This window comes from Euphorbia lathyris, chromosome 8, assembly GCF_963576675.1.
Source record: "Euphorbia lathyris chromosome 8, ddEupLath1.1, whole genome shotgun sequence".
In the NCBI taxonomy this organism is placed as follows: Eukaryota; Viridiplantae; Streptophyta; class Magnoliopsida; order Malpighiales; family Euphorbiaceae; genus Euphorbia; species Euphorbia lathyris.
The window spans coordinates 33,117,976-33,189,637 of record NC_088917.1 but is presented as its reverse complement, the minus strand read 5'-3'; the positions used below and the strand labels follow the sequence as shown (position 1 = coordinate 33,189,637).

At 37.5% G+C, this 71,662-nt stretch overlaps 5 protein-coding genes across 9 annotated transcripts in view; 3 read left to right on the top strand and 2 right to left on the bottom strand.

Moving 5' to 3' along the window:
* Positions 1-2,557, top strand: part of LOC136203195 (DNA repair protein RAD51 homolog) — a 2,790-nt gene extending 233 nt beyond the window's left edge. The window contains exons 2-8 of the mRNA XM_065994287.1: positions 697-841; positions 954-1,064; positions 1,155-1,246; positions 1,499-1,593; positions 1,674-1,787; positions 1,882-2,133; positions 2,213-2,557. Of these exons, the coding sequence (XP_065850359.1) occupies positions 697-841; positions 954-1,064; positions 1,155-1,246; positions 1,499-1,593; positions 1,674-1,787; positions 1,882-2,133; positions 2,213-2,336 (933 nt within the window). The 3' untranslated portion in view covers positions 2,337-2,557. The remainder of the gene's footprint in view (positions 1-696; positions 842-953; positions 1,065-1,154; positions 1,247-1,498; positions 1,594-1,673; positions 1,788-1,881; positions 2,134-2,212) is intronic.
* A 29,780-nt stretch (positions 2,558-32,337) lies between these two features.
* LOC136202843 (conserved oligomeric Golgi complex subunit 3) lies at positions 32,338-41,523 on the top strand. Its single transcript, XM_065993771.1, has 25 exons — positions 32,338-32,565; positions 32,888-32,971; positions 33,056-33,166; positions 33,353-33,397; positions 33,483-33,557; positions 33,677-33,772; positions 34,194-34,271; positions 34,878-34,963; positions 35,118-35,184; positions 35,331-35,393; positions 35,487-35,588; positions 35,756-35,860; positions 35,948-36,040; positions 36,802-36,887; positions 37,019-37,238; positions 38,014-38,100; positions 38,712-38,828; positions 38,955-38,987; positions 39,091-39,177; positions 39,264-39,326; positions 39,425-39,541; positions 39,790-39,882; positions 40,395-40,520; positions 40,757-40,857; positions 41,098-41,523. The coding sequence occupies exons 1-25, from the start codon at positions 32,482-32,484 to the stop codon at positions 41,225-41,227; spliced, it is 2,349 nt and encodes a 782-aa protein (XP_065849843.1). The 5' UTR covers positions 32,338-32,481; the 3' UTR covers positions 41,228-41,523.
* Positions 41,524-42,254: 731 nt separating this feature from the next.
* LOC136203908 (protein FAR1-RELATED SEQUENCE 5-like) lies at positions 42,255-43,727 on the top strand. The gene is made up of 2 exons (XM_065995133.1): positions 42,255-42,420; positions 42,780-43,727. The coding sequence occupies exons 1-2, from the start codon at positions 42,379-42,381 to the stop codon at positions 43,725-43,727; spliced, it is 990 nt and encodes a 329-aa protein (XP_065851205.1). The 5' UTR covers positions 42,255-42,378.
* A 31-nt stretch (positions 43,728-43,758) lies between these two features.
* On the bottom strand, positions 43,759-45,603 carry LOC136203907 (uncharacterized). The gene is made up of 5 exons (XM_065995132.1): positions 45,461-45,603; positions 44,624-44,900; positions 44,269-44,523; positions 43,978-44,124; positions 43,759-43,778 (listed from the first exon to the last, which is right to left on the bottom strand). The coding sequence occupies exons 1-5, from the start codon at positions 45,503-45,505 to the stop codon at positions 43,759-43,761; spliced, it is 744 nt and encodes a 247-aa protein (XP_065851204.1). The 5' UTR covers positions 45,506-45,603.
* Positions 45,604-47,376: 1,773 nt separating this feature from the next.
* LOC136202637 (1-phosphatidylinositol-3-phosphate 5-kinase FAB1A-like) lies at positions 47,377-58,307 on the bottom strand. 5 transcript variants are annotated; one of them, XM_065993381.1, is made up of 12 exons: positions 58,140-58,307; positions 56,502-57,228; positions 55,419-56,156; positions 54,282-54,435; positions 53,764-54,108; positions 52,215-53,096; positions 51,785-52,116; positions 51,524-51,647; positions 51,256-51,429; positions 49,233-50,723; positions 48,444-48,710; positions 47,377-48,055 (listed from the first exon to the last, which is right to left on the bottom strand). In XM_065993381.1, the coding sequence occupies exons 2-12, from the start codon at positions 57,119-57,121 to the stop codon at positions 47,741-47,743; spliced, it is 5,442 nt and encodes a 1,813-aa protein (XP_065849453.1). In that variant the 5' UTR covers positions 57,122-57,228; positions 58,140-58,307; the 3' UTR covers positions 47,377-47,740. The 5 variants fall into 5 exon arrangements, with proteins under 5 accessions (XP_065849453.1, XP_065849454.1, XP_065849456.1 ...); XM_065993382.1 differs by lacking the exon at positions 58,140-58,307 and adding an exon at positions 57,346-58,125; XM_065993384.1 differs by lacking the exon at positions 58,140-58,307 and adding an exon at positions 57,852-58,125.
* Positions 58,308-71,662: the final 13,355 nt, after the last annotated feature.

Below are 71,662 nucleotides of genomic sequence, written 5' to 3'. Positions count from 1 at the left end.
AATTTTACTCCTTTCTTTATTCGATTTGGTGAACTGAGTCGTATAATTGCTTGGGTTCTTTCTCCTTTCGTCATTCACGCTTAAAAATGCTTTCTTTTGATCGTTTTGGTATGCATTTGGTGTATATTGGATTGGGTTTGTTAGCTTTAGTCCCTGCAATTGACGGGTTCGATTCCCCAATTGAATTCGATTTCGCATTTTGCTTTTGCATAAAGTTGTTTAAAGCATTGTTTTCCCCCAATTTTGGTTGCTTTTGCGCCGAATGTAGGACAATGTAGGGCTTCACCCGAATGGGTTTCTTTACAATTTTCACTTGGGGCTTACTTCAATGAGGTTTTCTGTTAACTTCGATGAGATTATAAATTCGGATATGGGTATTGCGTTATTTTGTAAGTCCGTGCAAGTGGAATATTTCAATCTTCAATTGTTATTGGATTGAAGGTAAAAGGATGGAATTATAGATCTATGGAAGGTTTTACTTGGATTACTTCAATTGGTTCTGTTGGGTTTCCTTTCTTGAACACGGAAATGTGTTAATTATTATGGTGCTTAGAACAAATTCCATTGTCAAAATGGATTCTGCATCTTTTTATTGGATAATCATTAGCTGTTTTCCGAGCATGGGTTTTCTCAATCTAGGGTTATCCTAATAAGTAGTGACCATTGGCATATTCAGACTGTTTTCTCCACTCTCAGGAAGCAGGAATAGCTGCTCTTGATGTTAAGAAGCTTAAAGATGCTGGTCTCTGCACTGTTGAGTCTGTTGCATACTCTCCCCGGAAAGAGCTTCTGCAAATCAAAGGAATCAGTGATGCTAAAGTTGATAAAATCATTGAAGCAGGCATTCCATCCTTCATTTATCTCTCTCTCTTTCAGTTATTCTAGTTGTATTATAAGCTATATTAATAAATCTTCAGAAGGTTTTTTATGCATTTGTTTTTAATCATATACAGCTTCCAAGCTGGTGCCTCTGGGATTCACTAGTGCTAGCCAACTCCATGCTCAGAGGTTAGAAATAATTCAGATAACATCCGGATCTAGAGAACTTGATAAGATACTGGAAGGCAAGTCATCTTTGATTCTTCAATAATCTCGTCAATCAGTTAACTGCTATGTTTTGTGGTGATTGCAATCTCACATGCCACCATTGACAGGAGGGATAGAGACAGGATCTATAACTGAGATATATGGTGAGTTTCGCTCCGGCAAGACTCAGTTGTGCCACACACTTTGTGTTACTTGCCAAGTAAGAGCTTTTTCTTTCATTATATGCCACTTCAATTAGTGATTAATCGAATCGCTGAATGTACATTTATAAATTTTTGATACATTGATTAAGTTGTGAGCTCCTTAACTGCGTACCTGCTAAATCCTCTTTCTGTTTCAGAGCTAAGTGTTTCACGTATTGTTGATGTCTTTTTACTAGATTTGGCCATTGTCTTTGCAATTTGGCTGTAACTTTTTAAGGCTCGATATGTAAGAACCTCTGATGTTTCAGCTTCCATTAGATCAAGGGGGTGGTGAGGGAAAAGCGATGTACATTGATGCCGAAGGGACATTCAGGCCACAAAGGCTCTTACAGATAGCAGACAGGTGATAATATATCCATCCTAAGAAATGCTGCGGTCACTTGTCTAATGTGAAATGGTTAACAAAGCTTTTGAATGGAGCAGGTTTGGACTAAATGGTGCTGATGTTTTGGAAAATGTGGCATACGCTCGTGCATATAACACGGATCACCAATCAAGGCTTTTGCTTGAAGCAGCTTCAATGATGGTGGAAACTAGGTAAAAGTTTCGTCCTCATTGTCAACTGTCATAATGTGTTGGCCTTTTCACTTGAATTGAAATCTAACTAATTTGGTGGATGATTGTTGTTTAGGTTTGCCCTTATGATAGTAGACAGTGCGACTGCCCTATACAGAACAGATTTCTCCGGAAGGGGTGAGCTTTCTGCTCGGCAAATGCATCTTGCTAAGTTTTTGAGGAGCCTTCAAAAGTTAGCAGATGAGTTTGGTGTAGCAGTTGTTATTACGAACCAAGTAGTTGCGCAAGTAGATGGTTCTGCTCTATTTGCTGGCCCTCAAATCAAGCCTATTGGTGGTAATATTATGGCTCATGCTTCCACAACAAGGTATTTTTATGTGACAACTGCACTTGTTTTCAAAAGCATTACTTAGTTGAAGATTGTTAATTATTGTATACTCTGACAGACTAGCTATGAGGAAGGGTAGAGCAGAAGAGCGTATCTGTAAAGTAATAAGTTCTCCTTGTTTAGCTGAAGCAGAAGCCCGGTTTCAGATTTCAACTGAAGGTGTAACAGATGTCAAAGATTGATAATCATACATCTTTCAATTGTAACACCTCAATCTATAATTGACACTCAATTTTTGAAAAGCTGTATAGGAAATTGGGATCAAGGTTTTGTGGATCTTTTGACATACTGCATTTAGTAATGCATGAACTCTGCTACTGCTAGTTGGAATTCTTCATCATCTCTTTAATGAACTTGCAAGTGGATATGACAAACATGCCAGAGAAATGATGTATGAGAAAATAAGTGGAAATATAAACTTTGTTAATCATGTTCATAAAATTTAGAGCATCTGTATTATACTACTAACCATTTAATATCCATGTCATATCATCAACGAACGATGAATTTAATAAACTTTTATTTTATTAAACTACCTTCTCCAATGTTTAAACACTAAAACTACTTAATTATATAGAACCTATTAATTAATTAAATAATATATTCTATAACTTTTTAATAAAAAAAATATTAAAAAACTCAAAGGTTGCCAAGGCCGGTTGCCTTTGACAGCTTTGAGTGCCTCATTCCGCTTGGTATGTACCAAGCGGATGAGGATCCTCAATGAATTCATTTTCTATTTGAAGGTTAATGAGCTTTTCATTAACTCCTAGAGATGCTCTTAGATTCTAAATTATTTAAAAAGTTGGATTTGTATGATAAAATTTTCTACTTTGATTTCATGTGCATGAAATTTAAATTATAATTTGCTAACTGGTTTAAAAATGTTAGAGCACTTCCGAGAGGCTCTTAATCCACCATCTAAAAATAATATAAACATTAAAATAAATTTAATCTCCAACAATACTTTCCATATTCACTTTTTATTTATTTTTTATCATTAAAATTATTATGTATTGTTATATTTATCAATATTAAGAGGAGGCATTCTTCAATAATAAATTATTATTAATAAATAAAATGAGGAGGTAACTAGGAGCAGAGAGATGCTTCTCAATAATAGAGAGGGAATGAAGTCTTAAGGAGTGTTTGTGTTGGAGATTTTAGGAAAGGGTAAGGGAAAGATGATGTCATTCCTTTTGTTTGTTTATTTATTTATTTATTTTTTTGAGAAGAGAAGAAAGGATATTATTATCTCTCAAAACAGAAACAAGAAAATGAGGAGAGACAACACTCCAAGCTCTACAATCTGACTCATAATCAGTCTCCTTAACTAAAGTATGAGCTACATGATTCGCAGACCGAGTAACAAATTGAACCAACAATTATGGATAGCTCTTACAAGAGCTTTACAGTCATTAACAATTAAACCAAATATAGAGATCGAATCCTCCTGATCATTGATAGCTTAAACTAAAAGTTGAGAATCCGATTGAAGTGTAACATCTTGAAACTCATTTGCCTTTAGCCAGATTAAAGCTTCCATCACACTAAGACCTTCGACAATCAACACATCAGAAGTGTAAAGAAGCCTACCATTTCCAGCAAACACAAAACCAACATAGTTCCTCAAGATGGAACCATATTCAACACGTTGAGACAACAGAAACACAACAACATCTACATTACAAATAAGCAAACCAGGGGCAGGGGATAACCAACAATCTGTCGAACCGGGGTGATAGAAATAATAGGCGGATGAGTATGATACTAGTTCCACCGAGATAAAAAAAAGCGATGGATGCGCTAAAAATTACTCTCACCTACGAAGAAGAGTTACTCCAAAAAAGCCGATTCCAACTATGCCCTAGACCCCAACAGATAACCGCCACAATAACAGAGTCCGAGATAGATTTATTAACAAAAATATATGCTAAAAAAATAGCTAAATTGGTAAACAGTGAGTTGATATCCCAATATTAGAGAAACTCCAAACTTATTTTGCAGTTGTACACTCAACAAGGACATGATAAACATTCTCATCAAAGAGGGCTAAATTAAATTTTTAACTCTAGGAGGAGCAACTAATTTCCACACTTTTCTCCAGAAACTTGAATTATCATCTTGTTGATTATGAGCTTGGGTATAGAGGATTTTGTATCATTCCTTCACCGTATATCGTCCTCTCCTGTCACAAAGCCAATACCAACTATCAGTACATGCACCTCTACTCAAAGGAATTTGACGGATAAGATCAACACCCCGTTGAGAAAAAAAGCTCTGTAACTTCACATCATCCTAAAAGAGAACCGAGCAATAAAAAAGATTGGAAACTATAAAAATGTCATTGAGGGTAGGGATAAGGCTTTAAATATAAGGAATATCAGGATACGGGAGCCAAGGATCGTCCCACACTTGAATATCAGTCCCATTACCAACTAAGCATCTAGCACCCTACGGATAAGATCTTGAGCTTTCAAAATACTACGCCATAAGAAACTCGAATTACTCTTTAATTCAGCCCCAAGAAAAATAGTATTAGGATAATATCTCGCCTTATACACCCTTGCAATAAGAGAATTTAGGTTGGAAAGGAGACACAAACCTTGTTTAGCTAAAAGTGTTAAGTTAAAGCGGTTCAACTTTTGAAAGCCCATTCCCCCTTGACATTTAAGTAAACACAATTGATCCCAATATCTCCAACGAATACCTTGCTGATTTTCACTAGATGAACCCCACCAAAAGAAATTCATAATTCTTTCGAGCTCTATGCAGAGAGTGACATGGATCTCAAAAAGATTCATCGCATAAGACATGATGGCTTGAAGGACCGACTTGATTAAAACTTCTTTCCCTGGTCTAGAGAGGAATTTAGACTTCCAACTAAAAATTTGGACTTTGAATCTTTCTTCAAGATAATGAAAGATTTGTAGCTTATTTCTGCCAATAATATAAGGTAGCCCCAAGTAGCTACCAACCACATCATTCGAATAAACCTCAAACAAATTACGTAGCTCTTAACAAACCGACGAAGAACAATTTCTATTGAAAGTAATGGAATACTTATTATAGTTTATCGATTGACCTGAAGTCTCAGAATAGTGCTTCAAACAATTTTTAATAGCTTCACTTTCCCTTCGAGAGACACCAAAGAAAAGGCAGCTATCATGTGCAAAGAACAGATGAGAGATGGTTGAGGCATATTTCGCAACACTACACCTATGATTTTGTCCCCTCTTATCAAGCTTAGTAAGAGACATCGAAAGACCTTTTGCACAAATTAGAAACAAGTACGGAGAGATAAGATCACCTTGATGAAGCCCTCTCTGAGGTTTAACCGGTTCAATAGAATGCCCACAACTAGTAATAACATATCTAACCTTAGAAACACATTGCATAACTAGGTTAACCCAACTCTGAACGTTCTCTATCATATATTTTTTTTAAAAGCCAATCAACTCGATCATAAGCTTTGGACATGTCCATTTTAAAGCAATTGCACCCCAAAATTTGTTGTCTTTTTATACAAATAATGATTCAATTCGAAAGCCAACATGACAATATATGTTGATTCAGCAAATGACCTACGGCCCATCAGGCCCACTTTACCAAAGGGCCCATCGAAGGCCCCAAGCCCATGGCAAAGGCCTATAAATAAGCCAAGAAGAGACCCCACAGAGGAACGCATATGTTAACTTGAGCACTTCGACTGTTTAATTAGACACCTCTTTTAGGACCTCTGACTGTCTTGAGCTTCGGGGTGTTTGCAGGGACCAATCCACACACAAAGACGGCATCGAAGGAGATCAGGCAACTTGGTGCGGGGCTCCCTGACCGGATCGAGCTTCCACACCGATCACTGTAGTTCACGACCTGATTATTTGGTGCGGTGAACGTAGACTACAAGTGATCTCAAAACTTCAGAAAAATGGAGACACCCATCGAGTCAACTCCAGCAAAAGAACCGGTCACCGAAGCGGCTAGCTCCATGACAAACGAGCTACGTTCTGTGCCGGCGCTCCCCATCTCCCCCAGAAACCTGGCTCCCCTGATGGAAGAAGTCGACCCGACGGACGAAGAAGCATACAACACCTCGCAACTTCTCAGCATCATACGCGGTTTCCAGACCACCCAGGCCGTCCATACGGCGGCACAGATGAAGATCATGGTGCAACAGAGAAGCTTGCAAGATGAAAATGCTAAAATGTGGCAGTATCTCAAAGAGACGGCGGAGCCACGCCCCGCAAACCAAGCCGAGGGGGAGCCTACAATCCGAAGCGCCCCCGCAGGAGATCTAGTAATAATCATGTCACCCGGGGGGAGAGCCGTGGGCCCCAAGTCTGCAGCGGCTACCAACATCGAAGAATTTCTAGAGCTGAAAATCTAGCATTTCCTCGATAAGCGGGCACTCGGAGGAGTCATGGGTGGAAGCGTCACTTCTAGCAAAACTCCTTTGGTGCAGAGGATAATCGAGACCAGATTCCCACGAGACTGGAAAGCCCCTCATGTATCCCAGTACATAGGAACGAAGGACCCTAATAACCACGTGGCTTCTTTCATGAGCACCATAAACCTCTATTCCATGGACGAGGACATCATGTGCAAAGTGTTTCCCACGACGCTCTCCGGAAGTGCGTAAGAATGGTATCGGGGACTGGAACCCAAATCCATCTATTCGTTCGATCTCCTTAAAGACCTTTTCCTCTCAAGATTCGTCGCTGCCACCAAAGTAAGAAAGATCAGTTCCAATCTCAACGGGCTCAAGCAGCGAACCACCGAGCCTCTACGCAACTTCCTCTCTAGGTTCTACTATATGGCCTCCCAGATCAAGGGACTTAACTTGGAAGTAGCACACGATGCATTGGCTAAAGGCACCTCCTGTGAGCCCCTCAAACAAAAATGCTTCAGAAAGATGCCTCGATCGTTCGAAGAATTGATGACCATGGTGCAAAATTTTGTCAGATATGACGACTGCGATCGTCCGGCAGGCTATGAAGAATCAGAGAAGGACAAGACCAAGGGAGACGTCCGTAGAGAGGAGAGAAGCAAGGTCCTAGGAGATGCCCGCGATATGGGACAAGGACGCAGAGAGGATGCTCATATGCCCTACCCCCCCCCCCCACGAGTCGAGGCACCCACCTTGGACAGAAGAGGAGACAGGGTCCGCGGGAAGGAGGTCCATTACACCTCGTCGCATGCCCCGAAGAGATACACACATCAGACCCCGTTGGCGGACAAAGGTAAGACCCACTCGATGGAGAACTGTCACCAGCTATAGAAAGAGATAGACAGAATCACAGAGCAGGGCGCACCGCCGAGGCTTCCCAATCAAAGGGAGCAGAGTTCGAAGCAGAGAGACACTAACCAAACCGAAGACAACAAAAGGCGGAGGTTCCAAGGGGAGATCCACGTCATTCGAGAAGGAACCCCAACACATTCCAACCCTCCTACTACAGCCCACAAGAGGAAGGCAACAGATGAAACTTTAACACTGCAACCACCGCTTCAAACCAGCCACTCAGAGGCACTCGTCTTTTCCATAAGCATCGCTAACTTCAACGTGCATCGAGTGCTCGTCGACACCGGAAGCTCAGTAAATATGATCACCTGGACAGCATTGCGAGCCATGAAGCATATCGGCAGCGCCCTCCGGGCAGGGACCTTCCCTCTGGTAGGACTGTCTGAAATTGAAGTACCCATCAAAGGGCTTATCTCCCTTCCAACGATTTTCGCCCAGGGCGATGGCGAGGTAGAATGCGTTGCCGATTGGGTAGTGGTGGACATCCCACTAGACTACAACGCGATCATCGGGAGGCCTCTTTTGGCAACCCTAAAAGCCACGGTGAACATTTCTGACCTATGTCTGACCCTGCCCTATCGCGACAACCAAATCACAATTCTCGGAGACCGAATGATGGCTAAAAAACTGCAATGGCAGGCGATGCAGCCTCGCACGACTTTGTATGTAGAAGACGACCTCATGGACATTAGAGGATATAATCCAAAGCCCATTGAGCCTGTGGTGGACTGTTCGGTCGGAAAGGACAAGACGCTGAAAATTGGGACCAACATGGCTCCCGACCTCGTCGATGAAATCAAGGTTGTACTTACTAAGCATGAGAATGTGTTCGCATAGAGCACCGAGGATATCACGGGCGTATCCCCCGATCAAGCGACTCATAAGCTGGACATCGATCCCACCATCGAGCCGGTCAAACAGAAAAAGCGCGTCCAAGCACAGGACAAGCAGGCGGCCGTCAAAGCCGAGATCCAAAAGCTTCTAGCTGCAAAATTTATTCGCAAAGTGCACTACCCGGACTGGCTTTCTAATGTTGTACTTGTAAAGAAAGCCAACGGGAAGTAACGACTGTGTGTAGATTTTACCAATATTAATAAAGCATGCCCTAAAGATTGTTACCCATTGCCTAACATAGATCAACTCATCGATCAAACTGCGGGACGGAAAATTTTGTCGTAGTTCGATGCCATAGCAGGTTTTCAGCAAATACCACTGGACCCCATAGACGCTGAAAAAACGTCTTTTATCACCCACGAAGGCACTTACTGCTACAACGTGATGCCCTTCGGCCTGAAAAATGCAGGAGCAACCTACCAAAGACTGATCGACAAGATGTTCTCACACCTCATCGGCAATACGGTCCAGGTTTACATCGATGACATGGTGGTCCTCAGCTCAAAAGAGCAGGACCATTGTTGAGCGATTTCTGCAAGTGCACGGTATACAATTGTAGTAATAAAAGATATCGATCCCACATGGAACGTTTTTTTAACAAAAACTTATTTTGAATCGGTTAAATTTACTTATAAGATTATAGTAAGAAAAATCGTTAAATCGGTTTTGGTTTTGAAATTGCTAGAATGAGAATTAGATTAGAGTATGAAAATGTTAGAAAATATTCTGATTTAAGAATAAATTTGCAAGACATGAACGCTTAGTACTTTTTAGAAAAGTAAACAAATGTATTTGTTTGCATTAAGCAAAGAAAACAACTTTAAACTTTGTATAAATTATAAAGATGAAATAAATGACGGAACATCTAATTTTTAGGCTTTGAACGCAACAATCCTCCTAACTGGTTTAGATTGCTTCCTTAACCAAATTAAAAATCTACCGAGATAATAATTTGTCTAAGTGTTCAACAAAGTTTCCTTGTAAAGATTTTGAATTAAACTACGTTTTAATGAAAACACCAGCATCAATCCACTTCGGATCATTTACCAAAGTGCTGCATAAAAATCTATCGAATAGAACGGACTTTATTAGATGAAATATAAATTGATACAAGTTTACAGAGAACAAGGAGCATGGAAACATTCGACGACTTGCAAGTGAACGGGTTGTCAATCCTTTCCTTGGGTTTCGTTAGAGTTTGTCAGGCTTAGGGGCGGATCCTCTACTCAATCTTCTCGTTGAATCTTCGTAATAGAGACGGGGTCTGTCTACTACCAAAATGTAAACTAAATTGGAACAATGTCTAAACGCTACTGTATTTGTTATTATTGAATAAACAATGTGTGTACATCATATTGTTTTGAACAGAAATGAAATCTAAATTCTGAATCACTTGACTCGAAATTTCTGCATAAATTCTATACTAATCTCTTTCTTCTACATATCTTCAACTCTCCATCAACTCTTTATTTATAGATGTTGAAGAGTCTTGATTGAAGTGTCGTGTCCGCTGTGAAGGATCGTATCCGTTTGTGAAAGGACGTCTTTATCCACCCGAACGAACGCATTTTGTCGAAAACGAAAGTGTGCAATTTGGCTTCTACAGATTTCTGCTCTTGCCGAGAATATTTAATTCTCGGCCGAGAATGGGGGAGCATCATTTTGGTCTTCGAACGAAGGGAAGGAGGAGCTAAAGGGAGCGTGTCGCGACCGAGAATTGGGGGAACCGCGGTCGCGGCACGAAACGTTTTCGCTTCTTTAGCTTTCGTTCTCGTCCTCGATTTGGCGTTTATTAATTTTCGTGTCTTCGACTCCTTTTGTAGGGTTTTTCTTCTGTTTTTTATCCTTTTTCACTCCTATTTGGATGTTACCAAATATTTATGTACCTTGAATGAAAGAAACATATTCGAGAGTAAAAGTATTCTAAACAGATATAAACAGCACAAATTCATAGCAATATTGATGTAATTATTGATGATATTTTAGGTATGTTTTGGGTTTAACAACCATCCTCGGGATTTGGAAGAAGTCTTCACGATTTTTCGAAAGTTTAACCTCAAACTCAACCCGGAGAAATGCTTTTTTGGCATCTGCTCTGGCAAGTTCCTCGGCTGTGTGGTATCGGAGAAAGGAATTGAACCAAATCCGGCAAAAATAGAGGCAATATTGGCAATGAAGACATCCTGCAACCTCCGAGAGGTACAAAGGCTCAACGGGCGTCATCTCCTGTTCGGCACAGCGCTGCCTCCCTTTCTACAAAGCGATAAAAAGGAGCACCCATTCACCTGCTCAACAGACTGCCAAGCAGCCTTCGACACCATTTAATAACCACATGTTATTATCAATTATAACATCGCGAGCTACCTTCTGAGCTGCTCGCATATTCTAAAGAGTTCCAATTCAATAACCACAAGTTATTGTCAATTATAGACTCGCGAGCCGCCACACGAGCCCCTCGCATACCGCAAAACAATTATAATTTAATAACCACATGTTATTATCAATTATAACATCGCGAGCTACCTTCTGAGCTACTCGCATGTTCTAATAAATATTTTCAATTCAATAATCGCAAGTTATTGTCAATTATAAGACTCGCGAACTGCCACACGAGCCGCTCGTATATCTCAAGCAACTATAATTTAATAACTGCATGTTATTAATTATCACACCGCGAACTACCTTCTAAGCTACTCGCATCTCTCAAAACGAGTTTTGTTCAAATACCACAAATCCATAAAACACACATGGAACCAAATCTATGAAACATACATTCCCCCGAAAAGATACAAATTAAAACAAATACGGTACGATAAGTAAAACGGTCACATTGAAGTAAGACAAGTTCGAAAGCACAAAGTAATGATTGCAAAACACATAAGAATCACGTCAGCTACGCAACTCGATCTATTCGGGGAAAACCACGACATGGTCTGGATTCGGTATGGCTTCGTCATCCATTAGAGCCTGATGCACCGTTCGCCAATCGGAGCACTCTTCAGTATCATGCCCATTTTGCCTGTGATACAGGCAAGCCTTGCCCACATAAGTTACCCGATGGTTCGGATCCGCTGGAATGGGCCCTATTATGCATTGACCAGCAAACTCCAAGAACACAACGCTGCGAGGTTTCACCGGATCCACAAACGTCGGACCTAAGGACGAGACAGCGAAGCATGGCGACCTACCCGCCGATATTCTGCTTCCACAGGCAGATTCATGACTCGATCCATCTCGTCAGCAAGAAGCCTCCTAATCCACGAAGGGTGCGGATTCAATACAGGCGCAACCGTCTCATCCGGATTAAGGAAGCCGATCCCCTCCTGGGACCATGTCTTTTTCTCAGTAGTGGACAACGCGCTAGCAACAACGTGACAAGAATCAGTCACCGAACCATTATAAGAAGCGGAGCTCTCACTTTCTACGATCCGTGTTCTGGGACTTCCCCCCCCCGATTCATCCACACAGGCGAAGCGTATCGAGCTTTTCTCTCGCCGGCATGGTCCACCACAGGAGGATGGTAGACGTAAGGGTGGGGCATCGTAGAGGTAGCCCTTTGCACTTCTAGAACCTTGGCCGAATCGACAATATCACGAAGAGACATCGTAAGCACAAAGCATATCAAAAATGGAAAATTCTGATTACGAGTAAGAAAAACGGATCCCATTTATAGTTCAAGAGTGACGCGACTTGAAAGACAGTTCCCAAAAAGCAACAATCACATCAAAACAGGTAATTATAACAAAATGGACAATAGGATTTGCATAATCCACAAAGTTGATTCATAAAAAGTACAAGTTATCATTACAGAAGAGTTAGTCTATATAGCCTAGCTACTTATTCTTGAAGCGCCCGCAGAACTCGACGGCCTTCGACTATGCCTGTTTATCATAAATTTCCAGAGCAAACACAACCTCCGGCAGAACGGTGTACCCGGCAGCGTGCGCAGCAGTAATGACCATCATACGGTCCATCTTAATAAGGTTGTCTTTGCGCTTCGCTGTAAAAGCCCGAAGATCGGCTGCCTCCTTACAAGAAACTTCGAGCTCTCACTCCAACCTTTCTTTCTCTGCCCGTAAGCTTTCCCACTCATCCTCCACTTTAACCAATTAGGCCTTCTTTTCAACAAGTGCTCCTTTCACGAGTCGCACCCAGCGGACGACACTCTTCAGAAGGAACTCGCGGCGTCGGAGCTCTTCCAGGTCCTCAGATACTTTCTTTCTTAACTCAACCTTCTCCCCTCTCTCCGACTTTAGCTGCTCGCGCAAGCCCACCAGCTCGGCATCCTTCTCCTCTAAGAGTTTGTTGGCCTTAATGATTTTTTCATTGGATTTCTCTAAATCATCGATCGACTTCCGCCGACCGTCTTCCATTGAACGAAAGGTATGCTCATCATTGATGCACATGTCAAAAATCCTATTCGCATTTGACGTACCCTGAATACAAGGTAAGTTAGAAATAAAAAAGAAATATATACAACACACAACATCCGACATAACCTGCGTAGAAGGACCTTACCACTCCAAGTGCAGCCAGAGTCTCCACCCCAAGATCGATCTTTGAAACACCCCGCAGCCGGTGAGATTCTTTGAGAATTTTTGCAATACAAGCCAACGCACGGGGGAGATCCGAAGACATCATATCGGAGTCAACTGGCAATCCATTGATAAACTCGAGGAACTTGGCCACTTTGGTCTCCATCCTCTTAACCATCTCCGGATGGTTCCCAATTCTGTCAACCAAATCGGCCGCCAGGTTGGGCCCCACTTCAGTGCAAACTCGCTTCGAGCCTTCGCCTTGTTCTCGGGTTTTTTCAGTTGTCTCCACCGTCACCTCGGCACCTTCCAACATCTTCGCCTTGCCAGCTTTCCTTTTTCGGCGGTCGTCAGGCTCAGCTTGTCCTCCATCCTCACTTTCTTCCTCTACACAGATCACCTCTGCGCCTTCTTCAGTCTCTTTCCCCTCTGAGCCCCCAACGGGCATCGCGAGCGGGATGTCAGTAGTGACCCTGCCATCCTCGGACGTACCCAGCACCCCACCCATACTATGGATAACTTAGTTTGCGTCCTTCAGCGAGGAAAACGAAGCTAAGGAGGTCGACGCACCTACGAACGCCTCCGTCGGGGTCTCAATGCCCACACAAAATTCATTAGGGTCGAAGTCCATACTGACCCTCGGATCCCTAGCACTTGCGAGACAACATACAAAACACTTAGTAAAAATTACAAAGGAACAACGCAACAAAAGAAAACACCCAAAAAACCACCCCGATGCCTCACCTACTACTACAACATTTACGATGATAGACTCTAGATCGGCCAACTCGCCATCAGTGAAGTTATAACCTTTTTTCCACTTCTCGAAGTCACTCGCGGACCATCCCAACAGATGCGCCATCCTCCATTGGTTCCAAATGGAGTACCCGCATGCTAAAAAGTGCCCGACCAGCTCGTCAACATCCTTCGTATTATTCTTGTCACTCGGAAGACCTTTTAGGTAAGTGACCAACTGCTTCTCCGACTCCAACATATCCCAACCCACCAACCAGCGGCCCGAGTCCATCGACTCCTCATTCCACATGACCCGAAAGGGGAATACTGTTGGTCCCGTGTGATTAGTTCCAAGGGGGGGTTAGGAACTAATATAACTTTTTCAAAATTTAATTATGTTGACTTAATATAATTTCTTGAGTTTATTGACTCAGTTTTGGTCAGCACGGCCGATTGTAGCGTAAGACAACTCTAGTTAGATGTTGACTAGAACTATTTTACATATGAGTTGAGAATTGACACTTTTGTGGTCAGCTTCCAACTCAACACTCTTATTTACTCAGTGTCAGTTTAAACAATTTATATGCCGAGTAAATATAACAAGCAACACATACAGATATATATATATTGAGAGAGAGAGTTAGAGATTACTCAGCACGACTTATCCTGGTTCGGCCTCTCCGCCTACGTCCAATCCCTAGAGTCCCTCCGGGCTTTTTAAATCCAATACTGAGCTCTTTAAAGGTAGAGCACAAATCGTTTACAAGGCAATTGAATATGCAAGAGTACCTTTCTCTATTCGTCTACTCAATTCCTACTAAGTGCTATAACCGAACACTTAGATTTCTCTACCACTGAGTATTTAAAACCAAATACTCACCACAACACTCTCAATTTACAATTGATACAAGTTTGTTCTTTTCAGATGAAGAACACCTTAGATGATTACAAAATCAATCTAGCTTTTACACAAGTATAGAAAATTGGTGTAAGATCTCTTTTTGTTTTGATGTGCTTTGTTTGTATATTTTTCTCTTGTTGTGAAGCGGCATTTGATCCAAGAATGATCATGTCCTTTTATAGTTGAGGTCTGAAGCAGAAATGATCTGAATCTTGAATTTGTCCGTTGAATCCAAACGGCTCCTTTTTGAGACAAGGCTCTGGTAAGCTTCAGTTTTGCAGGCCAATCCTGTCGTGTGAAATTCACAGTCGTCAGGGTTGTCTTTTTCCTGCAGGTTCGTCTTCTAGTGCAATTCGTCTTTAGCTAATGGACATTTGACCCATGCATCTCGAAATCATCTCTATGCGTAATTCCGAGGTTCCTATTATTGGTGCAGACAGTTGTCGGATCTTATCTTCTAGCAAACAGATCTTTCGTGCTGTCCTGACGAACACTCAGCTTGACTGTTTTGACGTTGCTCTTAGTTCTTTATTCCTGAGTTGCGTTCTTTACTCAGCTTCCGTGGTCAGCTTCGTCTGCAAGCTTTAAGAAGACTTTTCTTATCTTGATACTGAGTTGCGTTTCACTCAGTTTCATCTTCGTGCGTTTCTCCTGAAGATTACTTTTCTTCTATTGTGCTGAGTTACACTTTACTCAGCTTGTGCTATGATATCATGTTGTCTTTGTCCTGTCTTACTTTTTGATATATATTTATACTCAACATTGAACAAACATATTAGTACAATTAAATCAAAGCACTTAAATTTAATTGCCTCTTAATCATGGATTATTTTGTCAAATCAAAATCATGTGGAAAGGTGTTTCAACAAACTCCCCCATTTTGATGTTGGCAAAATATTTGATTGATGGAACTCATCATTGAGATTCCCCATGATTGAAATTATTTTTATGCTTCTGAAATTACTCCCCCGTAAGGGTTGCATTAATTGACCTAACTTAACTCTAAACCTTCTAAGATTTAATTGAGTAAAATTAAGGCATGCTTATACTGACTTAGTTTAGTTCTAGACCTTCCAAGATCTAATTCAGATGAGCCTAGGTCAGCTTTCAGAAGAGGTCAATGTGTGGAATATATTTTTACTCAGTTTTGATACATGGTTAGTTTGACATCAGAGTTATGGGAAAACATTATCAGAGCAGATGTATCAAGTCTAATGTGTACTGAGTATATTCCTTTTTCTTTTGTTTGTTTGTTCAATTAAGACAGATCAGCATAAAGCACAATACGTAAGTAAGCATCACATAAGATTAATCAATTTTGAATAAGAGATGCATAATTTTATAGATAGTCAGCAAGACAAAATACGCCAGATAAGGAAAACACAAAAAAATACAAGTCAAGAATAAAAGCTAGCAAATCTAGCCAGACTATTTCTTCCTATTGGCTTGGGCAGGATTGACTTTGCCTTTTCCCTTTTGTTGCTGCTGACTACCAGATGCTTCTCATGTGTGCTGAGTTCTATCAGCTTGTTCTTTCTCCTCCGTTTTGCCAGCATCTGGCGGAGGAGGAACGAAGGTGTCGTTGAGAGCAGCACGAGTTAATCTTACGGAATACGCCTTAAGCATTTTCATGCTTTCCCTTAGACCATCAAAAACTGGAACACCATCGTCCAAAGTAGAACCCAGAATTCTGATAGAGGCACTGAGCATAATCAAAATATATTCTTGGGATTTGCCGACCCAAGTGATAGTGTCAGTCAGCATGGCATAAGCTTGATGGTACATCTTAAGCAAAGCCGAATCATAGAACTGACGTTGAGCATTCGTGTGGCGCACATGTTTATAGGTGGCTCGGGAGTATTGCAAAAGTTCGTTCGTCTTGAGTTGGTCAGTTTCCATTTCTTCCTTACTCAAGTTGAGTAGACGGACTGCCTCACTTATTTGCTCAATGGAACACTAAGACGAAGAGGAGATTAACTCACGAGCTTTGGTCTGCTCAGTGTTTAGAGGGGTAAAGAGTTGATGAACCTCAGCTGAGGTTGCATACATTGAGTTCACAGCTGACAGGTTGTTGAGTTGACCCTGAAGAGAGTTCATATGATTCACCATGGTCAGCTGGAGTTCAGTCAGCTTTACGATAGATTCCTGCTTGGGCTGTTGAGATTGGAGAGATGTCATGACACTCAGAAGATCCTTAAGACCTTTGATTTCGGTTAGAAGCTGAGTGACAAAAGAAAGTTGAGTTGGCTCAACATGAACAGACCCAGCGGCATCGGCATGAGAGGAATTCAGATCCTGGAGAAGAGTTTGAGCTGAGTTAATGATGTTGTAGATATCCATTTTTGTCCGGGACATTTTTATACTTTAACTGACAATATTTGAAATTTCGACAAATTTATAAATTATATCAGAAATACAACATTGCATTCCCACGTATGATTTATCCGAGAAGTGAGGCTTTTTGTATACCAATTTGTTATATCCCAATATAATTATCAAGTCACATTCAAGATATAATTCTTTGGAACAAAAGTATCTTCCATCTTGCTAAATTATATGTGAGACATAATATGTTGTTTGTAAATATAATTTTGAAATGGTTATATTTCAAATTGTTAGTTAAACTCAATTTTTGTTTAAATAGTTAAGTTAATATTTTGAATTTAGCTCATTCATTTAAGATTATTCTCAAGAAATAAATATAGTTTGAGATATGATTTTTGATAAAGTTTTATCTAAGTCATATTTAAAGCATAATTTATTCTTAGAACTAATTAGTTAGGAATGAATTAATATTCAGAAAATAAATTCTCACTATTAAAAAAATAATAAAGCATAAAAAAATAGAATGCATTATGAAGAAATAAATTTGTATTAATAAAGTTAATCAATTTACATCTTTGTCTTTTGCAGATAAACATGGGATTAAATCCATCCCTCAACAGCTCAAATCAAGCCTCAAGTCCTAAAAATAATTTCTAAGCAAGATTCCAAAATTCAAATTTGAAATTTCCAAGCAAATCCAAAGATAGGCAGCATCACCATGAGTTGGTTCTCCACTTCCAAGAAAGAAAAAGACAAGACCTACTCTCAAGACTAAGAAGACAAAATCACATGAGAAAATCTGAAAACTATAGACAAAACTATGCAAAAATCTCAATTCCAAGGCTAATGAAACAAAATGCATTGGGAAAAAGAAGTCATGCTGAAATCTAGTTATAAAAGGAGCTTCTTTTGCTCATTGAAGGGGGGGAGGCCGAATTTTTAGAAGGGAAGAGGCCAATTTAGAGAGCAATTTTTCAGAATTATTTTTAAGCAGAAATCCTTGTAATAGTTTCAAATTTGAGAGTACCCAAAGAGTGAAAATCTTGTATTCACCAAAGTCCAATATAAATCAATTCTTTCTCCATTTGATCTCCAAAGTTTTGAACTAAGGGTTTTTATTCTTAGTTTATAAAAACAGTGATTAAAAGCATCTATTTTGCTTTTGAAATGATCTGATTTTATAAACTTTGAATAAAAATCTATTGGTTCTCAGCTCATTTAAATACATGTTTTATTTATTTAGTGTACTTTAAATTTATTCTACTAACTATTTACTAATCTTACTAACTTCATATATTAAATACAACTTATATCCTTATTTGCATAATACTACTGTTTATATTTATCATTTACTAACCACTAACATTTACTAGTTCGTTACTAACCACTAACATTTATCTGTTACTGACCACTAACATTTGTCTGTTCTTCATATTTCGATATTGCTTTTCTTTAGGAATTCTTTTAAAAAAATGAGTTATATGCTTGATCTAAACTCTTTCTTTCTAATTACTGACTTTACCTAAATTAAGGTATTAATTTCATAACCCAAAAATAATAACTAACATTAGCAGTAAAATCATAGTTAATCTAGATTAACCAAAGTTAATAAGGTTTAATAAGGTAGGATCTATTTTTTTATCCTTTTACCAATTTCACCCTCACTGAATCTTCCCTCCGCCCACTTCACCGTCACCGGATCCACCATCGTCGTTATCCACCACCCGCCAATCACCGGAAGATTTCCTAGATAAAGGAGAATATCAGAATATTATAGATCTAAACCCAAAAATAACAAATATCTAGCTCCATCTGTGAAATAATTTCATCATAGTATATATTCTTTTCTTGTAATCATTATTTAAGCTAGGATCATTATAGATGTAAGATTACAAGTGTAACTAGGAATTTTGTTTAGTTATAATTCTTCTGTTAAACCAAAAAACAACATAGAAAATAAAAGTGATTAAATAGCAAATAAACCAAAAATCTGGAAAAGTAAAACCTTACCTCACCGCCGGCGAGACGAGATGGAGTTAGACGACTTGAACAGTGGCAGCAGGAGCTGAGCCGATACGGCGGAGGGGCAGACGGCGCGTCAAAAACGGAGGAGACGACGAGCAGGTGCACAACGGAATGCTCAGGCAGCAGCGGCGCAGACTGAAGCTCGGGCAATAAGGAATGGCCGTCCAGGAGTGCTGTTTCTGTTCTCGAAGAAGAGGAGGAGACGGCGACAGTCAGACATGAACCAAGTCGGAGACGACGACTGTCGGACATAAACCAAGCGGCGACGACAAGCGACGGACGACTGAAGCGGTCGAAGTTGAATGAGGCGACGGCCGGCCGGATGGCTGCTGCTCTGTTCCTCTTACGGAAGTAGATTTAGGAGGAGAGTGGAGAGCAAATGGGTAAAACGGTGACTGCTGTGTTCTGAAACCCTAGCATCCAAATAGAAACCCTAATTCCAATCTTATGAATATATTCCTCCATCACTCAAATGGGTCCTGGATCTATTTAGCAATTTAAATGGATATCAGCCCATATGGCCCGTTTCCCTTCTTCTCCATATAATATGAACATTGCTATTAACTCCTAGTTTAATTTAATCTAACTTTACATCCTGTAAATTAATGTTAGATTAATTAGTTTTTAATTTAATTTCTGATAATAATCTTTATTCGATGAATATAATAATTTATGAATTAGTTTCATTTATCGGATTTAAATTGTTGTATAATGATTATAATATGATAAGTTTATCTCGATTACTGGATAGTAATTTTAATAAACTAACGATAAATAGCGCTAAAGTATATGTGGCTATATTCGTTTAATAAATATAATGCTTTTTTCTCTGTTCACCAAAATTATATAAAGATGATAATATGTGACGTTCTTTTATTTATCGGGTTTTAACTGTTGGATAATGGTTGTAAAATGACCGGATTATCTCAACCACTGAATAGTGATCTGTATAAATAAACGACAAATAATTGAGAGTGATTATTATGTTTTAATACATTATTATGTTTTAATATTCGATCGTTGTATAGCGATTATATAACTATCATATCATGTTGATCACTGGATAGTGATCCTGATAAACATACGACAAAAACCTTGCGAGCGTTATCAATAGCTTGAATATATACAATCAATGACCCTTCAAAGCAATCCTAAACAGAAGCACGTAGAAATATAACAGTACCGATTTATCGGGCGGGGTAGGGTGAGATTACGTCTCTTCCCTACACGTAACCGGAAACCGAGCTTAGAATCATCGTAGACCAATACCTTATCTGAACTTTACCCGAATGGGTTGATTCGGAATCAAATCGGTGTCCAATCAGACCGTCAAACTGATTGGTGGCGACTCAAAAATTCATTGGACCAGTCTCCTTAGAAGGGACTATCCAGCACCGTTGATAAACCAGTAGAGCAGGAGCCGTATCGAAGATATAAACAGTTCGCGATCCGCGGGCACGGGCGCGACAGATGTGATGCCCAGACTCAGTAGCATTAAGGTAAGCATATGTTGCCTCAAGATTGGGCTCAGTGGCCGGAATTCTAGTAGCAGCAGATGGTGGAGGAGTAGGTTGCTTTCTAGAACCAGATGGGCCAGCTTGGTCAACAGCTGGGCTTTTGTTCAGGTCAGTGGCAGGAACTGACTGTGCAACATTTTGTGTACTTGGGTTAGGAAGAGGTGGATCAGTATAGATGTTAACCTGCACATTATTGGATTGAAGTTGAATTGGTGCAGGAGGAGGCAACTCAACATGATCATGAGCAGGATTTTTCTTTGTTTGCTCATCCTCTTGAGCAGTTTGATCTTCGAGCTCTTGCTCAACAGAGATTGGATTTTCAAGAGTCTTGGCTTGTTGCTCAGCATGAGTAACAGAGGCTTGCTTTTGTGTAAATTGCTCCGGAGTTGGCTCAATGACAGATGAAAAGAATTCGTACTGAAGTCCAGTTAGGTCAGTAATGGGTTCTCTAAGTGGAGAATCTGCTAAGAGATCAATAGGAGCCATTTTGTGAGCTTTTCGTTTGAAGCGTTTTCCGGTGCGAACCTTTGGAGGAGAAGGGTCAGCAGGAATGGAGTCAAGTGACTCAGAAGATGAGTTTGCCCTTAGGTCAGTATTGAGTTCTTCCCCATCCATGTCTTGCTATATGAACTCAGCATCAACTGTCTTACTTGGCACAGTTGGATTCTCAACCTGCTCAATATCCGCTGTTTGTTCTTGCACAGCATTATCTTCCTGACATGGCTCAACATCATCACGCTGACCTTCATCGTTTCTTAGTTCTTCTGCTTCTTGATCAGTAGGGATTTTCTCAAGATCAATCTCTTGGCTTCTCACGAAGTGGGAATCATCAGAGATAGTAAAACCAAGAGGGACATCATCAATTGGACTTAGACCAGAAGATCTCTTCTTCTTCCTCAGAGGTGTTTCCTCACTTTTGATTTCCTCAGGCTCATCTTGCCTTTTTCGTTTACCAGTTGACTCAGGTTCTTCCTGACCTTGCACAGCACCATCCTTCTTTCCCTTAGATACGAATCGAATCTTTTTCGGGACAACATGAACATCTTTGGAACAGGTTTGAATGGCTTTCCTCTTCTTCTCTAGCTTAGCTTGGTCAGCAGGTTCAGTCATGGCTTTCTTCCATTCCTTAGGTTGCACATCCTGTACAACATTGACTTCTTCCTCATTTTCCTCAATGACCCCTTTTCCCTTTTTAGACTTGAGGGGTTGGTTGTATGCTAACCCAAACAGCAGAGCCGCTGTGATTTCAGTTCCCCAAGTCACAGTTTCATTAATCATGTCTATTTGATGATCTTTAAGGATTCTTGTGATGAGGGACCCCATCCTGAGTTTCCCAGTACTTCGTTGAAGTGCACCGATAAGAAATACCAGCATGTTGAGTGGTTGATAGGTCAGCATGTGCCAGATGAAGCACTGCTCGAAGTTTGAGGCTGATGATGCTGAGTTGATTTTAGGGAAGATAAAGTTAGTCAGGATGTAGTGAGCCATCTTTTGATTCTGACCTATACATGTACTAGCTATTTCTCCTTTGTGGTCCTCCGGCTTACAAAACGTCACGGTGTGGTCAAGTTTCTCCTTTGTAGTCCTGAATTCTTTCCATGTGGCTGGCAGTTTTAGCAAGGTTGCTAGATAAGATGGGGTAATCGTTATTTTTTGGCTTTTGACATGGGTCACCAGATGGTCAACATCTTCTTCGTCAATACAGAGGTTGGAGTAGAATTCCCTTACCAACCTAGGGTAGGTTTTACCAGGAAGGGAGAAGAGTCCAGCCCATTCATTTTTCGAGATCCACTCACAGAATGGTTGCTCAGACGTTACGAAGCTCGGAGAGAACCACCGACAGCGAAGTACCTCATGGTTCTTAACACTTTTATACACCTGATAAAACACCTTTTTCTTAGGTTGCTTCTCCTTCTTGTTTTTCCTTTTCGACGGTGTTGCTTTGTCAGCATGTGGTTTCTTACTTGGAGTGTTGACCTTGGATTGGTCATGCTGACTATCTCCTTGAGACTTGGTGAGAGTCTCGACGTATTCCTGCTGAGCAGGAGATGAAGGGTTTTCATCGGAGTGATTTCTGTCATAATCACCACCGGAGATGTTCTGAGAGTCCGACATGATTTCTCAGAGATTTTCAAGAGTTTTTGGAATAGAGAGAGAAAGATTTGAATGCTAAGGATTTCGAGTGTAAAGAGGGATAAGTGGGAATTCTTCCACTATTTATAGAGGTTTGAATTGATCCAATACGTTGAACTAGCCGTTTTATCTCGAGATGATCAATCGACAAAGATCCTGGCATTTATGACACATTCGGCGCATGTGTTTTCTTAATTATTTCTTACGTCATCCTAGATGGCTATTTAATATGCGTGCTAGCATTTAATGGTGCAAGTGGGCTTTACTCAGTTTGTTAGAATACTGAACGTTTGTGGTACTGAGTGCACAGTTTTACATAGAGGGTTTTCATAATACTTTAGTAACTCAGCTTAAGATAATCACTCAGCATGTATGTCTTACTCAGCATAGGGTGATTTTCTATAACACATATTAAGCTCAGCATGTAGAAGTTACTAATTTAGCACAAGTCACTCAGCATGGTAATCACTCAACATTCAATTAAGCGCATAGTATTATTGAAGAGGATTAGACATACCGATAGCTTCCCTTAGTATGTTGAATTGCTCACGGGCCAAAGGCTTCGTGAAGATATCTGCAAGCTGCTCATCTGTTGGTACATAGGTCAGCTTGATCTCACCCTTTAAAACGTGATCTCTAATGAAGTGATGCCTTATGCTGACATGCTTCATCCTGCTATGTTGGATTGGATTTTTGGATAGGTCAATAGCGCTCTTGTTATCGCATTTGACTTCAATTGTTTCTGTTTTGACTCCGTAATCCTCGAGTTGTTGCTTAATCCATAGGACTTGTGCAACACAACTTCCAGCAGCTACGTACTCAACTTCAGTTGTAGACAGGGCAACTGATGACTGCTTCTTGCTGAACCAAGATACTAAACAACTTCCAAGGAAGTGACATCCTCCCGAGATACTCTTACGTTCAAGCTTATCTCGTCCATAGTCAGCATTAGTGTATCAAATGAGTGTGAAGTCATTTGAGGTTGGATACCATAAACCTGCATTAACTGAGCTCTGCAAATATCTAAAAATTCTTTTTACAGCTATAAGGTGAGATTCCCTGGGGTCAGCTTGATATCTTGCACAATAACATACTGAGTACTGAATATCAGGTCTACTAGCAGTAAGGTAAAGTAGAGAGCCAATCATACCTCGATATAGCTTGCTATCTACAGATTTACCTTTCTCATCTTTGCATAGGACAGTGTCAGTACCCATTGGGGTTGATATGGGTTTGCAATCTTCCATATCGAATTTCTTTAGCATTTCTTTGGCGTACTTGGACTGACTAATGAAGATGCCATTCTTACCTTGCTTGATTTGAAGTCCAAGGAAGAAGTTGAGTTCGCCCATCATAGACATCTCGAACTCAGTTTGCATCTGTTTACTAAACTCTTTGCACAAGGATTCGTCAGTAGCACCAAAGATTATATCGTCTACGTAAATTTGTGCCAGTAGATTATGTTTACCCTTTTTCTTAATGAACAAGGTTGTGTCAGCTCTACCTCTGACATAGTTCCTGGTCAGCAGGAAATTTGTCAACCTCTCATACCAAGCACGTGGTGCTTGTTTCAGGCCGTACAAGGCCTTCTTGAGTTTATAAACGTGGTTTGGAAATTTTGGATCTTCAAACCCGGGAGGTTGATTAACATATACCTCTTCGTTTATAAAGCCATTAAGAAATGCACTCTTAACATCCATTTGATATAATTTAAAGTTCATAAAACTAGCATAGGCACACAATATACGTATAGCTTCTAACCTAGCCACGGGTGCAAAGGTTTCACCGTAGTCAATGCCCTCTTGCTGACTATAGCCTTGGGCTACAAGTCGGGCTTTGTTTCGGACTACATTTCCTTGCTCATCTAGTTTATTTCTAAAGACCCACTTAGTTCCTATGGTCTTTTGATTCCTAGGTTTTGGTACTAAATCCCATACCTCATTTCTTGTGAATTGATCAAGCTCTTCTTGCATAGCGTTGATCCAATATTCATCGTGCTCAGCATCAACAAAGTTCTTTGGTTCATGTACTGAGACGAATGCAACATTGCTGAGATACTTTCTAAGCTGATCTCTTGTCATCAGCAGCATCAAGAATGGACTTTTTCGAATGTCCTTTTGGGATTTTTATTTCTTTGGGCAATGTTGAGTTGTTTGGAATATATGTTTCTACAATATCTGCAGGAGTAGATTGGTCAGCAAAGGTAATTTCGGGTTCATATTTACCTTTGGTCAGCCCGTGTACCGATGACTCAGAGGCTCCTATTTGGCCAGCGGAAGCTGAGCTTGGTTCATCTTCGGTGGGCTGAGTTGTCTTTCCTGTAGGGTCAGTTTCATCGAACTCTATATGGACAGACTCTTCTACAACTTGAGTTCGTTTATTATATACCCTATATGCTTTATCGTTAGTTGAGTACCCTAAAAAGATCGATTCGTCAGCTTTAGCATCAAATTTAGCAAGGTTATCTTTTGTATTGAGTATAAAGCACTTACACCCAAAGGCACGAAAGTAGCCAATGTTGGGATTTCGTTCTTTCCAAAGTTCATAAGGAGTTTTCTTGAGTATAGGTCTAACTAAAGCCCTATTCAATATATAGCATGCTGTGTGGACAGCTTCACCCCAAAAATACTTTGGAAGCCTATTTTCGCTCAGCATTGTCCTAGCAATTTCGACAATTGTTCTGTTCTTTCTTTCAACAACCCCATTGTGTTGAGGTGTTCTAGGAGTAGAGAAATTGTGGTCAATACCACTGGCTTCACAGAATTCATCAAACTGTTGATTTTTGAATTCACCACCATTGTCACTCCTAATATGAGCTACTCTTAGGTCTTTGTCATTTTCAAGTTTTTTAATCAATGTTGTGAACATCTCAAATGTTTCATCCTTGCTACTCAGCAAGATGATCCAAGTATACCGAGAGAAATCATCTACAATGACTAAGGAAAATTTCTTACAGCCCAAGCTGAGTGGCTGGACAGGTCCGAAAAGGTCCAAATGTAGTAATTCCAATGGTCTCTTGGTTGAGACAATATTTTTACTTTGAAAAGACTTTTTCGTTTGTTTATCTTGCTGACAAGCATTACATAATTGATCTTTTTCAAATTTTAATTTGGGCAATCCCTCAACTAATTACTTTCTAGCTAGTTTGGCAAGGAGGTCCATGCTTACATGACCAAGTCTCCTATGCTATAGCCAGGAGTTGTCCTCTTTAGATACTAAGCATATATTTTTGGAAAACTGTTTTTCTAAACTCAACATGTATACATTGTCAACCCGAGGGGCAGTTAAAATTAATTTGTTTGTTTTTCCCTCGAGTATCCAACACTGAGTAGCATCAAATATAACCTATCTACCGCTGTCACACAGCTGAGCTACGCTCAATAGGTTATATTTGAGACCCTTAACTAAGGAGACTGACTCAATAGTGGGGTTACCCCCGATAGTACCTGACCCGACTATCTTACCCTTCTTATTGTCTCCAAAGCTTACGTTGCCACCTCGTTTAAGCTCAAGTGTGATGAACTGAGTTTCATCACCAGTCATGTGCCTCGAGCATGCGCTGTCAATATACCAAAGTTTTGACTTCTCCACGCACCTCAGGCTCACCTGCATTTTGAATCATTCATCTTTAGGTACCCAATTCTTTTTGGGTCCTCGTTTGTTAGCATAAACAGGTGCAAAGTCATGTTTTAATTTGTGACGACAAACCTTTATGGTGTGGCCTTGTTTACCACAGAAGTCACAATAAGTTACCCTTTTAGGATGACTTTGTTTTAGATCAGCACCATTGTGCTGAGCATACCAACATACCTTAGTGGTATGCCCTTTCTTACCTCAAAAGTCACATTGGATAATCCGCTTTTTATACCAACACACATCTGTTGTGTGTCCCCTTTTCCCACAACAGTCACATTGAGTGAACTGTCTATGCTGATCAGTACCTGAGTACTCAGCATAGGATTTATTTGAACCTTTTATTTGGTTCTGTAGGTTTGTGACATCCTTTCTCAGTTTTTTAGAATCTGATTGGACCTCCGAGACAAACTTATGCATGATTTCCATATTACTGTGTAAAGTTGAATTGTCTTGGAGAAGATATCGGAGATCACTAAGTTTGACCTCTTCAATCTCGTCACACCGCCTGTTGAGTGTCTTTATTTTCTTATTACACTTTTTAGTCAGTGTATATAAATCACTCAGGGCGTTAACCATTTCATTTCTAAGCAAATTTAAGGATGTTACCTCATTTGAGTATTCCTCCTGTTCAGATTCTTTAGAGAGGTCAGCTTGCTCAGATCGAGTGTGGTCAGCAGCGTCATCGGCCATGAAGCATATGTTTGCTGACTCGGTGGCATCAGCTTCAGATGATGTTGACTCATCGCTGTCACTCTATGTGGCCACCATTGCCTTTTTGCTTCCCTTCTTGTCTTTCTTTAGATTAGGGCAGCTTGACTTAATGTGCCCAGTTTGATGGCACTCAAAGCACGTGACAGGCTTGGAGCTATCCTTTTTGTATTTGTCACTGGACTCAGCTTTGTACCTATCACCTCTTCTGAATGGCCTCTTGCTGTTCTTTTCATTCTTTCTGAACAACTTCTTCATCTTCCTCGTGAACATGGCCATTTCCTCATCATCTGATGAGTCAGCTTCAGTTGAGTCAGCTTTCATGACAAATGATTTTTGTTTCTTGTCTTCTGACTTTTCTTTTGCTTCAAAATTTTTCATAGAGATCTCATGAGTCAGTAGAGATCCGATCAGCTCGTCGTATTTATATGTGGTCAGGTTTTGAGCTTACTCCCCGGCCGTTTTCTTAGCTTGCCAGCTCTTGGGTAAGCTTCTCAAGATTTTCTTCACTTGTTCTTCTTCAGTGAAGTTCTTGCCGAGTCTCTTCAGTTCGTTTATGATGTTGGTGAATCTAGCGTTCATTCCAAAGATGTCCTCATTGTCGTTCATTTCGAACAGCTCGTATAGTCTCATATGTTGGTTCACCTTTGATTCCTTGACCTTGCTTGTACCCTCATAGGTTACTTCAAGCTTTTTCCAAATCTCCTGTGCTGACTCGCATCCTGAAATTTTATTGTACTCTGCAGCATCTAGAGCACAATGAAGCATATTGATAGCCGAAGCATTATTTTGTAATTTTCTTAGGTCATCTTCTGACCACTCAGTTTCGCTTTTGACAACTTTCTCATTGTCAACCATTTTAAATGGCACGAATGGGCCTTGAACTATTGCAAGCCATGCACTCATGTTTGTGGCTTGAATAAAGTTCTTCATCCTATTCTTCCAGAATGTATAATTAGATCCAAAGAATAGGGAAGGCCGACTAATTGATAATCCCTCAGGGAGTATCTGTGTTGTTTGGTTCCCTGGAAGGAAACGAGTGCTGTTCTCAGCCATTTATCGGGATCAGCTCAAGATAGTTATATCTTTGAGTAGTGAGCTATTTGGCTCTGATACCACTTGTTGGTCCCATGTGATTAGTTCCAAAGGGGGGTTAGGAACTCATATAACTTTTTCAAAATTTAATTATGCTGACTTAATATAATTTCTTGAGTTTATTGACTCAGCTTTGGTCAGCACGACCGATTGTAGCGTAAGACAGCTCTAGTTAGATGTTGACTAGAACTATTTTACATATGAGTTGAGAATTGACACTTTTGTGGTCAGCTTCCAACTCAGCACTCTTATTTACTCAGTGTCAGTTTAAACAATTTATATGCCGAGTAAATATAACAAGCAACACATACAGATATATATATATATATATATATATATATATATATATATATATATATATATATATATTGAGAGAGAGTTAGAGATTACTCAGCACGACTTATCCTGGTTCGGCCTCTCCGCCTACGTCCAGTCCCTAGAGTCCCTTCGGGCTTTTTAAATCCAATACTGAGCTCTTTAAAGGTAGAGCACAAACCGTTTATAAGGCAGTTGAATATGCAAGAGTACCTTCCTCTATTCGTCTACTCAACTCCTACTAAGTGCTATAACCGAACACTTAGATTTCTCTACCACTGAGTATTTAAAACCAAATACTCACCACAACACTCTCAATTTACAATTGATACAAGTTTGTTCTTTTCAGATGAAGAACACCTTAGATGATTACAAAATCAATCTAGCTTTTACACAAGTATAGAAAATTGGTGTAAGATCTCTTTTTGTTTTGATGTGCTTTGTTTGTATATTTTTCTCTTGTTGTGAAGCGGCATTTGATCCAAGAATGATCATGTCCTTTTATAGTTGAGGTCTGAAGCAGAAATGATTTGAATCTTGAATTTGTCCGTTGAATCCAAACGGCTCTTTTTTGAGACAAGGCTCTGGTCAGCTTCAGTTTTGCAGGCCAATCCCGTCGTCTAAAATTCACAGTCGTCAGGGTTATCTTTTTCCTGCAGGTTCGTCTTCTAGTGCAATTCGTCTTTTAGCTAATGGACATTTGACCCATGCATCTCAAAATCATCTCTGTGCGTAATTCCGAGGTTCCTATTATTGGTGCAGACAGTTGTCGGATCTTGTCTTCTAGCAAACGGATCTTTCGTGCTGTCCTGGCGAACACTCAGCTTGACTGTTTTGACGTTGCTTTTAGTTCTTTATTCCTGAGTTGCATTTTTTACTCAGCTTCCGTGGTCAGCTTCGTCTGCAAGCTTTAAGAAGACTTTTCTTATCTTGATACTGAATTGCGTTTCACTCAGTTTCATCTTCGTGCATTTCTCCTGAAGATTACTTTTCTTCTATTGTGCTGAGTTACACTCTACTCAGCTTGTGCTATGATATCATGTTGTCTTTGTCCTGTCTTACTTTTTTATATATATTTATACTCAACATTGAACAAACATATTAGTACAATTAAATCAAAGCACTTAAATTTAATTGCCTCTTAATCATGGATTATTTTGTCAAATCAAAATCATGTGGAAAGGTGTTTCAACAAATACACTATGGAGCTGGCGAACGAGGATGTATCGATGTCGCCACTCATGGATCTTATCCTGCAACCCCCGAGAATGTTAAATTTCGGATGGGAGAAGGTCACATACTGCGAGCGGGGACCCTTATTTGGATTGAAGAAATGATGGAAGACTAGGCCAGTTGCTCGGAACCTAGCTGACCGACACAAAGAATAAAACCCCACTAGCATCCTCCATCCGTTCGGATGGATCTGACCAGGACAGAGGTCGAACTCCTTCATCACCTCTACGAAGAAGGGTAGCAAAGGGGGCCGCATCCCAGACTCGAACTGCTCGTCATACACCACAAGCTCATTCGCCTCCCCCATATGACAAGCTTGCACGTCCGCATCTAGGGCAACCAACTCGTAAGGTTCACCTATTTGGTAAGCCGCTGAGAGAGACGCCAGATCCGCCGACACTACAGTACTATACGCATCTTCGACGACATAGCTATCCGACCGTTTAGGTCGCTTTGACTTATCGAAGCGTTTACCGTCGGATCCAAAAACACCTGGCCCCCGCGGCCATACCTTGGCCTGCATCTTCTCGTACATCGTCCTTAAACTCTCTCCCTCTCTTATGAGACCGTTGGGTACCTCCACAACTACCTCGTGTATACCTACAATTACACCACCAGAAGGACGGGCTACACTAGGTTCAGCTCGCGACACTGCTTTTCGGTGAACCTTAGTCTTCTTCACCGGAGGATCGGCCTCAGAATCTCCACTAGCTTTGGTTTTCCTTTTAGGCGCACGGTTGCACGCTGGGTCTCGCAGCAAGAAATCACCGACGGCAACGGGAGGCAACCATTTTAAAGTCCCTTGTGAAGAACCCTCAGACATACTCCTCTCCCCCCCAGAAAAGTTTAAAAAGAAAACAAAAATAGACAAAAAAAGATGGAGAGACGATACTGACCTCGCTCTCTACGTCAGTGGCAAGACACAACACTTTCGCACCCACCCGCACAAGAAGCGACCCTCAAGAATGTGTTGCTCGAAGTCACGAAAGCCGGAGAACTAGGAAGCTAAAAAGAATACGTGCGAAGAGTACTTTACACCGAGAAAAAAGAAGTCTAAACGCTCCCCCACCTCTTTTATAGCACTGATCGCACCGTTTGAACGGAGCAATGAGCAGATTGACGGTGCATGCATAAAACACTTATGGCCCCACAGGCACTAAACCATTGGTCCAGTTTAAGAGCGACCCGCTGCACGCACGTCGACAATAACACCTCACATGAAATACTCGACGATGGACTTCCGGGGGGGACTACTTGATTCAGCAAATGACTTATGGCCCACCAGGCCTACTTTACCAAAGGGCCCATCGCATGCCCCAAGCCCATGGCAAGGGCCTATAAATAAGCCAAGAAGATATCCCATAGAGGTACGCATATGTTAACTTGAGCACGTCGACTGTTTAATTAGACACCTCGCTTAGGACCTCTGACTGTCTTGAGCTTCGGAGTGTTTGCAGGGACCGATCCCCACACAGAGACGACATCGAAGGAGATCATGCAACTCGGTGGGGGGCTCCCTGACCGGATCGAGCTTCCACACCGATCACTGTAGTTCGCGACCTGATTATATGTTATTAAACACCCCGAAAAAAAGCACTTTGAGATTGAGAGATAACACTAGACAGGACATGTTTCAAACGATTATCAAGCACTTTCGATATAATTTTGTAGATGATATTACAAAGAGCAATAGGTCTGATATTCGAGACTTTAACCGAGAGATTCTTTTTTGGGAATTAAGACAATATTGGTATTATTGATATCATCATGAATGACTCCAGAATTCAACCACTGCAAGCAAGAAGAAGTAACATGATTGCCTATAATACCCCAAAAACGTTGATAGAAAAAGGGTTAAACCCATTAGGCACAGGGCTCTTATCATGATGCATATTGAAAAATGCAATTTTAACTTCACTAGCTGTATACGGATGAGGTAAGTATGCATTTTGCTCGGTCGAAACTTTTGCCTCCACTTTTGCAATAATATTATGAGCATCAGAGTCATTAGACTTAAAAATATCCTAAAAATAATAAGATATTGCAGTATCCAAACCTGTGTTCCAATCCCTCTAGACATCCTGATCATCTTTCAATTGAACAAGAGTATTTTTCTTCCTTCTACTCAATGCCAAATGATGGAAATTTTTTGAATTATGATCTCTGGATTCTAACCTTTGCTTTTTGGAGCATTGTTTCCAATAAATTCCACATTTAATTTATTTTTTTTAATCAAATGATCAATTGATTACATTTTACGAAAGTTTAAGGAGCTAATTGAATATTTTATACAAGTTAAGGGAGCTATTGAGACACTTTAAAAGTTCTGATGACCAATAAGCTTTATGGACAAGTTCAAGGATCAAATGATTTATTAAGCCTTTGGCCCTGTTTGGGAATTAGCTGTTAGCTGTTAGTTGATTACATTAGCTGTTAGCTGTTAGTTGATTACATTAGCTGTAGCTGTTAGCTGATTACATTAGCTGATTTGATTAGATGTTTGTGTAGACCTGTTTGGTAAAAATTAGCTGATTGATAATAGCGGTTTGTGCAAAAAGACGAATAAGGGCATTAATTTTGGCGCAGGAGAAAAGAGAGTCTATCTATTAGGGTTAAAGAAGTCTATTAATTTTAATATTGCAAAACGCTAATTGAAAAATCTCATTTTAAGAGCATTTTCTGAATTAGCGTTTTCATCTCAAAACTCTCTCCACCAAACACTCCAATTAACGATTTCAGTGATCAAACCTCTAAAATTGATCAAAAAACCGCTCTTCTTATCCAAAAGAGTATTTACCAAACAGCACCTTTATTTATTTTCTATTTAGCAGTATTTCAATAATCGATTACAGATTTTTCCGATTCAACAAAAACCGAACAGCCGCGGGGTGTGTTTGAAGATGTTGGTGAGTTCTGCGTAGTAGGAGAGGAAGAAAGAAATCTGTGTCACTCTTTCTTAGAATCGATCAGAAAACAATGGCAACCAAACCTTCTCCTCCCAATCTGCACAAATCCGTTGCCATTTCCAAAGGATATAACTTCGCTTCTACTTGGGAACAGGTTTCTTCTCATCTTTTACACTCTTTGCCTCCTCTGTTACACCTCCTTTAGCTGCTTTTATGATTTTGGATCTCTTCTTCTTTACCTTCATTTTCTTCATTTCTATTATTCGGTCCAATTCAACATACTCGTAATTTTAGATCTGGTCTATCGATCCGCCAGCTGCTGATTCCACATTTATGTGTATTGAATTTCAATTTGTTTGAGCATAAATTTGAATTTTTCTGATGAGATTGATCTATGCGCTTCTCACTCAATTTAAGTGATCAATTACCTAACTACTCACCTTGCCACTCTCTTCTGTTTCCATTTTGCTTTGCAGAATACTCCATTGACCGAGCAACAACAATCAGCAATCGTATCTCTGTCTCACGCTGTCGCCGAGCGACCGTATCCTAACAATTTGGTTAGACTTCAAACATAAATTGTATTCTTGAACTTCTGAATTGTGAACTTATTTTCAGAGTGATTGCTGGGTTCTCTTCTATAGGCCCAAGATCAAATCTCTAGAAAAGACAATGGTGGGTTGACTGTTTCGACCAAGGATAGTGCTTTTGAAGATTCTCAAGCCATTAAAGCAGTTTTAGTTAATACAAATCAGGTGAGCTATTTCATTCCCAATGTCCTGCTTAAAAGCAGTTAATTTGATGATTAGTTCATACTCCATCTTATTCAATTTCAGATTGCAATGCCTTTGTTTGCTAAACATGATACTTGAAGCTTATTTGATTGATTTGCTTATGTAGTATATATTTGTCAAACATTATAAATTTTCTTTTCTGGGCAGTTCTACAAATGGTTTACAGATCTTGAATCAGCCATGAAATCAGAGGTTAGCCGTGATTTCTTAGTGAAGTATTATTCCTTTTAAGGTTTTGAAAATTTGGTTATTGTAAGTTACTTATTTCTGTTCATAGACAGAAGAAAAGTATCAGCACTATGTCAATACTTTGACAGAGCGCATACAGACATGTGATGGTATACTTCATCAGGTATGTCTTTGTTACTTTCACTTGTCTATATCCTTGTATAGTTGTGTTGTTGATGAGCTCTATCACAATTGTTTTCTCTTGATTTTGAGCTACAAAGTTTATGGACTTCTGTCACACAGGTGGATGAAACTTTGGATTTGTTTAATGAACTACAACTGCAACACCAAGCAGTAGCTACAAAGACTAAGACTCTTCACGATGCATGTGACCGATTGGTGTGGTTTCTTTCCTTTTCTCTGTTTACCTCCTTAGACTTGCAGGATTTAGCCTTTGTCATATTCCATGAATTACAGATTCTGATCTTTCAATGCTGATGAGAAGATTAATATCAATTTGTTTTGAGTTTTGACTGATTGAACCTTGCAAGCATAAAGCTTATACATCATTTCTGCTTTATCTAGGTTAAGAATATACCACAGAAAATTGACAATAAAAGATTTTTGCAAAAGTTTTTGTTTCTCTCAGTTTTCCCGACATAGTTTGAGTAAATCTTAAGATGATATTTTGGTTATGCTAATGCTGCGAGTTCTATGGTCCAGATTATTAAGTTTTTCAGGAACTATATTTGCAAGTTTGTAATCTAGATTGGCTGAGCTTGCTTCTTATTTCTTTTTCCTTGTATTTTCTTGTCTTCAGTTAGTAGAGAAGCAAAGATTGATTGAATTTGCTGAAGCACTTCGCAGTAAGCTCCGCTACTTTGATGAATTGGAGAATGTAAGGTTTGAATGCTACCTTGCCTAGAGTCTTGGTCTCTCCTTGTGTTACTTTAGTATTTGATTATTTTGCAAAAAGTGCATAGGGACTAGTCTTTTAGAAGTTTCACTACGAATTGAACCATTGGAAGCCATAATCTCTCTTAGAAGTCAGCAGTGCACACTTGGGGCATGAATTTTGTCAGCACCTTCACATACACAATATGCAACATATACAAAGAAATAATATTCCAATGCTGGAAGAATTTCTTGGAAGCAGGACTTTGCAACTTGCATTCTTGAATTAACCCTGACATAGTTATAGGACAAACCTTGTTGTTGATCATTTGATTATATACTTGGCTGTTGTCATTTAACATATGGATTTCCAGATCCATTATACCCAGATATTCGTAATTGTTTCTGGATCGGGGATGGTTTTACTTATTTCCTTGTTTCATTTATGATTTAAGCATTCTGTTTGTCTAATATGCAACTGTGCTGACTGGTATGGATTCTAGAGGCTCTTCCAATGACTTTATGCTTTCATTTGTTTACATCCAATGAACTATGGTCATATATTAGTAGTTTTTTAAATAAAGTTTGTGTGATTGGTCTTCTTGTACAGATTGCTACAAGTTTTCATTCTGCAAAAGTCAATGTTGGATCTGAGAACTTTCTTCCGCTGCTCAAACGTCTGGATGAGTGCATATCGTAAGTAAATAACTATTTATTCACTGTATTTATATTTAGGGTATGATGAATGAGAACGGGTGGTCCATTTTTTCTGTGATAATTTCATAGGTGTTGTATTTGTTTCTGTTTTCTTGCTTTGAATTATTGATACATCTTTTTGACTCTATCTCAGGTATGTCGAAAGCAATCCACAATATTTGGAATCTAGTGTTTATTTGCTCAAATTTCGGCAGCTTCAGGTAAACTAGTGATGCAAGTAACTTGATAAATGATTGATTTGGTAAATGGTAAATAAGACATCAATGTTATCCCCAGACGCCTTTTATAATCTGTAAGATATATTTCCACTTCAGAAAGCTTTACCAAACTTTATATTGTTTGACAGTCTCGGGCCTTGGGCATGATTCGTTCTCATGTTATTTCTGTTCTGAAAGGTGCTTCTTCTCAGGTGAAGTCGTAGTGAACAAAGTTTTGAGCACTTTTATGCTTGTGTATGTGTTTTAGGTCTGTAACATGCTGGTTTCGCTGTTTCTTTCATCAGGTCCAGGCAGCTATGCGAAGCTCTGGTGGAAACAACGTGTCTGTTTCAGAGGGTGTAGAGGCATCTGTTATCTATGTCCGATTTAAGGCAGCTGCAAATGAGGTAATTGCTGGAATTTCTATCCTTTTGGTCTCCGATGATGGATGCCAAAATAACAGATTATGATGGGATTTTAAAGATTACATGAATTCTATTTAATGCGGAGGGTGATATTCTTCTCTCTGATTTAATGTTTATAATATGAGGTACCTAACAAATAAGTATTGCAGCTCAAGCCCATACTGGAGGAAATTGAAAGTAGATCATCTAGAAAGGAATATGCTCAAGTCCTTGCAGATTGCCACAAATTGTATTGCGAACAGAGGCTTTCTTTGGTGAGTTGGTTATAGGTAGTTCTGGTGTGTACTCTTTCAAGTCAACTAGCTCACTCTAACAATATTCTACATGTTTCTGCTGCTTAGGTAAAAGGCATAGTGCTTCAACGAATATCTGAATTTTCCAAGAAAGAGGCCTTACCATCATTAACAAGATCTGGATGTGCATATCTAATTCAGGTAGTTTTGCTGTCACAAAGTACAGTTTTTATATATGGTTCATGAATGATGGATATCTAATTTAGAGTTATAAGTGCATTTGCTTCAAAACTTTTCTAGTGGGAATAGATTTAGCCATCTGAATATTTATTTCAGTTTTGAGCTCTTTTTTGTGGCCAAAATGGGAGGCTACAACTGAAGAATGATTTTAGCTAGTTTCAAAATGATAACACGCCTCCTCTTTCCAAATAAACCATAACTTCCAGTATTTGCTTCAAAACTTTTCTAGTGGGATTAGCCATCTGAATATTTATCCGCTTTGAGGCCAAAATGGGAGGCTACAACTGAAGAATGATTTTAGCTAGTTTCAAAATGATAACAGGCCTCCTCTTTCCAAATAAACATAACGTTCCAGTATTTGATCAAGAATGCCAAAGTTTACTCATAATGGAGCTGGAAAATGCTAAGCTACAATTCTTGTTTTCTGCTTGTATTTTTCATTCTTTCTGCCAATCCATTATTCCATTACAATTAACGCTGTCAACTCATCATTTTATGGTGCTTTTATTTTAACTTGTCTTGAACATTTATGTTGTGTGGATAATAAAAACTGCAATGTAATGCATTTATTTGCAACCAATTTGCTTTCCTCAACTCAACTCATATCATCTCCACTAAGGGTTAATTTCATATTTATAGGGGGTGTTATTATAAATTACTCTTTTTCTCCATATCTTGTCTTGGGACATATAGTCATTTGGCTTGATGCAATTTAAATGCAGGTTTGTCAACTTGAGCACCAACTCTTTGATCACTTTTTCCCATCTTCGGAGGATATTTCTGGTTTGGCTCCATTGATTGATCCTCTGTACGTCCCTTCTAGCTTCATTTTGTTGGGGCATTCCCTTTTTGTCTGTTCCAACTTCCCTTGTTCCTGTCCAACTATTTTAGCCGGAGAATGCTTAGTTTACCCTTTCTGTTTACAATACCTATTGGCAGGTCTACTTACTTGTATGATACACTGCGCCCAAAGCTCATTCATGAAACAAATATTGATCTTCTTTGTGAACTTGTTGATATACTTAAAGTCGAAGTCTTGGGGGAGCAGCTTAGCAGGCGGAGTGAGTCATTGGCAGGGATACGTCCTACTCTGGAAAGAATTTTGGCAGATGTTCACGAGCGACTGACTTTCCGTGCTCGAACACATATTCGTGATGAGGTTGTTTTCTCTTGCAAGTTACTGCAGTTGATTCTTTAATAACTGTGTGTACTTTCTCTGTGAAAATCCATACAGGATCTCCTTTTTCTTTTTGGTCATATTTTCATGTTTATGGAATTGGAAGGTTGATTCCTCATATTGATGCAAAAGAGAATTATCCAATCATGGCTTAAATTATCTGGCAAAATTGTTGTTTCCAGAACTTACTTCGTTCTGCATATAATTTCTTAGGCTATATTTTTAGTACATCAGATCATAAGATTAAAACAAAACTACCGGATGGATATTTTCTTTTGGAACTTGGTTATTTTTCATATTGTTATTGAAAGTTGGGACATGTTAAAAACCTGTCTTTTGTAGAAACATCTGCTCGTCTTTTTATTTTAGCTTACTGTATCAGGAACCCATGTCAATAATTAAAAGCTGAGCATACATTTTAATTATAACTTGTGGGGATATCAACGGTACAGGTCTCATGTTACTTCCAATTTCTAGTGAATTGTATAAATGACAAGAGTTTGCAGAGTACCTCTATTTTTAGTGATCTTCATAGAAGCTCACTTGACACCCATGTTTTACTTGGAAACACAATTTCTATCAATCAAGCACCAAAGTTGCATTGTCGAGACATATATTATGGTTATTTTTCCCAAGTTGGTCCCCTTCTATTTCAAGATCATATGTTCTTTGGTACAATCATAACAGTATATCAGAAACGCTTCTGTTCTGCAGACGTGGAAGGATTATTTTGAAACTTTATTTGTTTCTTTTGCAGATAGCCAGTTTCATACCTTCCGAGGAAGACTTGGATTACCCTGCAAAGCTGGAGCGATCTGTTGAAACAAAATCAGAAAATACTTCTGTAAAGTTTCTTACTCTTTCTTTCTATTTCTACTTCTCATTTTATCCATGTATACACAAGCTTGCCAAATGCACAGAAAGCATATTCAAATCCTCTACTTTACTAGAGTATTTTTCTGGTATCTTTGTGCCATTTGCTTCCTTTGTTACACATTCTGTGCTTAATTATACAGCAGTGACATATGTCTAGATCATAAACTCTAGCTAACATATGGGAATTGGCTTTGTGAACTGACATCTAGTTTTCCACGTTTGAAAAGTTTTTATTGAGACTTGACGTTGCATGTTCAACATGTTACCTCTAAGGTTTGAGTTATATTCATGAAACAAATTTGTGGTGGTTCAGCATCATAGTTGTGTGCTATTTGGCTTCTTTGTAAATGATTCAAGCCAGGAAACAGTTCATATACACATATTAGTGCCTGTATGCCCTTGTCTTGGATACCCAATCATGTTCTGCTTTAGCAATATCCTGGAAGTTGAACCATGCCTAATTGGTTCTCTATGGTTATTGCTTGCTGGTAGAATTTGCTCATTTTATATTTGCATATAGTGTGGAAATTGCATTTATCAGCATTATCTTTTTTCTAAATTTTCATTTCTTATCTGCAGATCGAAGAAACTCCAGAAGTATTTAAAACTTGGTACCCACCCCTGGAGAAGACTCTATCCTGCCTTTCCAAGTTGTATCGTTGTCTAGAAGCATCTGTGTTCAATGGTTTAGCACAGGTATTTGAATCATTGGAAATCATTCTTGCTCCCATTTGTCTAGTAAATTTTATGAATAAATTTATCTCTTTGTTTGTGCCATCTATAAATCTACTTTTTCTTTTCCTTGGGTGGTGTTTCTATCAGGAAGCAGTAGAAGTATGTTCCCTTTCTATCCAAGTAAGTAGCTAATTTTGTATTTTCACTTTTATGAATTAAGGAGATTGAAAGTTCTTTGAGCGTTAATGGCATCATTTGATACCTTGGATAAAATTTGCTGTAGAAAGCAAGTAAACTCGTTACGAAGAGAACAGCAGTGATGGATGGGCAGCTCTTCCTCATCAAACATCTTTTAATCTTAAGAGAACAGGTTATCTCTTTGTGCATCTTTGTTTCTTGGAAATTGTTTCTTAATTAGAGCATCTTTTTAGTAACTCTGAAGTTTTGATCTCCCAGATTGCTCCATTCGATATAGAATTTTCAGTTACATACAAAGAGCTTGACTTCTCTCATTTGTTGGTTAGTTTTTGTATAACTAAAGCTCAGATAGTTCCAAAATATATTCCTCGGTACTTCTTTAATGTGCAAGCCTTATTCATGTTGACTTCCATCACCAGGAACACTTGAGACGGATACTTAGAGGTCAGACCTCTCTATTTGATTGGTCAAGATCAACTTCATTAGCAAGGACGTTATCTCCCCGAGTTCTGGAAAGCCAAGTAGATGCCAAGAAGGTTTGTTGATTGGTTATTAATCTTGGCTTATTTGTTCTGTTCTTTACAATCTTAGCCTCTCCTTTTATGAAATAGAATTGTTCTATATGTTTAGGTTGCCAGAACTTTTGCCAGGAAATGGCATGAAGTTTTGGAGCATAATTTTGTTCTGATGCTCATTAACTTCGGTTTGAGTTCTAGTGAAATCTGAATACTTGTTGTGCTTCCTGTATTGATGTTTTAACATGTGAACCTTGGTTTTCTTGAAGGATCTGGAGAAAAGCCTTAAAGCAACCTGTGAAGAATTCATAATGTCAGTCACTAAACTAGTTGTGGATCCGATGCTCTCATTTGTTACCAAGGTATGTTTATCACCAAAGATCCTAACTATTTTCGAAAAGTATATTTGTACAGCTGGAAAAATCGGATCCTAAAGTACATGCTTAAACACGAAAACAGTATTAAATAAAATTAGGTCAGTTATAGCAGAGGTGGGAGCAAGATGCAATATATATGATACTGGGCTAAAACTTTTTAACCTCCAGCCGTATATTCTGTAAATAGATAGGGCACTTGTATCAGTGTCACCAATACAGTTTTGCAACTTCTGTGTACTAGTATAACTAATCAACTTGAAATTTTATTTACCAATTTATCTCCTCTTTCACCTCCACCGAACTAAGAAGTGTGTATGTATGTATATATATATATATATATGTGTGTATGTATGTATGTATGTATATATATAATGTTTGGAATAAGGAAAAGAGAACATAATATTGTAGATATTACTTCCCATACAATGAGAAATCAGGCACCTTGCAATTTTTCGGATCGCCAGCTACAAGCCTGACTATTTAGTTTGTACTCGCAGGTTACAGCTGTAAGAGTTGCACTGTCCTCCAGTGGTCAGAATGATAAAGTAGAGTCGATGATGGCCAAACCCCTTAAGGATCAAGCTTTTGCTACTCCAGATAAAGTGTCTGAATTGGTTCTGAAGGTATGTGATATGATTTTGAATTGACGTTTTATTTTGTATTGTGTAATCAACAAACCTGGTGATGGTTACTTGTAGTTGTAGTCGATTGGGGAAGTTTTTTTTATGAGATTTACTGAAAAATCCATTTTGATCACGCATATGTACGTGAAACTTTGGAGACTAAACGTATTCCTTTTACATTATCTCATACTTCTATTTTTCGAACTCTGATATCATGTATAACATTTGTGAAACAGGTGAACACTGCTATTCAGCAAGACTTACCAATTGTGATGGCAAAGATGAAGCTTTATTTGCAGAACCCATCAACAAGAACGATACTTTTCAAACCAATAAAGTAAGTCAACCCAATATCAAAGGAATAAAAAATGATATGGTGAAGTTTCCGTAGATTTTATACCACATTTATAAGGCCGATAAATCTAAATCTTTTCATACTCCGCAATTTTATCCAAACATTCTAATTTTGACAACTTTATCTGGATATAAGTAATCAATGGCAGTTTTATCCATGCTCTAAAATAGTTATAACTTGGACAAGTTTCTTATTATCTTGATTGTTGCTGTACCGGTGCAGGACGAATATCGTTGAGGCGCATATTCAAGTACAGTCGCTTGTGAAAGGAGAATATTCACCAGAAGAACAGAACATCATTAAAATGGTATCCATAGAGGAGCTGCAAGCACAACTCGACAATCTACTGTAGAATGTTACGAAGCGGATTCAGTTTTTCGTTATTCAGAGGATGGAGAGCAGTTTTGATTTGTCATTAGAAACTAAAAGTCATTATTAAATCCAGATTGTATTCATTATGTATGTAGTTTGTTATAACTGGGAGCTAAATACGACATTCTTATTGAGTATAGTAAATGAGCCTCCATTACTAATAATTACTTGATAGGATGATTGATGCTTAATGCTGGCATGTAAGGCTACATTTTCTGAGCTGTTTACTCATGAAGGCAATGACTGCATTTGAGGAATACTTCATTTTCTGCCAAACCTTTGCTAGAGAAAGAGCCTGCCTTAAAGTGTAAGAAAACCTTGCTAATATTTTGGGCAGTGAATAAGAGAGAGAAATCAATAAGAATCCAACTAACTGAGAAAACTCGTGATGACGTTAGCTTGGGTAAATTGTATCCATGGCCACACAGCTTTGGGGTAAATTACACCCATGGCCACTGAACTTTACCCATTTTCACATTATGGCCACTGAACTTCATTTCTTCTCGGTATGGCCACTGAACTTTATACTTTTTAACACCGGTGGCCACTCAATTTTAACTAACTTTTCAAAATGACTGTTAACGATCGTTAACGACCTCAAAATGAAAATATTCAAGAATTAAAGTTGTTCAGAACGACATTTACCATGAAACCACATTTTTTATTTTCGAAAATCACATTTTTTGGAGTTTTCTCTCTAAAAATTTACTTTCTCTCTCCTAACCAAACAACACCCAAATGACCTCAAAACGAAAATTTTCAAGAATTAAAGTTCCTTAGAATATCATTAACTCTTTGGATTTTTTATTTTTATCCGTCAATGATCGTTTTAAGACATTAAGTGGCCACCGGTGTTAAAAAGTATAAAAGTTCAGTGACCATACCGGGAAGAAATGAAGTTCAGTGGCCACAATGTAAAAATTAGTAAAGTTCAGTGGCCATGAGTGTAATTTACCCCACAGCTATGCCTTTGGATACCCAATTTTAAAGGGGTATTGCTAAATACCGCCCTTAATTTCCGTTTCACCGCACTGTTTTGACCATTTTACCCTTGCCACTTTTTTCCCCCCTAAAACCTTAAAAACTCTCTCTAGTTTTCTCTCCCGAGCACAAATCCCGGATTTGAAAAAAATGGATCAAAACATTCCCGAAGACAATGAGTTCGAACACGAGGTAATATTACGAGAATTAAAAACGTTATTAATCATTTTTTTATTTTTTTTTATTCGAATTTTGCCTGGGCGGGTGGCGATTACCACCCGTTCCTTAGGCCGATCGGATGAACTACCCGATCGGCCTAAGGAACGGGTGGTAATCGCCACCCGCTCCACCCATGGAACGGGTGGTACGCGCCACCCGTTCCACCTTTGGAACGGGCAGTACGCGCTGCCCGTTTCCACCTATGGTGGAACGGGTAGCCTGCCGTTCAGGCAAAAGTGGACAGAAATTGCCCCGAACTAATTTCGAACGGGAGAAATAGGCCCGAAGTATTTTTTTTTTGTAATTTTAATGTAAATTTTTCGTATATTCAGGTACCGATAGAAGATTGGAACCCCGATAACATTGATTATAGTTCGCGTTTTATAACGGATACCGTTTTCCCCTCCAGTCAGGATGCTATTGATTGGGCAAAAAAGATAGCTATTCAGAATGGGTTTGAGCTTGTAATATCTTCGCACAAAAATGGGGGTAAACAGAAGTTGTTGCGCTGTTCACAGGGTGAACGATATAGAGGTGTTGTGAAAAATGATGAAGATCCTGCAATTAGGAAAAGTAAAACTAAAGCGTGCCGATGTAAATTTCAGATTAAAGCCTATCAACATGCAGACCTTTCAGGATGGGGGATAAAGGCTAAGGCTGGGTTAACTGGAATGCATAACCATACAATGCGTATGTATCCAGAGGGAAGTCGGCAAATGAGCGGACTCAGTATCGCATCTAAACAAATTGTGCGTGATATGTCTTCAGCTCAAGCAAAGCCTTGTGCTATTTTAGCAGCAGTTAAAGAAAAACACCCAGAGGACAACTCAGTAATTAAACACATATATAATTACAGGGACAAAATGAGGAGGGACGCGTTTGAAGGTAGAGACCTGGCTAGTCAATTCTACCATATTGCTGTGGAGAACAAATATGTCAATTACACACAGGCTGATTCAGGTGTGATAACGCATGTGTTCATGGCACATCCAGAGTCAGTTGATATGTTCAGGACTTACCACTGGTACATCGACATTGATTCAACGTACAAAACAAACAAGTACAAAATGCCGTTTGTTGAGATTGTTGGGATGACGCCATGCAATAATAACTTCAAGATAGCGTATGCTATTGTTAAAGACGAGACCGAAGGGAGCTATCGTTGGATTTTGCAAAGGCTGAAGATTTTGCTTGGGGATGGCCACAACGAAGCCCTAGGAAGATCCGGGTCAACTGTAACTGCCTCTCGATGTGGCCTGAAGCAAGGAAAATACTCGTAAATCCAGGACTGGAGCAATGTCATACAACCCGTCATCTGCCCGCAATCTCCTCTGGTAGCAATACCAAGATGACGGTATAGATATGCTAGTGCAGCTGATCCCCAAGAAAGTCCAACGGCTCCAGCCGCCGAGTCCTGCACCTCTAACAGACAAGAAGGTCGGATGCGGTCACCACGCTTGTCTACGAACAAGGTGGAACCGAGCATCAGCCACGTCCAAGCTATAGCCTGGGTCTCAGGAATCCGATCACCTCCACAGCGCTCCATGACGGAAGCGGCTCGTATACCACCAGAAGCATAATGACGGGCATCTAACTCAACCCGAGTCGCCCCAAACAAATCCATCACGCACTCCTTAAGCTCATCAACAGTCGCATCAGCAGTCACCATGGCACCATCTACGGGGATGCGCAATATCTCCCACACATCATGCATCAAAATGGTCATCTCGCCAAATGGCATGTGAAATGATGACGTGTCTAGCTGCCACCGCTCAACAAATGCTGTGATCAGTGCAACATCTATGTGACTGTGCATAATACCAGGTAAATGGAACAAGCCAGATGACTCGATACGCGACTGAATCGTCCGGGAAGAACCACTGTACCATAATCTCAGCTTCGTGCAATACCCTGATCTGGTATGACACCTAAGGACGCCCCTGTCCTGACCGGTCCATATAGCACATGCAATATGTCCCAAAAAGCTCGGGATCACAGCACCATCAAATGGACCCCCGGGGACGGGGTCCTTCACAACCCAGTCATCCTCTACACTCCTCGATCGCTTGCTGCTACCTGAAATTACAGCAAACGGTAGACATTAATTTTTTAGTATATTTTTCAATAATCACGATTAACACAAATACAAATAAACACATTTTTTAATTTCTCTTACCAGAAGAAGATGCTGCGGTAGAAGAAAATCGTCCGTCTCGACCCCTCGTCACAACGCCACGATCTATGGGGATAGTATCAGCACTAGGACGATGCATAGAAGCATCCCCGTCCATGTCTATACCAGCCGCCTCATCCCGTCCCTCAGCACGCTCCGCCTGTGCAGCATGTGCCCTCCGGGCGTCCGCCATAAACCGCTGCTGCTCCTCCCGGTCCCGCCGAGCAGATGCAGTAACAGGACGTGAAGACGTGCGTCTAGGGTCAGCTCCCTCCTTATCCTGTAATATTATTTATTTATAAGGTATATTCAATTTAACATAATTTTTTTTTTCTATACGTTCGGGTTTGCCTACGCCCGGTCCGTGCAATTTTTTTTTAAAAAAATTCAAAATTTGCCCCTTTTTGGCCTGGGCGGGTGGTTTACACCACCTGCCCTAAGGGCCAAACGGGTGCGGCGCACCAGTCGGCCTTAGGGCCGACCAGTGCGCCGCAAATGTTTGGCCCTTAGGCCAAACGGGTGGCGCATCCATAAGGTGGAGCGCATGCGTTGTACGCGTTCCACCTTAAGTGGAACGCGTACGTCGAGCGATCCACCTAAGGTGGATCGCATGCGCCGCGCGCTCCGCCTTACGGTGGAGCGCGTGCGCCGTGCGATCCACCCTAAGGTGGATCGCTCGGCACTATGCATCTCCACCTACGGTGGAACGCATAGTTCATGCGTTCCACCGTAGGCGGAGATGGATTCCGGCGCCCGCCTAGGCGAAATTCTGGGATTTTAATCCCGAATTTCGGCCCGATTACTCACGATTTTGATAATTTTTTTTATGGAAATACTTACCGTAATACCCATGTATCCTTTGCCGATGCCTCCTCTTCGTGCCATCTCGTTTTTGGTCGGTTTTTTTTAGAATGGAAAAGATGTTGAGAGGATTTGGAATTTCAAAACTTATGTTTGAAATAATGAGAAGGGAAAAAAGGTCAATACAGGGCGGTGAACCGGAATTTTAGTGCGGTATATAGTCGCCCACATTTTAAAATCTGATACAAGTCACTCAACTTTGCCTTCCAACTTTAAAATATGATATATCACTCAACAATATTAGGATAAAGTCCAAAATAGATTCAACTTTTATTAATATTAGGATAAAGTCCAAAATAGATTCTAAGGTTTTTTATGAAAGAGTTAATTTAGTTTTCAACTACAAAACAATACAAATATAATTTTTAGTCACAATGTTTATCAAATATGCAATTTAAAGTTGTACTAACAAAAATTGATACTAGACGAATGCATCGCTAAGAGCATCTCCAGGAGACTCTTAGTGCACTCTCTAAAAATAATATAAATAATTGGCTCTTAGTGATTTAAGAGTGACTAAGACATATCATCTCCAACAATATTCATTATATTCACTCTTTATTTATTATTTTATCATTAAAATTATTAATTGTTGTTATATTTACCAATAGTGAGAGGAAGAGACTCCTCAATAATAAATTATTAATAAAAAATGAACTAAGTGACACTAAAAGGTGGAGAGAGACTCTCTATTAATAGAGAGGATGAAGAGGCTTTTAGTAATTTGAGAAGCTACTAAGAGACTGTTGGAACTGATTTTTCATTCTCTCTTCTCAAATTTTAAGAGATAACTTAAGAGGCTGTTGGAGATGTTCTAACTCTACTATTTGAACCATCAAGCTCACGGACAAAGTATGGAGGGTGAAAGCATGAGGCAACATCTAAGTGTACGAAATGTGTCAATTTCTATCAGTAACAACTGTTGCGATTGAAATTGTACTGTTTTGTAAATCGGAACTAAATTAACTCTTCTCCCAAAATCTTAAGATTATTTTGGTACCTTATCCCTTAACCACTCTAGAAGCTGTTATCTTCGGTTTCGACGACATTTACGTATTGTTTAATTAAAAGAATGAAAGTAATTGCTTAGATAAAAAAACCCCTTTGAAAACAGTAATTTGGAAAGGAAAAAATGTGATTCCATGATGGTAAATGCAATTCTAAACCAGTTTAATTCATGAACTTTTCATTTAAATGAAATCGGTCCATAATGTTAATAAAAAATAAAGTTAAATGATTTTTATATCAAATTTTGAAATTAAATGACACGATAACGATAAGGATACAATTAAAATAGCAATGGGTGTAATTTACGCACTCAACTGTGTAGATAGAACAACTACTTCTAAAACTCAAACCAACTGAAAAGTCAAAACTTCCAATTTGTTTTTAACATTAGATGGAGGGAAAAGAATAGGAACTGAACTTGAACTTGTGACTTCTACTTTAACTAGAAGTCAATGCCTGCTGGTTTATGTCATCTTATGCTACTTATGATGGTGACAATAATTCCATATTTATCCGCTTTTTTTGTAATTTACTACTGCTTTGAGAAAATAATGTCCACTTTTTAAGTGTACTTTATAGTACAAAAACAATAAAAAAAACTTATAGATCAGAAAATAAATTCACTTTAGCTCTTATAACCAAATAACCTCTTCAGATTTTATATTTGTGCCCATTGAATTGAACTCACCTAACCTATTATTTAAAAACCGAGTCAACTTACAAATTTGACTAAATTAACCAATATTTAAAAGATGAAAGAATGATTTGATTAAAAGAGTTTTATCTTAACCTTACCAAGTACCAAGTCGTTGAGTGTTTTTTATACTTTTATCCAAGGATCAAATACAAACACAAGGAAGTTGATGCTAAAAACAAAGTTCTCAAAATTGTTGAATCTCAATACTGCTATCTAAAAGATTCAAGTATACTTTTGAGTATACGAGTATGAGAAATTATTCTCTTACATGATGTAATAACCTAGGGATCATCAAGTTACAATGAAATTCAAAAACTGCATATAACTAACTAAAACATTGTGAAAGTCTTACGTTTTCACATTGAATTTTAACTAATCTCCGGAACTAAAAGGACTCCGGGAGGGACTTATGATTTAAGAAAGGGAAAAGAAGGTAAGAGATAAACTGAAGGGAAAAAAGGAATAGAAAAAGAGGTGGTGGAGAAATTACAATGGAACTGATGATCTTGTGACATGTACAAGCAATAAGGTTGGGCAGCAGTATCAATCAAATATCATTGCAAGGTTTCCTCACAAAGGTCTGATTGGGACTCACTGGGGATGATTGTAGGGGGAGACCACTGATCCGGTACCATCAGAAAATATGCAGTCATAGCTTTCCTGAACCGTTTCTTGTACTGCTGGGGTGAAATTACAGTAGGAGTTGTGTTCTTCGCTCCTCCTCCACCGAGGATGCCTGCCGCCTTCACCCACGTCTCAAGGTGTTTGTCCCATGTATATTGTCTCATGAAATCTATGATTCCTAGTACAAGCTCCTGCCTTTTCTCGTCTATGCCCACCAACAATGAGTAGTCCATCACATCTATAGACTGCATTAACGCGATAACAACTATTGTGTTAAGACATTATAAAACCATTCTTGAAATCTTACCTATCAGCTTAAACTTCTATGTTGAGTCATTCTTTTAACACAGTTTTAGAGCTTATTAGAATCTAAAATCAGAGTCCTAGCAATCCGGTTTATAATTAAATGTCAACACAAGGTCTGAGTCCATATGTGCTTGTACATGCTTCAAGCCCAAGGGTCACCTATTGACTTAAACTTTTGGGTTGAGCGGTTCTTTGACACGTTATTTCAAAAGAAGAATACATCTTCACTAATTGGTCAGTCAGCAGAAATTTGCGATGAGAGGAAACCACTGAAGTGACTTAATCAATTATGCACATATAAGCCTGAAAATATTGCAATTCACTTACAGCAAGAAATGAAGTGTCGTTCCAGACAGCTCTCTCTAGCAGCCTCTTCGCCTTGCTTCCTACAAAAATTGGAGAAGTTGGCATTGCTTCGATTAGATTCTGGTCTAGTAGAACCTTATTGCTTCCACTTGTATCTGGATTATATCGTGATCGAGAAGACCCTTTAAGGTCGTAAAGCCTTATAATATTTCTCCGAAACAAAAGATTCTCCATTACCAAAACATCCATTTTGGATTCTTTCCCTCCTTTAAGGTGCTTTGATGAAACCTACACAACAATGAAACAAAAGAAAGCCCAAATTGTACTCAATAAAAAGGAAAATATCTGGACAATTAGACCCCGTTCATTTGCCGGAAAATAGCGGTGTGGAAAAATTGGATAAGGAAAATAAATTATTTTTCGGTGTTCGGCTACAACACTGGAAAAAAGGAAGAAATGGTGGGTGGCTATTTTCAGAAGGGTAAGAACAAATGGAGTATGGTGTCCAAAGGCATGTTGATCAACCTAAAATTTTCCATTGACTTATTAATAGGGGAAAAAAATGCAAGGACTATTTAACATGCCATAATGATTTTTTTCTCAGATTTGAAAAAAAGACTCATAATTATTAATTCTATGGCATATATGACAAGATCCTCTACTTGAAATATAAAAAAAGATGAGGGTCCAGATTGTTTTACAACCATATCGAGACTGAAAAGTCTGCAGAATACTACATATCATAATCTGAACCCGAGATTTGTCTTGCAGTTTAGCTCCTTAAGCACAAGTCAAAGAAAGAACTACTACCTGATATATTCCAAGTATCTTTGCTAGGCATGTTGGGCTGCGTGTACGTATAGATTCAGATAAGTACTTAAAATATGCAGGTCCAAATTTGATAAATGACTCCAGCTCTGTTTTTGTAACTTGTTTGATAATAAATCGATCATCCAAGGTCTTAGCAAAGAACACATTACTCTTGCCCCCCTGAGCCCCCCATTTCTTACAGCGGCTAAGAGATCGTACAAAATCCAACTCAGAACGGCAGCAAATCCTCCTTAAGGCCTCAAACCGCTTTGCACAGTAACAAGTCACCGTATACTTCAGTTTCCCTTGGAAACTATCATCTGTGAAAGAAACTCTGGCATGAAAATCCTTCATATACAAGAGTGGATCCGAAGCCTGAGAGCCCTGAGATCCTCGAGGTACAGTTAAGATGCTTTCTTCAATAGACCCAAGACTTCTGTAAATATCAGAAGCTGATTCATCAAATGAGTTAAGTGACGGTAACGAAATTGCGGTCTCCAAAGCATCTTTTCGTTTTTCAAGCTCAGACATCTGGGCATGATAATCTGATGACAGAAGTGCATATGCTATAATGCTAGTGGGTTCATCATCATATACAGGAACAACAGTGTCATTGACACCCACAGGCAGAAGCAATTTAGCACCACTTTGCTGTTCTAACTCCCTAAAAAGTGAGACATAGACAGGGCTGTACTCACCAACACCAAGCTTTTGAGCGTTAAATGAAGAGCTCTGTTTAAATGGACTGTAGATATTAGGAAATGGCATGGCCACCACACTTGAGTTTTCTATATTTTGAGGCCGTTTTGCAGAATCAGGAGAACGGGGTACTCCAATCCCACGTTTGTCAACAATATAATTTTCTGACTCTCCAGACATAGCAACCGTTTTGACTACAGTTGAATCAGGAAGCAAGAGAGCATTTTCTTTAATTGTCATGCTTGCCAGGTGATTTTTGCCTGTCCACGCTGCATCAAGAGTATCAGACAAATCACCCTTAACTGGAAACTCTCCCTCTGAATGGGTTCTCCGAACTTTTTTCCCAGATCCAGCCAAGTTAGTTTTCTCTTCGGTATTTGCACTAGAATCAAGAAAATGCTCAGCCTCACCACTTGAATTCAATTCCAGATTTATGTCCCTTCCTCTGTGTACTTCCTTTGGCTGGCTAAAATTACCATGATTTCCTTCTTGAGTACGATCTAAATCTGGCTGTGATACGACACAAACGGAATCAAAACCTTTTACAGGTTTTGGAGAAATATTCTTCTCAATCTCAACAAGGTTCTCAACAGAATTAACTCGTTTCTCCTTGAGTTTTGGGAGATGACTTTCCTGGAGACTGGAGTTGCTTAAGCTGCCAGCATAGATAAGGCGTTGATCCCATGCATAAGAATGGAAGAGCATCTGCCTCCGTAGTTTATTGATCTCCAGAATATCAATTGCAGGTCGGCCAATTTTGACCTCATTAGATAGGGTATTGCACAAAGATTCCTAAAAGGGAAAATAATTTCAATCAGTGAACTGACAATTCAAATACTCACATGCAAGGTATAATATGTTCAAATTGAAGAAATAACTCTTGCCTCCTCCTGGCCAGTATACGTAAATATAATATGCATGCTTTTATATCAGTCATAACTCAATATTGAATTATTGGTACTTGAATATGGAGAAACCAAAGTCAAAGTAAGTTCAAACAATGTATGTGTTCAAGCCCAAACATACAAGGTAATATTATATATCCAAAACCATATGTACTAGAATAGTGTGTCCATTCTTAGCAATACCTAAAGATGCTAGAACACAATCATCCATGCATATCTCTCTTTAATTGATAGTAGAAGCTAGCAAACAGCATTTTAGAGCCCAACTTAATTTGCAAATGTGGTCACTGCAAGAATGTCCAGGGTTGTGCATAGGAAATACTAGGTATTGTAATATAAGCAGAACACCAACTTTCCTTCTCATTTTCTAGTTTGGTTGGGGGCAAGAAGAGGTGGAAGGTGAATTCGAAATGAGCTACCTCAAATTCTTCTTTCTCCTTCTGCAGTATCCCTTCAAGTTCCTTGACCTGACATTTTGTTAATTCAGACACTTTTGCATGCTCTTTCTGAGTCCCAGCACCAAGATTTTTCTCCAAAATCTCACGAAGAGCATTTCGCACTTCTGTAAATAGAAGTTCTGCTCTATGTTGTACCTGTTAGACAAAAAAAAAAAAAATCTCATAAGTATTACCAAATATAATACTTTTTGTGGAACTAGAGGAAGAAAAAAGTTAGTAATTTGTGCACCTCATATGCTTCCTTTTGAATCCACTCCTGATTATCATAATTAAATTCAACTTTTGATGGTGGAAGGAAAACTGAATGAATATTAACTGAAGCATAGCGGAAGCACGCAACCATTCTCCCAAATCTGCTTAGATAATATTATTAGTAAGATGCAGCAGTAATTAAGAGATAGAAGATATGAAACTCCTATGTGAACTTAATAAATGCCACACACACACACACATACACATAGAGAGAGAGAGAGTGAGAGAGAGAGCATACCCATAAAACCTAAGACAGTCTCTTTGAAGTGAATGGCCACAGCTTGCAACCCTGCTAGCAGCAATATGGTTTGAAAAGCTAAGCTCCAAAAATTTCCCAAAAGACAAACCCCAAGCAGCATCAGACATCACTACTCTCCGAGTTGCTGGAGGAAATCCATTTGTCCGTTGACATCGAAGGCACCTGTGCCACATCCAAATTTTGCCATCACGTTCCCCTGGTAAAAGAAACTCTGGGAGTTTCTTAACAGATATTGTAAGGCTGCCTTGCCGATGAGTATAACAATAAACATGTGCTTCTGATGGCATCTCACATGAAGAGCAGCGGTAGTTCTAACAAAGAGAAGCACACTTAACATCAACTTATTATTGTAGTAGCAAAAGGAAGTGTATTAGGAGTTAATAATTAAAGAGTGGAAAGTATCAAGAACCTGATCAAAAAGATAATCCCGTAAAAATCGTCCCAAAGGCTTATCAAAGCTCCCGTAGTATTTGATTCGAAAAAGATGAGCCCGTTCACACACAGTTCCCTTCCACACACATCGTGTTGACAAAGATACTAAAATGCTCTGATGATCTGAAGGTGATGGAGGAAACTCCTCCTTGGAGGATCCAATCTCCTCATGATTGTTACAATCCCTCTTTACAATCAAGACATTTCCATCAGCGTGGCAACTACTAACATCTTGATCCAATGCCCCTGAGGGGCCAAAAGATGTACAAAATAAACGATCGTTGAGACTAGCTTTCTCTGAATTGGTTTCTTTTCCTTGAAATGATTCTGTTGCTTTTACCTTAACATCCTTCCCAGAGGCACGATCCAAAGATAGTTTGTTATGGTAAGGGTCTGATTTGTTCTGTTCTAATGGAGAAGAAGAAATCAAGGAATTGATTTGTTCAGTTGAGCTCAAACAAGGTTTCCTATCAGTGTATGAAGATGTACTTGTTGACAGGTAAGTACAATCATATTCACCTCTTGACAAACTAGCTGACTCAACATTAGTGGGTAAAGTCCTACTTGATACAACACCTTTGCTTAATTTCTGTACTTCAATGTTAGGTTGGGAATCTGAAGGCTTTCCAGCTCCCGGGATAGTATAACCAGGTATTGTGGAAATGGACCTGTCAATGCTTGATGCTTTATCGGGTAAAGCAACTGTTATTGGAGACTTCAAAGGGAGCTCCGGAAGTGAAGCACCCTCATCAGCCAGAAAAGATGTCTCCAATGCCAAATGATAAGCTGCAAAAACTCCATATTGAACCACTTCTTTCACCTTCTTCAACTCGTCTACATGAGCACCTTTGAGCAAAATCTGGCGAGGGAAAAGTGAGGTAAATTAAAATAGCATCCATGGAATCTATTTTTGACTTGCCATACATATGAGCAACATAATAATAAATTTGTGTTTTAAACATGTGTTCCAAATTCCAATGTTAGCATAATAGAAAAATATGAAAATAGAAATGACGGAAGAGTTTTATTGAATGTCAATGGAGAAGACAGAATTAAGGAACTAACTCCAGTTCACCACCCCGCCACCTCATTACTTTTTATGCCTACAGTAGACATTCCAAATGACTGGACCATGGATTACTTGGGGTTAACATAGGTATATTGGCCCTGTTTGAAGTTGAATCGCCATCGCCCAATGTCTAAGAAAGGAAATATCCTGAACTAACTAATCACCCAATTGGTTTAACTTATTTACCTATTTGCAAAAACTGCTTCCCCAGAGAGTCTCGAGGGAAAAAAAAAAAAAAAACTGCTTTGCTAGACTACGCCACAATAGTTATTGTCAAATCAGACTTACATGTGGAAAAGACACCCTTAAGCAACTAAGTCTTGACACCACAATGAACAAGGACCCCCAATAATGATACTACTGTCTATGACCGGGCGTAAATGTTATCCTTCGCGTGGTTTTGTAAGTCATACAATTCATTTTGCAAGAATACTTGCGGCTAAAGTGCTCAACTTACAGTATAACCTAAAGGCTTTGGACAACCGTCAAAGAACATCAAAGTCTTGGTCAGCTTCTTCCCACCTTGCCCTGCACTGCCATACTCCTCAAGAAATTTCTCTACATGAAACAAGTCGCAATACCCCAGCTTCGGTGAAGAAAGACGATCAATTGAAGGAACAATTTGTGCACCAGTGCAGCGGGCTATGCGCTCTAAAAGTGGCTTCTTGATGTTTAGAACAAGTGAAATGCCTTTTGCAAGAAGGTATTCTTGAGCAAACCGGGAAACTGACTTCTCTACCAAAAGAACATTAGGGTGATGGGAATCAATCTTTGCAACTGCCATCTTCAAATGGTCCATTTCCTGAAAATTTTCAGAAAGCCCATAAAAACGTGTAGCAAACCCTATACTATTCAAGGAAGGGAAAAACCTGACAAAATAAATGTATCACAGGCATTGTTCACTTGATAGAGATTCTATAAACTTGATGCTTTTGGTACAATCCAAATATAAAGGATAAGTTAAATAATGGGAACCTGCTGCAGCAAAGTATCAACACTTGACAAATGGTTAGAGACACGCTGGTATTCCAAAGCTCCTCCAAGAACAAGGAGACGCGGTTTCTCTACTTTCGACATCATTCGCCGATGAGCCACGTTTTTCTTGCAAACAACTCCTCTAACCACCATACTAGAAAGAAAGAAAGAAAAAAAGCTTTTCAGCATTAATAAAAGTATATATTTAAGAAAATAAACCAAATAAACTCAAAGAGGGAAACAGCATCTTTTAATGTTCTCTAGTACCCAGACCATAATGTTCCATGGTATATAAGACCTTGTATACAACAACAACAACAACAACAACAAAGCCTTAGTCCCGAAATGATTCGGGGTCGGCTAACATGAACCATCATATAAAACCGTGAAATTAAGTCGTGTCGGCGACACAAATTCTCTCCCTCCACTCTGTCCTATCCACTACCATATTTTCCTCAATCCCCAATAAACTCATATCACTCTCGATCACCTTCTTCCAAGTTTGCTTAGGTCTTTCCCCTACCCCTCACCACTACATCCCTTTGCCACTCTTCAGTCCTCCTAACCGGCGCATCAAGCGCTCTTCGTCTTACATGGCCAAACCACCTTAGTCGGTTTTCCCTCATTTTATTCTCAATAGATGTAACCCCTACTTTTGTCCTAATTATTTCATTACTCAACCGATCCTTTCTCGTATGACCACATATCCATCTCAACATAAGCATCTCCACCACCGACATCTTATGATATAAGACCTTGTATCTAATGACAAAAAGAGATTTAACAACTTTCTGTTGGTACTATCTGCCATATAAACAATCAAATTATGGATGTTCTCCCCTGCCAGTCAAAAATTCAAACTTGATTGACCATGAACAAGCATTTAAATGAAAAGCACGGTTGGGATGCATTCAGAACATCTTTCCAACATAATCAGTTTCAATAAAAAAAAAAAAATAACTCAAGAGTAGAACATTTTAACTTGATTTAACTATGTTTGCTTCTTTTAAAAAAAAAAATACTATCTTTGCTGACAAACAAATGGGATAGCAACCAGATATGAATCCATAGTGCAACAACACTGCTGCGGAATTACATTACTAAGTCAAAATATTACTTATCCTTTTCAAATATTACCTCTCACTACGATGCCCACAAGCTATACATTTAACTTTCACATATCCACCAGGATCCATTCCTCCCCCCTCGCTTGTATCAGGCTTGAGAAGGGTAGCAGCTTCCCAGGACAAAGATGTAATTATTCTCAACCAATCCTCTTTGCCATATTCATCAACAACGGATATGTTTTCAACTCGCAAAAACTGTGCAATCAAATCTCTAAGATGCCCTTCCACCGCATTCTCCATAGCCTTTCTGTGCCCATCTTTTGATTTATCCTTATACCGATACTCCCCACTGCCAAAGCTGTTTGAAGGGCGCAAGTAACCCCACTCTCCAGTTACATCTTCTTCATCGCTGTCATCATCAAATAAAACAGCTTCTCTCTCATCCTCCTCATCTTCTGGTTCTGGAGGAAGCCAGAGCAATCCATTGTTCTCAAAGTCAACAGGTTCAGCATCAGCAACATCCACATCATATGAAGGAGCTTCACACTCATCAGCATAATGTTCATAGGCTTCTTCCCCATCATTCTTAATTTTCTCATCACCATGTGAATCAAAATTCTCAGGTGACTGTGAGTAGCATATGCCGGTTGAGTCAATCTGATCTCCTCCATGAATCATTTCATGTGGTCCATACATGTGGTCAACATCATCAAAAGTGTCTGGTCCATAATAATCATCAGTATGGGAGAACTGCCTTGTTCCTGGAACTGCATGATAAATACCATATTCATCACCTTCATCATCACTCCTGGCACAGAATAATAAAAAAATGTAACTCATTGATTAATAACTAAATAGCACTAGAAATAGCAAAAATGCTTAAATGATTGTGCATGAAAATGCAATCAACACAAACCTTCTGATATGGGAATGCATCAACAGCAAAAGATAACTATTAAGTAAAGAAGCCAAGTAATATCTTAAACAGAGGTATCAGCTGCTGGAAAATCCTCCTTCCCAATCTTTTATCCTCTGTTTCCCTTCTAAGTCATACTTCCTCTAAATAAAGCATTCAAACAGAGATACATTTCAACTGGCATACGCTGTATAAAGAGCAAATAAATAAAACACACACAATGGAAGAGCCAATTACCTGTTTGAAAAATACCCGAAACGGTTTTCAGGTGAATACAATGCAGCTGCAGATGCATCTGTGGTCCTTCCGCATGATCCATTGTCTTGTTCAACCATATATGTATTCATTTCAGCAGATTTTTTAGGACTAAGATCAGAGGTATATGGCACCCTTTGGTAAGGGCCAGTTGAATATGGAGTCGAACCAACAGTGCTGCTGCAACTGTTACAGGTGGAGCTGGACTTGGTGCTAACCAAGCTTGTTGTTGATGGTGATGGACTGAGCCCAGGACTAGCAGCATTAGTGCCATTATCAACAGCTGTTTTCCCTTGTTGCCATTGCTTAAAGCAATAATTGCAGACTCTGATTCTTTCCCTGTCTTCACCACCAATCCCTGGGTCATCAGATGGGGCAGGAATTGAGCTGGCAGTGCACTTGGCACAAAAGATTCGACCACAAAGTCTACAGTGATGTCTACGGTTAAATACAGTGAACTGGGAGTCACACTCGTAGCATACCCTGCAGCTCTGATCAGGCATCCAAAAGTCCCTCGATACATTAGTTGATTCACTCCTCCTAGGGATCCACGACTTCACTACGTCAACAATATCAGATATTTTATTTTCGGGGTTGCCCATCAAAAGCAATCCCAGCCAACCCCCTGCCTCATTATGACACACTCATTTTCCTCAGCGTCACAAGTGCACCACAAAACAATTGCACCTGAGTAGCTCTCTCGAATGTCCTGGAGAGAATCAAAGGAATGCAACCACAAAATAAAATTTCCATTTGCAGAAGTTATTCTCGCGAAATATATCCCAAAAAAGTAAAATCACTATTAGCTATTTGGATAAACTCAAACCTTCTATCTTATTCCACAACTAGTATCCAATTTAGGATCTGAAATTTCTTTCAAGGTTGAGATTCTCACTTCGTTGGAAAAAGAACTAAAACTCAAAATTCGCGATTATGCTAGTGCATGACAAGAGATTCAATAGCTAAACTAAACATAAAGAATATTAATAAAGTAAAATATCTGCAACTCTTATAGCGACAGCCCTAAACTTGCAACCGCCTTCAATTACGGTACAGTACTAAAACAGAATCCAAATTCGTTATCTGCAAAAGCTGAAACAACAGAAAACCCTGCATAATTCAATCTACAATGAAAGAAGAGCGACCTCGAACACAATTCCTCGGAAATATTCCTGAAAATGCCGTGGCAATTCTGGTTTCTCAAAAACCACTCAAATACAAGAATACCGCTCAATTTCAAGAAAAAACAAAGAAGTCAGTCCTCATTTCTGAACCAATCAAACATGCAAATTGCAATTCAGCATTAAAATGAGAAGAGAGACAAAAACTCACAGGTGCAAAATAACCTTCATGAAGACGGATCTTTGGACAAAACAACAAAAAAAAGATGCAGAAATTAATAAACCTACGTGTATATTGATGAATGCTAAGGCTCAAATTATAAAAAGAGAATAAAATAATAGATTCTTAGTGAGAGAGGAAATGGAGGAGAAGAGGTGATGATCCAAATGTCAAAACCTGAGTGCGATAATTTAATTAAAGAAAAAAAAAACATGAGATTACAGATATCTGAATCATAAATATTATATGGCTGCAGTTGGAAATGGAAATTTCTATCACCTTCTTCAACCTCTTGTTCGTCTTCTTATTGAATGTTGATATTGGTTCCTTTTTTGCTTTTTACTCTAACCGCATGTATGATTCTGGTGGACACTCTACTACACCTGGTTTATTTTATCAGTTACGGCTGGACTCCAATTTCCTATAAATATTCTCTATCAGTTTTCACTCGAATCTTTTCTATCGGTTATAAAAATTAAAATGTCAATTCTATAGCTGTGTATTGATTGGGTTCCATTACTAATAGAACTGAAAGTGTTTTTAATTTTAAAATTAAAATCGAACCGAATCAAATAAATTTAATAACCGAATATAATTGAAACAGGTTTTATTTAACAGATGACCGATCAAAATTTATTATAATAAATAAAATATTAAAAAAATCTATGATAAATATAAATTAAATATAGAAAAAAGATAGTAGCATATTAGAAGTAAATATATGCAATGCATGGCTATACGTGAAGTTTTGTCTTGGTTGAAATCAATTCCGCATAGACGAGTTACAATACAAACCGACTGTTTATCAGTTGTTATGCCAATCACACAACCATCGGTGCAATTTTCTTATTTATCTGATATTATTCATGATTGTCTTTCTATTATGCAAGATTTAGATTATATAGCTATCTCTTTTATTAGACGTTCAGCGAACCAGGCCGCTCATACACTAGCTAGGACAGTCGGGTCTATGTCTGTACGTAGTGAGTGGGACAGTCCTTCCGCTTTTCTGCTTGATGTTCTTTGTTCTGATTTAAGTTTAATATAAAGTTCTTTAGTTTCAAAAAAAAAAAAAAAAAAACTCATAAAACTATAGAGTAAATATTATCTATATAAATTTAAATTGCTCTTTGTATTATATATATAATTCAGTTACATCGAATTTTTTTTTGTGGAATAATAGAATCGATAATCGATAATCAAACTTTCTTAAATAAACCAAACTAAATAAATAACCAAACCAAATTACAATTTTGATTCGGTTATTGGTTAATTTTGCTCACTCCTAATCAATTATATTCAAATGCCTTTTTTTCATATCTAAAAAAAATGCTATAACTATGTTTGGCTCAACATATTGTTAAAAAATTCAACCTATAAAAAATATATATTTTTTAAAATACTTATATATCAATGTGGCCTAGTGATGTGTATATTTTGACAAAAAATTTCGCATAACATTAGTCTCGCCTTAACAGCCTCTTCCATTTAATGCTTTGCATTCTCGAGAAATGTAATGATTAGTTGTAGAATTAAATTACAGCTTTCTCTAATTAAATACATAGGAATTGTCATTCTTTACTAACTAGCCGAAAACCCATGCGATGCACGTGATATAAAACTTTTATATAATTTAGATAAATAAATAAATTGACATATTTACTTTTAAGTAATTTTATATCATGTTATGAATAATTTTTATATTATATATATTTGAAATTAATATATATTTTTTATTGATAATTCAAATTAAATTAAATTAATTTTAAAAATAATTGATTAATTTTTTTTATAGAATTTTAACTAAAGGTGAATGATTTATTTATTTTTACAAAATTCAATGATTTGTACTTTTTAGTAATTTTAATACATTTTCATATTTTGGAATTTTGTGAAACAATAATAATAAAATAGAAGTTTAATTAAGAAATATATTAGAATATAATGAAAAACCAAAAATTGAATTAAACTACAATTAAAATTAAATATTATATTTACGATACAAAAGAATTACAATATATGTTAAACAAAAATTCAATTAAACTGCAATTAAAATTAAATATTATATCTACGATACAAAAGAATTACAATCTATGTTAAAATGGAAGCAACATCAGTATATTATGCTATAAACTATTACAATCAATACTTTTCTAATGTTGCACATTAAGAAACTTTATCAATTCAATATGTTACATATAAAAAAAAATAAGATTCATAAAAATTAGTCACAAATTCATCTTGATGATAATCATATTGCTTAATGAAATTTCATGATCACCAAGTATTCGAATTCAATTATTCATTCTGCTACAATAACCCAATATATCCAATTGAACCAGCTTAAGGTAATGATTTCTCCTATTTTCATCTCGTAATATCTCATCAAGACATTCAATCAATTTATTCTTCATTCTTTCACTGTATAAAATACCAGTCACACTCGCAGATATCACTTATTTGACTTTATTAATAGTTTCTAATAATTATATATCCTTGAATATTTCGTAAGCAATAAAAACAAACAAAAGAATAAAAATAAAAAAAAATGAAGGGACAAGAAAGATAATTAGGAGAGAATTATCTTCCTCTCGGTTTTTTTTCGAAAATAAGAGAGAATGTCAATATATATAAGCATATAAAGAGGAGAGTGAAAATATTTTTTGTCTATTAATTAAAAAATTTATTTTTTCTTAATGAAGTATTAAGTCCACTCAGTAAAAAAACGTTTTATAATTAATATGTGAAATCAATTCTATTAATTAGAATCATTATACTCAATATTTGAGAATTCGAAGAGATTCAAATAATAATATTTTTTTAATTAATATTTTCCAACAACTTGTCCTATGATCATGTTTCATTTTCATCGGTTAAAACCTATTGAAATACTAACAATTTTGTACAAACCATAATATAATAGTTAAAAACTATATAAGTTAATGTTGCAAAAGCAATTATCTCAATATCTCGTAATTAATATACATTTTTAGGATTTTTAGCATCAAAATTTATTTTTATTTACATTCATTTTGAATTCATATCTAACATAATCCAAATTATTCAAGAATAAACATCTTATCAAGTGTATTAGACACTTACAATCTCTTTATCTAGAGAACCGAAAAAAATAACTTCCTGATAATAATAATAATAATAATAATATATCATAATTTATAATTGAAATAAACTTTATTGTAAGTATAATATTTCAATACCTCTTTAATATTTTATTCAATATGTTTCTAACTTCAATGAACAACTATTGTGTGAAGCTTTATATCTAATTGTACCAAAATTGTATTTTTATTTACATTTATTTTGAATTCATATCTAGCATAATCCAAATTATTCAAGAATAAACATCTTATCAAGTGTATTAGACACTTACAATCTCTTTATCTAGAGAACCGAAAAAAATAACTTCCTGATGATAATAATAATCATAATAATATATCATAATTTATACACTACAAGAAAAATGTGTTTTACCAGCAGAATATTCCGTCGGTGATCCAGCGAATTCTGTCGGAAATCAACGTTACCGACGGATCAGCAGCGGATTGTTTTCCGCTAGTAAAAGGCTCGTTGGTACCGCATACCGACCACAAATCTCTTTCTGTCGGAGATCTATGCCGACCAAAATTGGGTCGGAAGATTCCGTTGGTAAATTTCAAACACCGACCAACTATTACTGACCCCAATTTGGCCGGTGAATATTTCCGTCGGATATTTCCAACCATTTTCCGTCGGTGATTAATATTAAAAATTGAAAAAAATAATAATTTTTTTTAATTAGTCAATTTATTTGGATTGAAGGGAACTCGTATATGATATATGTACAATTTTGAGTCTTATGATTCACATGATTACAACTCATAAATTGACTGAAGCTAATCTGCTCTAGACTTACACCTAATTTGTTCAAGACTTATAAATATATATGATTGCCATAAATTTATAGAAGCTAAACAATCCATGTCACAAAAGTTTTCAGCAAATAAGTACATATTATAAGAAAAATAAGTTGGGAGTTAATAATCCCGACATGATAATGTCTACCTCAATCTATGAATTAAAACAACTACATGTGTTGGGTATGGGTACCTCAATCTGCGCGTGATACTATATACCCATCTTAGCTTGGAATGGATCCACATCCGCCTCATAGCTCTTCATTGTCATGCTTTCTTCCCCCTTTTTGCACCCTTTGATTGCTGACTAAACTCCGACTGTCGACTAACCTTTCGAAAACCTTCAGTCACTGTCAAACATAAAGTCAATTAGTTTTAACCAATGGTTCATCTCAATTTTGTTGTTTATATCTATTGTCTAAACGAACAATTTTATACCTTAAAATTACATGAATCTAAATAAGATTTAGAATACATGCCTATATAATTAAAAGTTGAAGACTTTATCAAATGCCCATAAACAAACCTATTAAACTATAAAACAAATTATAAAGTAAACACCCATCATAGAACTGTACATTCCGTTAATGCTAGGAAGGCCATTGAAAATGCATCTATTGGGACTCAGTCACAAGAATATAAGCAGCAAAATAAAAAAGGGTAAATTCCAAAAAAAAACTCTGTGGTTTGATGTTGTTCCAAAAAAACCATGTGGTTTGTTATCATAAAAAAAAGGACTGTGGTTTGCGCCGTTACCCGAAAAACGGAAAATGGCTTAACGGTGTTAAAATGCTGACGTGGCACATGGATAAAGTTGGAAATTCAATTTTTTTTTTTATTTATTTTTTTTCCTCTCTCTCTCCCCCTCATTCTTCTTTCTCCTCCTCCTTCTTCTTCTTCATCTCTTCTCTCCTTCTTCTTCCTTTTTCTTCTCTCCTTCTTCTTCCTCCTACTTCTTCTTTTTTCTTCTCTCCTTCTTCTTCTTCTTCATCTCTTCACTCATTCTTCTTCCTTTTTCTTCTTACTCTTTCTTCTTCTTCTTTTTTTTCTATTCTTTTTTTTTAAATTTCCCTTACTCGAAGAAATCTGGAAATTTCCAGATTTCTTCGGAAATCTGAAAAATTTCCAGATTTCCGGAAATCTGTGGAAAATTTCCAGAAATCTGGAGATTTTCCAGATTTTCGATGGAAATCTGGAATTTTCCAGATTTTCGAAGAAATCTGGCTGGAAATTTCCGAAACTTAAAAGAAGAAAGAAAAAAAAAGAAGGAAGAAGAAGAGGGACGAAGAAAAAGAAGAAGAAGAATGGAGGAGGGGAGAAGAAGGAAGAGGAGAAAAGAAGAAAGAAGAAGAAGAAGAAGAAGAAGAAGAAGAAGGAAGAGGAGAGAAGAAGAAGAAGAAGAAGGAGGAGGAGGAGGAGGATGAGGAGGAGGAGAAGAAGAAAGGAAGAAGAAGAAGAAGAAGAAGAAGGAGGAGGAGAAGAAGAAGGAGGAGGAGGAGGAAGAAGAAGAGGGAGAAGGAAGAAGGAGGAGAGAGAAGAGGGAAAAAAATAAAAAAAAATCGATTTTCCCGTTTTACCCCTGTGCCACGTCAGCACTTTAACGGTGTTAAGCCATTTTCCGTTTTTCGGGTAACGGCGCAAACCACGGTCCTTTTTTTGTAATAACAAACCACAAGGGTTTTTTTGGAACAACATCAAACCACAGAGGTTTTTTTTTGGAATTTACCAATAAAAAAACATTAACACATTAGGGGTTTACCTTGTTGCAACAAGGTATCATTTTCTTGACACCAAGGGTGAATGCAAGGACAACATGCTCGCATGTCTGTTCATCCTTGGAAATACCTGCTTCAAAACCACTAGTGGTGGAATCAATGATAAGAACCGTGCAGTTAGCTTGTGATGGTCCAGTAATCATGTTCTTCATAAAGTCAAGATGTCCAGGAGGATCAATAATGGTGCAGTAGCACTTAGTTGTCTCAAACTTCCACAAGGCAATATCAATGGTGATACAACGCTCACGCTCAGACTCGACATGTCTAATGACCACAATGTTGATGTGAATTTTCACCTCACTCATTTTAGATATCTATAGTTCATTCAAAACAAAATTGATAACTAAATTCAGTAAAATGTCCCCTGATCACAAATTAAGTCATCAAGGTCTAGAGATGCATTTCTGCACCTCAATTTCCACATCTTCAATAACTCTATATATGTTCCTTTTGTCCTTGTTGTTTTATAGCATTATATATTAGATAAAGATGCAAGTAAAAGTAGTTCCAAAAAGTTGTTTTTGTTTTTCTTATCCTATTCTTCTAGATTTAATTTATATTTATTTTTGGGATGTGTATTAACTAGTTATATGTCAAGCTTCAATTAATTATATATAAAAAAAGTGCTGCTATTTTTGTTAATACAATCATAATGAAAACCCCGTTCTTGATGCATCATTTCTACCATTCACCAACACAAGACAACATCATTACCACAAACCTCTAGTTGTCCATTCTTTAGACTTGGGCCTGACTTCCAACTCTTATTTCTCTTGGTTGCAAACTCTTTTCTTCTCCATTTATGTCTATAAAAGTTCATTATGTGTTTGTTTTATAACACTTGTCACATTTTTATTTGAACCATATATTATTATTCTTTAGCCACAAGGATAAGAAGTATCCGAATGGGAACAAGGACGAACAGAGCTACCATGGTTAGATTTTGGAAGGCAACCGGGCAAGACAAGAAGATTTTTGACAAAGGAAAACTCATTGGGATGAGAAAAACACTTGTTTGCTGCAAAGGAACATCTCCTAATGGACTAAAAAATGACTGCATTATGCATGAATATAGACTGTAATGTGACGACAAACACGTTTGAACCTTTGAACCTAAAATTATTGCAATGCCAAGAACTGCATGATCTGCATCAGTAATATCTAATCCTCCAAAAAGTTTGAACAGAAAATTATACAGGCTGTAATGTCCGTTACCTTAAAGAAACTTTCCATAGAATAGGAGGCCGACCAGGGTATTGAGAAAGCAGCTTCAACCTGCAACAAATGCGTACAAATAAAAGCTTTTCAGATTGTGAATTCACTGAAACATAAGGAAATAAAATGAGAAAGCTGCATCTGCATTCCATATCCAATTAAGCCTGCAATATTGCAAGACAAAGTCACCTCAGGATCCCATTTAACACAATTAACCTCTCTTTGAAATGTAATTTACACAAATTTCAATCCCCAAACACTGCAAATTGTAAAATAATAGTTCAAAAAAATTCAGTAACCATCACAAACTTGAACCCAACTAATCTAATAAACATCTAACAACAGGACTTGTCAAATAACAGAGTAAAAATTTGAAATTCTTTTTTTTTAAGTTTGGTATCACAATCATTTCATGAGTAATTAGCAGCAGAAATTAGTCCGCTGGTAAATCACAATTTTCTTGTAGTGTCAATATCTAAATAAAGAAGATATAGGTAGATGAAACTTGGCCACCTTAATATACACACAGTAATACAATATAATGATGAATTAAAGTTTACTAAATTTGTAACTCCAATGAAAAAATTGTAGACCAAATTTCGTGTGAAGTTTACACTTGTGATAATTTTATAACTCAATTCACAAAATGGGAAAAAGACACAAGTTTTAATCAACATGTTACATGAACTGAAAACATAGGGATGCATTCTCACTGATATGGAAAAAAGAATCACAAACAGCACACCATAGGTTAATAGTGTAAACAAACACTATGATATTTAAATTATCATTTACTAAGATTCTTAGCAAACAAAATTTCACAACATAAAATTGGAACCTCAATGTGGATCCATTACCAATAATCTAGCCTTTCAACTTGTCTTCTATTTCTGCAGGAGTATCAATATAAAATCAGATAGTAAAATAGTGAAACTGAACATAAAAATGCAAATGAAAAACACAAAGAAGTGAATGAACAAGTTCTACTGGATCATACATGTACAAGGTATACAAACACTACCAATCAGACACGGATATGGAACAAGAACATTGAGAATGCCAAAAAAGTAGAGTCACTTGAGCCTCAAGAGTCAGGTCAAGAAATCAATCACTTACATCTGTAAGAGAAAAAAAAAGCGGAGTGATTTGCTTGTAAGTAAAACACTTTTGTTTGCTTGTATCTTAATGAACAATGTATGGTTTAAAAATGGAAATAGATTGATTCAGACTATACCTGAAAATTTCCACACGCCCCTTATTCCCATTGCATCTTGATCAATAACCATATGAATAGTTTTACTCCAAGGATATGATTCATTAACACTAACTGTAAAATGTTATAAGCAATTTAAAGATAACTAATAGCTTGCCAGAAAATATGCATGTGCAAACTTAAAATTAGTCAATTTGCTGAGTTTTAAATCGGATCAACTTAGCTTATTTTCTATATATAAATATAGGCAACACAGAACAACCATCCTCATCCTTCTGCACAGAAGTGCCCTAGAGCAATTTTAGAAGGAAATAACAGCCAATAGTTCCCTTACCAAAATCTTTCCTCTAGAAAATTATCAGTATTAGTATTAGTATTATGACCACTGGAAGAACATTTAGCCTTGTCCCATTTTTCAGCAAATTTTCTTTTACTCCTGATTAGGATCAAGTTTCTCACAAGACTCATCCTACTCGATCCTACTTTTACCCTTTCAACCAATAAACACTACATGCCACTCACTCCAACAATACCACTAATTGAAGGCCGATTTTCTTACTTCAATGAAACACAACGTGCGGCAATGTACAACAAATGCCTAACTTTAAAGCCATATAAAAATGGGACAAAAACCATGGAATATGCAAAACTGAACCTGAATAGACATTGGACTCTAAACAGTAAAATAAAATTGCCAGGAACTAATGACAAGTTGTATATGGCTAACAGTACCTAAAATTTCCAGCAAAATAAATATTCTTATTATGTGGCATTTTACTCAAATTAGATGAGTACATAATTCTAAATAAAAGCCTTCCAGTATAAACAACAAAGACAATGACATGAGAGATATAGCATCTGCATCACAATTTTTATTATGTTATTGATTAACAGGAATCAAATAAGCACTCTCAAACTAGTAACCATGTTGCACATGAACTAGCTAAACTGGGCATATTTTAATTTTGATTGTGAACTATAAACAAACAACATGACCTGAATTAATAAAATACCTTAGACATGCTTATGCTTCTATAAATTAATTAATCACTAAGTTAAGCTACAGCTACATCAATTGAACAAAATGGTAATCCTCTTTATTCTTCAATGGTACCGGTAGCAAAGAAACAATAATAGAAAAAAGAGACTTCAACTTCAAGGCTAATTAATAACTTTCTCCAACTCTTATCAAACACCTCGGTCCTATTTATTTCCAGACAATGAACCTAAAGCTTCAAGGAATAATTTTGAAAATCATGACAAGCATATTCAGTTCAGTGAATGCAGACCACGCCTATTGTCAGTTGGGTTAAAAGTAGCAAAAGATGACATACATTCAAAACAGGCTGATTAGGGAGTCAAATGAACACATCATATACAGCTATCAACATAAATTAGTTAAATGGTTCCCAAAACTAAAGAACCCCAAATTGTAAATACAGATCAAGCTTAATGAAAACTCAAATCCATAGAAAACCTAAACCTTAAACCAAACCCATTCAAATTTAAAAAGTTAACTCACCTAATAAAGTGAAGAACAGTCCGTCCTTGCTAGCACAGCTTCTTCCGTCCAAGCAACAGAAGTCAAACGATGCAAGTGGATAGAGAGGGGTGAGGGAAAGAGCTGGGCAAATCAATAAGGAAGACAAAAAGAGAAGAGTGTGGGTGTTTGAGAGAGAAACTATGGTTGAAGATTGAGAGAGTGGGCGTTTGGGAGACTTGAATCTGTGTTTGAGGGAGAAAGAGAAAAGAGGGGGAACAATAGAAAGTAAAATGCAAAAAGGGGAAAATTCCCGCTGTTACGAAAAAATAAAAATTTAAAATTCCCACCTATTATAAATAAAATATTTTTTTATTAATTTCACTACCAGCAGAATTCCGTCTGTGTCTAAAAGCATCGCTGGTGAACTCATAAGTCACCGACCACATTTAATTTCCGCTGCTAATCCGTCGGTGATTAGCAGCAGAATCTGATCCGTTGCTATTTCGCTGGTGATCACCAGCGGAATTGATTCCACTAGTAAATTCCGCTGGTAGTACACGTTTTTTCTAGTAGTGATAATTGAAATAAACTTTATTGTAAGTATAATATTTCAATACCTCTTTAATATTTTATTCAATATGTTTCCAACTTCAATGAACAACTATTGTGTGAAACTTTATATCTAATTGTAACAAAATACATAAAAATAAATACAATTTATATCAGTTAGATAAACTCAAACTAAAAAAAACGAATGGATTTCAACAGGTTCAGAATTAGAAAAATTAATATGGCTTCAATTAAAACTAAAAATTGAGTTCATATAAAGCTGAAAATCTAAATTTTAGTTAGAGTTAACAATCGAAGCGATAACACCTAGCAATATATACTAAAAAAGAATTCAAATATACAAAATCTTTATTTTAGTCATTTTGAAAAAAAAAATGACAAATAAAAAAGAAAACATGGATAAGGTATCGAGAGTTATGGAACCAGGGTAACGACAGAAATGGAATTTCATCTCTGAAAGATGAAACTATAACAACTATTGTTTAATAAAAATAAAATAACAATACAATTAAGAACAAAAATAACTACAACATATGAAAAAAATCGAATAGTTACCTTGAGAAACGTAAGAATTTCTTGTAATTTTTGACACTTTTGTGTTTTCTAATTTTAGTTGTCCATGCATCTTCTATTTCTATCGAATTTCTTCAATTGGAGATATCAGATTGAAAAAAAGACAAATAAAAAACAAAACATGGATAAGGTAGCGAGAGATATAGAACATGGGTAACGACAGAAATGGATCTGAAAGATGAAACTATAACAACTATTGTTTAATAAAAATAAAACAACAACACAATTGAGAATAAAATAACTACAATATATATATAAAAAAATCGAATAATTACCTTCAGAAATATAATACTATCTATCATGACCAATGAATATAATGGTGAAATACTATCTATCATACTTTATATAGAAATTTATTTGTGACTTTTAGATTTCCTTTGCTTTTTGTTTTTCATCTTTCCGTAACTCTTACTTTCTTTTATTATTTTAATTAATATAGTATAGATTATTTTAATTAATAGGCTAATAATTGTTTAATATATTATAAATATAAATCTTTTATTTTTAATTAATTAAATCTTTTTAATCTTGATTTTTTACTACGTTGACAACTCATCAAAAAGGCATCTAAAACACTTCTCATCGTTTCTCTCTGCTTCCGCTATTATATATAGTATAGATAGATTACATATTCTTCTTCCAATTGTAGAATTAAACTACAACCTCTTCTAATTAAATACATACGAATTGTTATTCATTACTAATTGCATATTCTTCTTCCTAAAATAAATTGAACATCAAGCTTTTATATATATATATATATATATATATATATATATATATATATATATATATATATATATATAAAAGTTGAGCTTAAAATCTTTTCTCTAAGCATGTCATGTCAACCATAGTTAAGATAAGATTTAAAAAAACTCACTAGAAATTATGTGTCAAAAATATAGAATTTTGATTTCCTTTTTCAATTACGTGTGTTACTTTTAACAATTCATAGATGTTGAATTAATTGATATTAATTCTCGCTTTATATTATTGAAACCTTTTTATTTTCTTAACTTTTCATTTCAGCTTCCATCAATCAATAAATTTGCATTAATTTGATATAGGTAGAAAAATTGGTCACTATCCACTATAAACTTTTACACAACTCTCATATATATCCATGGTCACCCGCCTATAAATCTTAGACATGAAGGCCTACCAATCATCCGTAAAAAAAATGATGTTAATGGTCAAGCAATGGTTGTTCCTATGATATGATTCGATAAAACACCGGTTGTTTGACCATTTACATCGATAATAGTTGTGATTTTGTTTTGAGCTTTAATCTTTCAAAATTCTTTCCAGACCTTGAATTTTTCAGTAGGTATAGAGTTTTGGGCGTAATTAGTCGAGAAGTTGTTTGGAAAGATGGGAGATGGAGGAGGAATAGATTAGGAATGATCTTGATTATGGGTGACTGTGATGTCAAGTTGGATAAGAAATGTTAGACCCGGACAATAATTTGCAACTCGGAAAGATAAAGCAATATTAGCAATTTCACTTTATTACATTTTGGATATATTATTAGGAAGTCAATGTTGCATATGACTATTTTTTTAGTTTCAGAGTCACTTTTTTCTTATATTCTTATTAGGGTAAATTTCAAATAAAACCCATGTGGTTTCACTAATTTTCAGATAAAAGACTGTGGTTTACTTTTTGTCAAAACGAGGATTGAGGTTTTTAACTTTAACAAAATAAGGACTTTTTCGTTTGATACTATTAAAATCACCTTTGACGACTTTGAAAATGACATATTTTAAGAACTACTAATATTCTAAGCAACTTTAATTCTTCAACTTTTTTATTTTGAGATTGTTTAGACGATGTTTGGTAAAGAGAGAGAAAGTTAGTGTTTAAAGAGAGAAAGTTCCAAAAAAGATGATTTTCGAAAATCGAAAATGTAGTTCCATAGAAAATATGACATTGAACAACTTTAATTCTTGAAAATTTTCATTTTCAGGTCGTTAAAGATGGCTTTAATAGCATTAATCCAAGTTTGAAACTTCAATCCTCGTTTTGACAAAAAGTAAACTACAGTTCTTTATCTGAAAATTAGTGAAACCACATGGGTTTTATTTGAACTTTACCCTTCTTATTATTCATCTGATGTGCATTCGTTTTAAGAAAAATAAATATTATATCTAGGTAGTGTTTTTGTTCGTGTCTTATATATATTATGTATTGCGTTTTGGATATTATGTATGTATCTGACATGCTTGAGTATTGTTGCAATTTTATTATTATTGTTGAGTTTTTTGATATAGTAAAATTGGAGGCGTCAATAATTTAATTATCGCATTCAAAATTTCTATTTAATTTATGAGGATTCAGCGTGGTAATATTTCAAGAGAATTTTTTCAATTTTAGAGAAAAAAATGTATTCTATTTGATTGATTTTTCTAAATGTGTTCCTCTAATTTTTTTTATATATTTTTTTATCTATGCAGGTTTTAAAATAATAATCGTTTAAAAAAAGGTCATGTCTCAGGTATACCTGCCTACACTAGATAATTCCCTTGAACCCAAATAGAACTATTTTGTTTCTGGGCAAGGTCTTGAAGGTAACAATCTAATATCTCTTACGGCCGTGTACCGGATTCCCAACAATTGCAAATCTTTTGTATACAAAAACTCTTGTGTTATTCATTGTGTTTCAAATCTATGTATGTTAATAAAATTCTTTCTCTCTGCCTCTTTTCTAGTTTTCTTTTCAATCGTTGTTTTTAAGGTTTTCCGACGAACGAACGATGCGTATGGTGACCGGAGTGGATGGACTTCTGGGAATTGACACTTATGTTGGCCGCTGTAGAGATGGGAGAATCGTTGATGGTGGCATTATCGCTAGAGTTAATTTCTGATTTTACATTATAGATCCTATTCTCAGTGCCACATATCTCTAATGGAAGCTTGGCTTTTATAAAATCTTCTGAAACATTTCCAAATCAAAATTAATTTTGTAATTTTTTGAGTTTCTCTCGAAAAAATATTCTTTTTGTTCTTCAATCCCTTGATTACTATGAAAAATGAATCTAAAATTTTGATTCTTATACAAC

What these genes read in the sequence shown, in the direction of transcription:
- LOC136202843 (XM_065993771.1), top strand. Translation starts at nt 32,482, where the DNA reads ATGGCAACCAAACCTTCTCCTCCCAATCTGCACAAATCCGTTGCCATT. An exon ending in GTGATGGTATACTTCATCAG is followed by an intron (nt 33,558 to 33,676) that starts GTATGTCTTTGT and finishes TCTGTCACACAG; the next exon opens with GTGGATGAAACTTTGGATTT. An exon ending in TGCTCTCATTTGTTACCAAG is followed by an intron (nt 39,883 to 40,394) that starts GTATGTTTATCA and finishes TTGTACTCGCAG; the next exon opens with GTTACAGCTGTAAGAGTTGC.
- LOC136203908 (XM_065995133.1), top strand. Translation starts at nt 42,379, where the DNA reads ATGGATCAAAACATTCCCGAAGACAATGAGTTCGAACACGAG. An exon ending in ACAATGAGTTCGAACACGAG is followed by an intron (nt 42,421 to 42,779) that starts GTAATATTACGA and finishes TCGTATATTCAG; the next exon opens with GTACCGATAGAAGATTGGAA.
- LOC136203907 (XM_065995132.1), bottom strand. Translation starts at nt 45,505, where the DNA reads ATGGCACGAAGAGGAGGCATCGGCAAAGGATACATGGGTATTACG. An exon ending in TGGCTTGTTCCATTTACCTG is followed by an intron (nt 44,125 to 44,268) that starts GTATTATGCACA and finishes GCATCCCCGTAG; the next exon opens with ATGGTGCCATGGTGACTGCT. An exon ending in CGTCATGGAGCGCTGTGGAG is followed by an intron (nt 43,779 to 43,977) that starts GTGATCGGATTC and finishes TATTGCTACCAG; the next exon opens with AGGAGATTGCGGGCAGATGA.
- LOC136202637 (XM_065993381.1), bottom strand. Translation starts at nt 57,121, where the DNA reads ATGGGCAACCCCGAAAATAAAATATCTGATATTGTTGACGTAGTGAAG. An exon ending in TTGATACTTTGCTGCAGCAG is followed by an intron (nt 54,109 to 54,281) that starts GTTCCCATTATT and finishes GAAAATTTTCAG; the next exon opens with GAAATGGACCATTTGAAGAT. An exon ending in ACGACACTTCATTTCTTGCT is followed by an intron (nt 48,056 to 48,443) that starts GTAAGTGAATTG and finishes GCGTTAATGCAG; the next exon opens with TCTATAGATGTGATGGACTA.